Raw genomic sequence first — 57385 nt, 5'->3', positions numbered from 1 at the left:
GTGCTTTTATGTACCACTGGCATGGGTGCCATTTGCATGACTTACTTGGTTTGATGGTTCTTCTCAAGCACAACCTAATGCCAAAGGTCTTGGTCTTTGCCTCTGTGTGAAAGGAGCTCAACCACTTTGCCTCCATGAGGCTCAATGCTTGAAAGGTGCTTTTTATGTGCCACTTGCATGGGTGTCGGTTACATGACACCAGCATCGGTTACGACAGCAACTTCACTTGGCTTGACGAGTCTTTTTAAGGTCTCGGTCACTAGTCATTGCCTCCGTGAGGCCCAAAGTTCAGAGATCATGCTTCACCACCTCATCCCATGTCTTCCTGGGTCTACCTCAACCGCAGGTTCTCTCCACAGTTAGGGATCGGCACTTTACACAACTGTCCTCGTCCATACACATCACGATCATACCAGTGCATTCATCTCTCTTGCACACTACATCTGATGCTTCTTATGCCTAACTTTTCATACACAACTGAATTCAAGGTCAATCTGTGCCAAGAAGCTCCAGTGTGTACTTTAGCTTTGTTACTATGACAATAGTCCGGATACTTATTGACCAGACCACGTAGTTAAATAGTTCTCTTCATTGCTCGTACACCACTCTCAATACTTCCCACCACCCTCCAGTTTGTAAATGTATTTTCAGAAATTGTGAACAATTCTCATAGCAAATTTTCTTTGATCTCTTCTATCATCTGAAACTGGCAACCTTCCAGAGTGGTCTAACTTTAGGAACAAAAAAATATCTGCAAGCCAATTCTAGAGATGAGGCCAGCTTGGGGATGAGTAATCTTATCCTTTACCAGTTACAGACAAGAAGAGGCAAAGGTTGTGATGCTGCATCCAGGTTGTGTTTGTCTCGGACTTTTTCCTTCATCTTACCTCTAGAGATTCAAGTAGTTCTTTACAGATCATCTGACCATGAGGAACAAACTTATAATGAATGATGCCATACTAATAAGAAAAAAAAAAGGCAATCAACATCAGCTTCCTATCTGAGTGACAATGACTTCTTTTTTGCTTTGAGATTGAAGCCATATACACATATATTCATGTCACCTGTTGATTTTAGAAAGCTGTCATCGGCATTCGAATGATGAAATAGCTCCTGATTGACTATAATTCAATTCTCTTTTTGTTTATCTGTCAGCAGATGCAGCACAAATTTTGTAGCAGTATGAAACATCTTCAATTTTTTTTTTAACCCTTTAGCATCTACACCAGCTACATCTGGCCTAAATATTCTACCTCTTACACTTACCCTACAATGTCATTCCAAAAATAAACAATCAAATTATCAAAATCTTGAAGCCACAAGATAATACATGATAAATTCAAAACAATGAATAAACAAGCATTACAGTTGAGGGTGTAATCTGAATGCTAAAGGGTTAAACTCATATAAAAAAACAATTTTACAGTTTCTATGCAGTTTTAGTGAAACCCTCTAAATACAGGAAGTAAATGTAAAGTAAATATAAATTCCACTCAATACCTGAAGGTTTTTTTTTTTAAAAAAAGACTTACTTAGCAACATTTTCATGGTATTAAACAGATGGTATTTGCATCCTGTCCCTTGCAGGGTAAAATGCAAACAATCTTCTTAGATAATGTAGTACCAATTCTTTCCAGCAAAGTGGAACTAATACAATATAGGAAAAAATGTATTGCCCAGAAGCATGAAATAATAATGGATCTCAACTCATGGTCTATGAGTAGATAATCTAATATGTTATCCCACTTGAATCATCCTGCCTCTACAAGCTACAGGATACCATGATTACAAAGTTACTATAAGGATAATGTCCTACACTATTGGTTTAAGTTCACTTTCTGTTTAGTTCATGTCAGTGATATTGAAACAACAAAAACAAGAACTAGTAATGTATGGGAAGTTTTTATACTGACTATAATAGCATTCACCTATCCAAAAAATGGGGAAAAAATCATTTAATTTAACTTTCACCATTTATTGTTTAATGTTCAAATAACATCAAAATGAAATAACAAGTAAAACCTACGACACCATAATGAGAACAAATAAAATATCGTATTTACTCATAAAAAAAACAGGAAATTTAATTAAAAACATCAAGGTCAAAACTGGGTGGCAGTAGCATTAGTCAAATGGTAAAAAAAAATGCTGAGAGAATAAAATATATCACTGACTTTTTTAGTATAAAGAGGGGCCTGCATCATATTTGAGATTGCATTGTACATGAATATATATGGCACTCCTTGTGGACAGATTAACACACTGACATACATACATCAACTGGTTTTACCAACTCTGACACATGCTCTGATGTAGCGATAATTTTTCTGAAAAATGATATTGGGATGTCATTTTATATTCTCATCATCATCATCATCGTTTAACATTCTCCTTCCATGCTGGTATGGGTTGGATGGTATGACAGCTGGCCAGGCAGGAGCCTGCACCATGCTTCTGTATCAGTTTTGGCATGGTTTTTACGACTGGATGCCCTTCCTAACACCAACATGTCCATAGAGTGGGCTGAGTGCTTTTTACGTGGCACTCACACAGGCGGGGTCAGTTTTGACATGATTTTTACAGTTGGATGCCCTTCCAAATGCCAACCACTTTACAGTGTGGACTGAGTGCTTTTTAAGTGGCACCTGCACTGGCAGGGTCACCAAGTAACTTTGTGAGACAAGGAATCTTTGAGAGGGCAGGGGCATTGGAGGTGATCTTGTGTCTTATGATGAAAGGTTATAGCAAGACAGAGACAAAAACAGGTGTCTTGTAGGAGTTACCCAGCCAGAGAGAGGGAGAGAGAAAAAGAGTTAAGAAAAGGGCAGAAACAGTTGTGTTGCTGAAGCGGAGGGACATGGTTACTTAGAGAGAGAGGGGAAATTAACAAGGAGATACATGGTTATCTATTCAGGGGTAAGAGTAAGGAGAGAGTGATCAAAAATGAGGGTAGAAATAGGTTTGTTGCTGTAGAGATGCATGATTACTCAGCCAGAGGGAAGAGGAAGGGAAAGAGAGAGAGCGAGTAGGAGAGGGATAGTGGTAAGTGCCAAGATATACTCACAAGGAGTGGGGATCAGGGCATAGACAGGATGGTAGAGTAAGGAAGAGAGAGATGAATAGTAGTAGGGTATTGCCAAGAAGTTGCGAATAGGGAGTGGTGGTAGGGAATGCTGTGACTGGTAATAATCTGGGTATATAGAGGGGGAGGGGATGGGGGAAGCAACATAGTGCGGACTGGATTGAGGAGTGAGAGATAATAATATTGTATGAAGAAGAAATGTGAGAAAGCGAAGAGAAACAGTTTGGGAAAGGATGGGGGGGTGCTGTAGTTTGGTTTGCTGGGGTAGTGTATGTAAAAATTTTTAGCTACGTGTGGGTGGAACATGTTTCTAGAACTCAGGCTTGCTGATGTGGGTGGATCTTCTCTAGAACCTCATATTGCCAAACATCTGTCTATAGTCATCTCATCCACGAGCCCCAACATCCTGAGATCAGTCCTCATCCCATATCTTCCTGGACCTTCCTCTTCCACAGGTGCCATCCACTATCAGTGACCAGCATTTCTTTATATAGTTGGCTTCATTCATACGCATCATGTCCAAACCAACGTAGTCTCCTCTCTTGTATACAGCATTTAATTCCTCTTATGCTTGACTTTTCTCTGAACACATTTGCACTTTGTCGTTCATGCACATTGTTGATGTTACGCATCCAGCAGAGCATACTGCCTTAATTCCTCTCTAGTCTACACATGCCCCCTACATTCAGAGGCCAGGTCTCACTACCATGGAGTATAGCCGTTCATATACAAGCATCATACAATCTACCTTTCACTCTGAAAGACGGTCCTTTTGTGTTGCCAACAGAGGTAATAGCTCTCTGAACTTTCTCCATCCTATTTGTATTCTAGAGACAATACTTTCAGAGCATCCATCCCCATTGCTGATTTGGTCATTTACGTAACAGAAACTATCTACTACCTCAAGAGAGGCTCTTGGACATTTGAGAGTCTAAGTCCCGTGTGCTCTTAGTGCTTATTGTTCCTATCTGCCACACTCAAAGGTCTCAGTAGAAACTTATATTTATTATCTCTATTTCACTACTCATTTCTTCCTCTTTGTTGAAACTCAAGATTTGTATCAATGTAAATAAAAGTTAAAAAAACAAAAATGTTAATAAATTAACATACACCTAAAAACTTATGGATTTGTATCTCATTTAAAGTTCGACGCCATTAATGATTATTTCCAGTAACACAGAAATACATATTTTAAACACACAAAATATTTTATGAATTAATTGCAAAGCCTCTATACAGTCATTCAACATGCTTGAAACAGCAGCTAAATTTCCTTCCACTCATACCCTATAGATCTGCTTGATTAGAGATGGCCTAAATTTAATAAAAATAATAACCATATTCTTACTTACATAAGCACCTTTATGAACTGAAAGAAAAACATTGAAATGAAATACTGATGTTCCAAAAGACAAAATCTGCACCCCAATTTTTTTTCTTTTTTTTTTCCATGTATATATATATATATATATATATATATATATATATATATATATATATGTGTGTGTGGAGCCTGGTTTGGCTCCAAGTCTTACTAGCTTCTGTCAAACTATCCAACCCATGCCAACATGGAAAACAGATATTAAATGATGATCTCCCTCAAATCTCATTTAACAGGGAAATAAAAATTTACAAAGAAATGACAAAACACAGCACAAAACATTACCTTTCCCCTACCTGTTTTTGTTTATGTGCCACAAAATCTTTTAAATTTTATTATTTATGATGATGATGATGATAATATAGAGTTTTCATTAGTTTTGTTCCAACACCATTTGAGGAACAAGTACCAACACTCTCAAAGAACCACATGTAATAATCAATGGCGAAATGTTAAGTGTATGTATAGTAGATCATTTTTAACACAGATCTGGCAATGGACAAATATTATCTTGGTGACACGAAGGGTATCCAGCTGCTCCATATAAACTTTTTAACCCATCCAAGCATGGAAAAGTGGATATTAAAACAAAGTTGAAGTTAATAGGCACAAATCCACAAAAGTTGGTAGAAGGGTGTAGTGATTTAATTAAACCTATACTTAATTGGTATTTATTTTATCAGCTTCAAGAAGCATAAAATGTGAAGTCAGCCTCAAGGGGATTTGAACTCCACTCTTTTATTATAATATTAAAATATTTACACAATTTACCATACATTGCACATACATTATGTTAAGTAGTTTCAAAACAATAACAAAACACTGCACATATTCACTGTACTCAAAGCTTAAATGATTTTGCAGTGAAAACAATAACAAAACTACTGAATAGCTGTCAAATAATTTCAGTTATTGGTCTTACAAAACATGATACAACATGATAGGTATTGCACTTGAAGCTAAAACAGTTCATATCTTCAGTTTTAATAGAATGTTATATAGAATATGAAGGTGTCACATGACCTAAAATTTGCAAGTTTGATTCCTGGATTGAGAGGTGCGCTGCGTCAATGAGTAAAGCATTTCATTTCATGTTTGCTTCAGTTAATTCAGTTGAAAATCAGAACCAGCTAAGTGCTAGTACAGCACTTTCTTCCTCCAGCAGTGATATCCTTGATGTTTTCCTGTGTTAACATGTTAAGGATAAAAGTGTGCCTATGTCTGCTTCCAACTACACAAACATCTAAAACAATGAGCAAAACCATGGTACCTGGTTGTACTTACTTGTGTGTGTGACAGTTATGTTTTTTCTCAACTAGAAATCAAAACTATAAAAAGCAAGATTAAAATGATTTCACTTAAATAATAGCAATATTACAGCAGATGTAACAAAGTTTACATTTTTTTGTGTGTATGGCTGTGTGTGTGTGAGAGAGAGAGAGAGAGTGTGTGTACATGTGCGAATGTTAAATATGTACATGTAAGCATTAAACCCATATCTTAATTTCAAGCTGTCTTTTAAGAGTAGTTACCTATATATATATTAATCTTAACATTTTCTGGTAAGCACTCATGCACTGTATATGCATATGTTATATATGTATATATGTGCCTTAATGTTTATCTAAAATACTGGCATCTCTGAAAAAAGTTTATTTACATCTGAACTCCAGAAAAATATTTCTTAAATGGATTTCTGATGTTGCTTTAAAAAATGCAATGTTTATGCATTAGTTAAAGCAATAAATTGGGTATTTTTTAAAGCCAGAAGCCAAGAAATAAACAGTATTATTATGTGGATGCTTCGAGGAAATTTGTTACCTTATTCAAAACCAGAGCAAGTGTACTTAGATATGAATGAACATAAAAACAAGGAGCTGAGTTTAAATAGTTATGTAAAATCAAAACACACACACACATAATATATATACTATGTAGAGAGGGTTAAAATCAAAGCTGTTTCTTCTTGAAGCACAACTGCTATTTCAGTATTACAAATCCATATATAAATGTTATATTTGTGTGAGGTATGCATAAGAATTGAAAATACTGGAAAATATTTTCTGCAAAGTAATAAAATCAAAATGGGAGATTGCAAATAATACAAAAAATTTTCCAATTTCTTGCTTTGATATATATCATGTGATCACATGACTGACCAGATTATCAGATGTTGTTACACATTACTGATTACAACATGCTCTGCATTGTTTTAGACTTCGAATGATGTTTTAGACCCAGCTAGCTAGGTGAGCAAGCCAACATTACCCCCTGATTGAAAGGGGGATGGAAGTAACATGAAATGAAGTGGTTTGCTCAAGAACACAACACACTACCTGGTTTGGAAATCGAACTTATGATCTAGCAATCAGGAGTGAACTGCCTAATCACTAGGCTATGCACCTTCACTATCTATCTATCTATCTATCTACCTATATATATATATATATATATATATATATATATATACACACACACACAACTGGAGGAAAATAGTGTAATTAAAACTGAGACCAACATTAATGAAGAATGTAAAAATCTGAGTTTGCTTTCTTGAATTTCCGAAACAAAAGAGTGAGTGCTTCAAGACAAATAAATCATGCAACCTATACATGACATAATACAGTCATCATCAACCTCATTCAACATCTACTTTTCCTGGTGACATGGGTTGGATAATTTGACAGAAACTTGTGACCCAGAGGACTCTGCCAAGCCCTATTGTCTGCTTTGGATGGTTTATGCATCTGGATACCCTTCCTAATGCTAACCACTCTACAGAGTGTACTGGGTGCTTTTTATGTGCCACCAGCACCAACAAGGTCACCAAGTAACTTGCAAGACAAAACCCCTCAACTGAGGAAAGAGCTATTTACACCTAGTGATGAAAGGTCAAGGAATAAAAACGTGATAGAAACAGGTGTTTTGCAACAGAGGAAATACATGGCTATCTCAACTGGAAAAGGAGAGAGAGGGAGAAAAGATGGTGAAGAAGACGTGTTGGGACAGATCCTCAAGTTGTTACAGAGAGGAGTAGATGATGTTAAGACTAAATGTATTCAAAATATAGTTCAAATATGAAAAATTGCCTCTTGTATAAAATCCAACGCAGTATAAATTGTAGGAAATTATATTTTCACAAGATGATATGTTATATATATTGTCAATAAAAGGAAGCAAGAATATAATGTAAAATTTGGAATTTTATTTTTGCACTATCAGAAATTCCAGTCTTCAAAACATGGAAATCCAAAGACCATTTTTTTTAAAATATCAAAAATATACAAGGACTGAATGATTGTGAAGCGTTTACTTATTTGTTTGGCTAATTAAAAAAAAACCCATTTAGATCTTTACGTTTACCATTAATGCTGGTCCTGAAGTTAATTATGAGGAAATCCTTCACCAACTGGATTCACAACATATTTTTTATGTATTTAGCTGTTAACAAATCAGTTTTAGAGAGAAATATTCTCAGCAATTTATTTTCAATTGAAAATAGACATGGTATGTATTGTCACTCTGTCCACAATCAAATTTTATCAAAATTTAATCAGTCATTGTGAAACTTTGTCAAAATTAAATAATCATTATATCATCACATGGTAGACATTATCAAGACGTTATCACCCAAATTAAAGACCTGGTCATGATATCTCATCCACTGAAAGTTTGAGTCAATGCTATATCATTAGTAGCAAGACTTTTCCAAGATTAAATCCCCACTATATCAACTATTGATAGACTTGTTCAAGGTCGTATCAACAGTATTCACACATCTGTTCATTATGTTGACTGTTGGTATATGAACACATTGTCATATAATCTATGGATAGACCAGAAATTTTTTTTAAATATTAGATTAACCAAATTATATAATTCCTTCAATGAATGCATGATTAGCACCTAATTAGACTCACATAAAAATACATTTTAAAATAATTATAGTAATTGAAAAGAAAAAGAGTTCTTTTACAAAAAAATATGTTGAATAAGAAATATTACGTGTCAAAAATCACTTGGTTATTTGATACATTACTATTGCAGTCACCATTAATGCTTGGTTTTCTGAAAATAGTAGCTGTACAATGTTGTTTCCATTTTAAATACAGGATGTTTGGCCAGAGCAAGGCCAAGCTTAGTCTTGGATCAGGTTTGGTACATGCCAATAGTAAGAAGAAGACTTGAAAATATGGTATCATAAATAAAATAATCCAGATCAACAAAGGAATATCGCTCAAGTGGGAAAACATGCGGTGCAGCACTGAAGTTTCAGAAGAATTGGTCTCCATGATTGTATTCTTTGCAATTCCAACTTTACGGCCCAGTTTCGGATCCAAGTGGAATTTTGAAGAATGATCAAAGGCATATTTAGTATATTTCTCATTAATCTCAAACACATAATAGGTCAAAGCACAGGTAATGCTGAGGTAGACAACAATAGTGACCCATGCAATTCGTTGGCGGAATTTCATTGTCATGTGACACAAACATAATTTCAGCAATCTTTTTCACTGAAAATAAGATAAGGGAAAAAAAAAACATCAAAGCTTTAAATTTCTTCAATGAAATTAATTGTAAATATGATATCATGAATAAAATATTTCAAAACAACAAAAGAATATCAGTCAAATAGGAAAATATAAAATGCAGTGAAGTCTGAGAAGAACTGGTCTCCATAATTATATTCCTTACATTTCCAAACTTACATCCCAGTTTCAGATCAAAGTGAAATTTTGAAGAATGATCAAAAGCATATGTAGCATTTTCAATCATTAAAAAAAAAAAATCAGCATTGGTATTCATAGAAACAGTGAATCACCTGACAAAATGTTTTAAAACTATCTTTGTGCATGTTGTTTCCAAGTGTATGAGTAACAACTAAACAAACTCCCTTGCTGATATGCATACATAGCAGCTATTTCAATTAATAAATTACTCTTGCTTTACCAATGTTTTCTAATGCTATATCTATATATAGATATGACATTAAAATGTATCTATAGCTTTTGGCCAATACTGTATGGAAAGATGTAAAGAAATACCTTGTTACTTTACATACAATTGGATTTGTGAAACACAGCATACTAGTAATTTATAAATCAAACTAGCTGCTGAGAATGGATGATATATGCCAACTTGTCTATCTGATTTAAGCTCTTTGTAACAGTGAGTTTATAACCAGTATCTCCATAGAGGGTGCTTAGTTATTGATGAAATCCCAATATAGGATTAAAACTGGTCTGGCTGATTCCTTTGTTTCTATCCTCAAAGACATTATATATAATCCCAAGTTTCTATATACAGAGACTCAGGAAATTGATTCTCTCAAATGCCCTGGTGGCTTATTAAAGGTAGTAAATACTTTCTGCTGTCTAGGGGATCAAATTAGTAGTCGGACAGGATGCACAGAGTGTGATAGCTAGAATAAGAATAGGATGGAGGAAATTCAGAGAGCTGTTAATTAAGTTGGCCATGAAAGGTTTCTCTCCTTGGGTGAAAGGAAGCTTGTATGATGCATGTATACGGACAGCAATTCTACATGATACTGAGATATGGGTCATGAATGCAGATGACATACAAAGGTTAGAAAGGACTGAGGCGAGTATGCTTTGCTAGATGTGTAATGTAAGTGTATATGAGTGCTAGTGTTCTGAGAGAGAAGTTAGGTATAAGAGGAATTTCTTGCTGTGTGCAAGAGAGGAGACTGCACTGGTTTGGTCATGCGATGCTGATGGAGGCTGACAGCTCCATAAAGAAGTGCCGATCTCTCAAAGTGAAGGGAACACATGGAAGTGGGAGATCCAGGAAGACATGGGACAAAGTACTGAAGAATGACCTCAGGAAGCTGAATCTTTCAGGCAAGATGACAAAGGACCAAGACACCTGTTGCCTAGCCGTACTCAAGATGACCTGTACCTCACAGCAGAAGTGTTAAGATTGATCCTTCTGGTTGTGTAAAGCACCCATGGTGGTGCCAGTGCAGTGACACGTAAAATTGCCAGCACAGCATCACATAAAAACATCCATGTGGCAACATGTAAAAGTGCCCATGTGGGGCTGAGTAAAAGCATCCAGTACACTCTGTAAAGTAGTTGGTGTTAGGAAGGGCATCCAGCTGTGGAAACCATGCCAAATCAGACTGGAGTCTGGTGCAGACCCCAGTGTACCAGCTCTGGCCACACCATCCAACCCATGCTAGCATGGACAATGGACGTTAAATGATGATAACGACAAGCTGTCTTTACATAGTGTTAAGAATCAATAGATATATTTTGTAACACAGCCCACAACTGAAATGAAAGACAATTAACAATGCACTGGTACATAAATTGTATATAAAGACAAACTGTTTCTGTCTGTTTACACATAGAGTTTTGGTTAAAAATCAATACATTTTGTACAACAGGGAACTAGTGAAATCACTATTACAACTGAATTGATCTGAAATTGATATATTGTCAACAAATTAAAATATCAATGAGGTTTGAACATGTTGCAAGAGGGACTAGGTAAAGATGTAGATTTTACAGGAAAAACTAAAATATCAATTCAAGTATTGTCAAAATTTATTGCAAATCATTAAAAAGATTGATTATTGATAATAAGAATTTGAATATTTCTTTTTTTCTTCCTTTTTGTAGTAATTTTCCAGAGATAAGATATATCACCTCTAGAGCAACAATTAGAAAAGTGTCATAATATAAAATCATTGTTCTTTTGTTATCTATATCCATATATTCTTGATGTTACTGTTTAGCCTCAGGTCAGCTCTGATCAGGCAGGCCTATGATCATACATGTTCTAGTCATGATTATTTATTTTTAATGTGTATAAAGTATCATATTTTCTTTATTCAAAATGATAGGATGTGACTTGAGTGATTCAGTTGCTATTTCTAGCAAATCAGTCAACATGTATAGAAACTATAAAATTGTTTAAGGGGTCATAAACTTTAATAAGGTAACAATATTTCAAACTACTAACCTTACTTTTAGAGAGTATATGTACAATATTTATATTTACATGCCCAGTGGAGTGCATAAGAAAGCTATATTACCTTTAATGTAGAAATAAATGTTCAAAATTCATATTTAGCCTAGGATTATATATAGATCCAAGAATAAGACACTTGACAACAATTGGGGATCAAACTAAATTTAACATGGTGTAAACATATCTGCCTGAAGATGAGGTAAATGGTCTGCAGAATTATAAATATATTAACAATTCATGGATGATAGATGACAGAATTTGTTGAGATGGAGAAAAAAACACCTCATGTATTTAGTTATGCCCCTTTGTATTCCGAATTCAAATTCTGACCAGGCTGACTGTGTTATTGAACAGCACCATTTTGTTGTCTGTGGCCAGAAGATGAAAGGTGGACAGAGAATTCAGAAGATGATGAAACAACTAAAGCTGAAGGTGTGGAGGATTAAAGAGGAAACAGTAAAGAAGGCTCTAAGAGAGAAGCTGAATATGGTAAAGAATGCTGTGGACCAAAGTGATAAATAAAACTTGGGGTTTTAAAAACATTTTTAGTTGAAAACAGGAACAAGCCAGTAAATAAATGCAGTATCCTATATGCAAGAAATTCCTGGTGATCAGGGAGTACTAATGAAGTATCAGTATTCATTTAATAGGATGAAACAGATGGTTTGTGAAGGACAATATACTGAATTACCATATGAAACAAATTAGAGGATAAAAGAAATGTTTTCTTTTACTGGACAAAGAGATCCATGAAATAACTTTTGAGATTTCAATAGCTCCATGAATTTGTAGAAAAATATAACTTCCTTATTTAATCAAAGAAAAGTTCCTTGTGGAGAGTAAAAGAATCTCTCCTCCTCACCATTTTAACATACACTTTTTCATCATGCATGGATCAAACAAAAATTGTAGAGGTGAATATTTTTATGGCTAGATGCCCTTCCTGTTGCCAACCCTCATTGATGTTCAAGTAAGTTAATATTTCTCCATGACCAAACATGTTTTCACTGAATATTGAAAGTGAAGGACACCACTTGCATGACAATGACACTAGTTTGCAACTATCACACACTGTCAAGATAAGGAAACAGTAACATACACACATGGGCTTCTTTGAGATTCTGTCTACCAAATTTATTTAGCCAGAGGATATAGTAAAGGACTCTTGGCCAAGGTACCACACAATGGGACTGAACCCAGAACCATATGGTTGGGAAACAAACTTCTTACCACACAGCCATACTTGGGCATGCATATATGACAATTATATATATAAATAAGATTTATTTAGTCTGTTGACCAACCACATTCTCATTTTACTGACTCCTACTATTTTTTCTTACCTTCCTCAACATCAATTACAGCCATCCAATACCATGAGGGAATGCTTTGCACCATAATAGCAACCAAATCATGTTCAATCATCTTTAAAAGCAAAAGGAACATTAGACAATGTAATTCTAGACACTCCTAAAAGAAATTAATCACCGCTGGAATGCCTTGGATCATAGATAAGCTTAATCAAGGCTGACCTGAATCTAAATAATTCATTTTTTTTAAAGCCCATGCCAAAACATATTTCTCGGCACTACAGAAGTCCAGTAGGGTTAGTTTTAGGGTTAATTTTTTGGGACCTCTGTATTTAAGTAGTACCTATTTCTCTTCACAGCACACAAAATTTCAAATTAATCATGTAAACCACTTTTTTTAAAAAATTTAACACACGGACAAAATTTTTTTAAATTTTATTTACTTAGAATGAAAAATAGAAAATTCTAGAAGTTTTACAAACTATTTCATTATTTAGTTCCTATGTTAGAATTACGGGCAAATAATATCTTCGTTAATGTAAGGGTCTGGCTGTAGAACCTGAAAGGTGCCTGGCCGAAATGTTCCTAAAATGGAACAAGCATTGCGAGGGCAGTGCTAACGTTTTATGTAATTCTTTCTTTATTCAAAAGCGATTCCTCCCATGCAACACATCTAAACGATACTAGAAAATGTTTTGTGCAAATATTTGCCGATGCACAATTACTATTTGCTCACTCTAGTGCTTTCAATAAATATACACAACAAAGTTGTTATCTTATTTAGTAGTACAATTCAGTCTCCAAATTCTGCCGTAATTTTGGTTTCTGGTTCCATGTTTTTTCTTTAATTTTTATTTTTGTCTTCATCTCAAGATTTTCAATATTGTGTGCACTATCATCTACCAAACCATGGACTTTACACACCCATGTACGTGTTTATTGTGCGAAATTTTTCTTAATGCTTTTAGTATTTTTGACACAGGGTGTGTAAATTTCTGAGATATTCAGTCGGATTAGCTTTGCCTTCCGTGGCTCTAATTCAATTTAACTCGCATAAACTAGCCATTCTTTATATATTGATTATAATTACTATTTATCATCATAATTGCTATTACGTTGCTATGCACTTATCTCGCGAAGAGAACACTAAAAGCATTGTTACACAGTAAATCATCAAAATTCATTCTCCAACGAGAAAAATAGCCACAGCATCAAGTTATTCAGTATTAAATATAACTTAATAATTATGACAAAAACATTGTACAATTATCGAAAATATTACCGTTCATCTTTCATCATCATTTTATTTATATCTTTAAAGAAAACCTGCACAAAATACAATAATTGGGAAGTGCCAGTATTTTACAGCCCAAAAAGGCTTAATATTCTAATAAGAAGCTAAATAATATTTCAGAAACCAAGAAGTAAATTAATTCAAATGAACCAACCTCGAAATTACTGCATCACGATTCCGCAATCACAAGTTTTACAGCTTTCATCTCTGACAACAATTTCACTTCCGCTTAGTAACACCCCAAACAAAGGTGATAGCATTAGTTAAATAATTACTACAAATACTTCTTGCAAATGGTTATAAAAACCGAAAGAAGGAGGGAAAATAATAAACGAGGAAACAGGAGAATTAATTTCTCACACCCTGTTATTTTTTCTCCTTCTCCTTTTGTCGCTCTATAATGGACACAGTTTGTAATTCAAAACAAATTTTTTTTAGACTCCTAAATGTTTCAACCGCAGTCATTTTGTCTTTAATTTGAACATAATATTCAGAACTGCGTGATTTAATGAATGGGAAAGTGAAAAGAAATACTAGAATTACAGAAAACTAGTAATGGTCTGCGTCGACATTCACAGGAAAATATTTTAAAAATCATAATTTCGTTAGTCTAACAGGTTACGGAGCGAAACAACTAATCACCTCAGCTTACGACACATGATCCCATTATGCGCAAGTGAGATACGCTGAAAGTGGACAAGAGAAACACTGCCCTCAAAACACATGCAGGAAAGATATAAGCGGGGGTGGGGTTCTGAAAGGCCAATATTCTAGAAAGAAAGGATCAGACAATGGTTAGTAGGTGGCTGTGAAAGTAGATGGGCGGAATTCTGATTTAAGCGCCCCATAAATCTCTCATAACTTTTTTATTTCTTGGAATTTTCAGAAAATCTTTGCGAATTTATGTCGATAATGTATTGATGTTTTTCAGTATCTTTCTCCCCATAAATACATTTAATGGTCCACTGCTGGGAGTTAAGCTAAAATTCGGACTGTCCGTATTTTAAATTCCGATTTTTAAAAAAATTCGAAAAATTAAAAATTCTTTTCGTAATCATCTGAATTCATGTGTGTAGAACACAAATACGCAAACATTTTCAGAAAATTCCTAAAAATAAAAAGTTATGAAGGGGGGGGGGGGGTGCTTAAAGCAGGAATCTGCTGGTAGGTGAAACAAAGGAGATGTATGGTTTGAAGATACCCTGAGTGACGGAAGATCAAGACCAGCCAATCCGAGAAGCAGTAACCATATTATCGTCACAATAGAAAATACACAGAGAGAAGGCAGCACACTTACGGTCTAAGCTAAAATGTGTTTGTTAGTGATTGAATGTTACTCAATTTGTGTACGTAGCAATAACGCCATCCCATATGTCAATGCAGCACACCATCGTAGATCTCACTTGAACTTTGTAAAATGATAGCAGCTGTTGGGTGCTGAAATATTTTCTGACCTTAAAGCAAAGGGCTAGTATTTGCGAAATAGCTCATTCTATGCTAGGAATCTGCTTTCACCGGGAGATATGTTTGGTAATAATGATGTCCAGCATTAGGAGTAGCTGTGAGGATTCTAGCAGAGTAAATCACGTTTTGAGGAAGAGTGGTTTAGTAGGGCTTTCTTGATATGAGTAGTACTTGAGCTTGTCTACTGTTGAAAGAAACAATGTTGGCATGATGTCTTTGCTTCTGGAATCAATACAGGTTTGACATATGGTGTATGTGTGTGGATGGTTGGGGAGGTATATTAGGAAAGAATGAAGAATTATATCATCTGCATAAGAAAAGGTAGTGTTAGATGTGACAGCCTTGACATATAGAAGAGAGTAAGGGAACACCAAAATTGATTGAAAGTGGGACAGAAAGAACTCCATCAACATATATCATAATGGTATGCTCTGATACAAAGTTATCAGTTCAAATGATGGAATAATCCATTTGTCTTTACTGCAGTAACATTTCAAGAGTAAATCTATATCTTTGCAATGAAATAAGGCTTAAAAATATAAATAGAAAATTGTGACCTTAAATTCCCAATTATTAAAAAATATGTTTATTCTAAATGAAAGCTAGTGGCCGTTACTATTTGTAGCTAAGATTTAAGAAGTAAATAATATATTTCAAAATATTTTAAGTCTGAGAATTAATAACAGAAGGAAATTGAATTGATTAATGTTCTGATAGGAAGCCAATGGCAATTGGTGTCACTTCATAAAAAACCATCATAAGAAACCAATGGCAGTCAGTTTCAATTCATCAAGAGTTTCCACTGTGCCATAAATTTGATCTAGATAATCAAATTGTTCTATTTAAGAATAAACTACAATCTAATTTAATGTCTGTCTTATAGAGACATTAGAGATGAAAATCTGTGTAAACAGTCTTTTTATATTTGTTTAACATCATAACATCTCTGAATTGTTTAGTTCTTGTCAGCCCTGATTAAGCAAAACTATGATTGGGTGATTCCAGCCATGACAATCCTGTCTTTTTTATTTATTAAGAATCACTTTGTTTAATGTGACCCTTTTTTAAGATGATAGAGTGTAATTTGAGGGAGATTTGGCTGCAATTTATAACAGGTTGAGCAGCCTATCAAAGTACCCTCATTGGCTCAAGTTAAAACTCCTTTGTTGGTTGAAACAGAGGCTCCATCACTGGCTCTGTTGTTAGAAGTAGGTTAACTGTGATTGTTTTAAGAAAGATGACGCTAGTTAGTTCAATTCTCATTCCAAGTTGCTGAGGGACTTATGGTTTAACCACAAGGTCTAATTTCTCAGCAAGACCCTTTGTCGTTGATCACTGCTAAAAGTAGCTATGACTTTATCAAACATACCAATATGACTTCATATACATATTTATTCTTACCCTGTGTTGTATTGGTAGTGTAGTTCATATGTTTATTCACTACTCACCCAGTATTGGCACTGTAGTTATATATCTATTCATTACCCACCTTGCTTTGGATGGGGATGTGGAAGCATGTGGCCTCGTGGTTAGAGTGTTGGGCTCACAAGCATTAGGGGACGAGTTTGATTCTTGAATTAGGTGACATGTAATGTCCTTAAGCAAGGTACTAAATTTCACATTGCTCTAGTTCAAGCTAATGAAAGTGAGTGCCAATAGCAGGTGGAGATTAACCCTGCAATGGACTAGCATCCCATTCATAGGAGAAATCTAGTACTCTCCATCACCTAAACACCTTTAAAAACTTAAGTTCCCACACCATAAGCCTGTAAGCTTGTGGCAAACTAACCCCTGTATTCATGCTGTAGTTATATATTTATTCAAAAGCCATGTTGTAGAAATTTCAAGAATTTTGTAATAAGTAAACAAAAAAAAAATTAAATCTGTGAATTTTATGTATTTTTTTCCCTATAATTCCTTATTTTCAAATTCAGATTTCTAATACCACCTCATATTATGCGAAAATGATTATTTCCCCCTTGTAATAGCTACAACCACCAGGGGAACCACATGTTTCATTATTCGGATCTTTTTTAAAACGGGGGCCACATTTTTCATTAATGTTTTACGTAGTGTTTTTGGTATCGAAAGACTTTCAAACTTCGTATACTTATCTATTTTGTGTTATAGAACAGAAAAATATTTTTGTATTCGAATTTATTTCATGTAAAAAATTGTCTTATTTCGATAATTTCAACCAATCACTGACAAGTATTCAGTTGTTTACATTTACTCCTTTGGCTGATTAAGCGGTGTAAAGCGTATTTAATTTCCATAGCTTCGTTTTGCTTTTTTCTTTTTAAATTTGCTGTTTTACCCTAACCCTAACCCTAACCCTATCACCGATAGAATTGTTTCAGAATCGTTTGTTTATGTAGTCGGCACTTAATGTATATCGGCTGAATGGACGTCAGTGATTGGTTGAAATTACAGAAATACGACAACTTTAACATGGAATAACTTAGGGATTTCTTTTTTTTTTAAGAAGACTAAGAGAAAAAGATGTTTTATATGACACATTCTACCAGTGTTCCAAGTTTCAAAGTGTTTCGTTAATGAAAAATGTGGCCCCCGTTTTAAAAAAGATCCCATTATTCTTATTGGTGTCTGATTTTCAACCTCGAACCATTATGTAAATGAGTTGTACTACCCACAATCTTAATATCTCAAACTAAAAGAAAATAAATTTTTTCTCAAATAAAAAATTGCTTTTGATTTAAGATTTCTTTACTTACACATAGAAATTAGATACATCTTGAAAGACATACATGCAAATGGTTTGAGAAGTTTGCTTTACAACCATGTGGTTCCAGGTTCAATCCCATTGCACAACATTTTGAGAAAGTGTCTTCTACACTAGCCTTGGGTTGACCAATGACTAATGATTGAAATTTGGTATACAGATGCTGTGTAGAAGCTCATATAAGTGTGTATATGCATGTGTACACCTGTAATGATAAAGTTTTTAATTTGTGTACTGATACCTGTTATGGTGCAATGTCAAGATCACCAGTTTGTAATGATAATAATTTGTGTAGTTACCATTTGTAACGGGTAGGTTATGATAGATCCAAAGTATGCGAAGAAAGTTTGTGTTTGTGTCCTCTTCATTGGTTAGTAGTAATTACAGAGAGAGATAGAATGATGTTGTAAGAGAACAGAATTAGAGCTAGTGAAATTTGTACGGTTGTGGGATGTTGTCTCACAGTTGCTGACTGTAAATTTCATTTCTCTTACTGACCATTGTCTTAGTAGCTGCATTCCTTGTGATCATGATTATAGCAGTCTGTTCCCAAACTAATTGAGTTATCATGAGCCGCCTCGCTCCATTGTCGCCAAGTGATTACTTCGTTGAGTCATCACCAACTGGTGACTGAACTAACTTTTTGCTTGGGGTTTCTTGTTTTTATAACTATCCAGAAGGATAGACATATCATTAAGAACAATAGATTTAGTTGGTGGTCTCGTTATCTCTATTCTAGCTTTTGGTGAAATAGAAGAGGTTAGAAAGGGTCAAGTGGTGAAGACATTATTTCCGCCTAGCTAAAAGCATCTGGAAAATGTAAAACTACTGTAACAGAAAAACCATTGTTCCACCGTGGGAAAAGTTCTGTTGCAGTGTTAATTTAAATTTTGCTATGGTGGATCGAATCCACTTCATGCATGCAAGATCCACTACACACCCATCTCAGTTCATGGATACATTCTTATATGTGCACATATACACACCTGTCCCCTCCTTGATCCCCCTCATAGAACCATATTCCTACTTACCCACTCATCCCCTTGCTTGTATGTTTTTCCACCAGTGACTCTTTTACTCCCCTCCTTTTCTTCTGATGAAAGACTAGTGCTTAAAACATCAAAACTCTTCCCCTTCCTTTTAAGCATTAAGCTAATACAACATTTACAATATTATTTATACACACTCACAAGGTTTTAATCTACTGCAGCCGTGGGGCAACCTTTGAATAGTTTTTGAAAGTGGAAACTGAAAGAAGCCTTCTGTATATAACATCGTCACCTATACATGCTCCTACGAAGTCCATGCATGCAAGATCCACTACACACCCATCTCAGTTCATGGATACATTCTTATATGTGATCCTGGATTTTAAGAACCTTCCAGTCCAGAGAACAAGGTGTCATCATTCCACTTTTCTCCTCCTTTGTATGGCCACACCTCGAATACTGCTGCCCCTTGTGGTCTCCCCATACAAAACAAAACATCTCGAGGATTGAATCACCCCAGAGGGCACTCACTAAACGAATTGAAGGCATGACTGGTCTTGATTACTGGGATCGCCTTAAAGCCCTACTCTCTCCAGTGCTGCCGCGAGCGGTACATCATCTGTACTATGTGAAGAATATACCACCAGCATATATATATATATATATATATATATATATATCAGTTGAATAAAGTTTAAACATGGTCTGGTTTCTACGTTTTTTATTATAGTGTTTTAACATTAGAAAAATATTTTGTAATGCTCATAAAGTTCAATAATTAGTGCTTTCATACATAGTGCAATCATCAAATTTCAAATGTCTTTAACTGACAGTTGAGCTCTTGACAACTTAGTACCTCTTAGAATGCGCCAACAAACTGAATTTTTAGAATACCTTTTTGACCAGTCCGCATGCACCTTAAACATCGTGGTTTGCCAGGCGTGCCGATATTCTGTGAATATCAGAATATTGGTATGCCTGGCAAACAATGATGTTTAAGATGCATGCAGATTAGTCAAAAAGGTATTCAGTTAAACACATTTGAAATTTGATGATTACACTATGTGTGAACATGCTAATTATTGAACTTTATGAACATCACAAAATATTTTTTTAATGTTGAAATATCATAGTTTAACTTTGTTCAACTGATATATTATTCTATACACATTCACACAAATTTGAAACAAAATACACGCACACACACACACACACATATATATATATATATATATATATATATATATATATATATATATATATATATATATATATATACACACATATATAAGCCATGATAGATTGTTGACCAAACACCATTCAATTTTTTTTCTCCGTGTTTTTCTCCATATTCTTTCTGCTGAAGAGCGTAGCTCGAAACGTTAAAGACTTTCTGTATTCCTGAGCGTCAAACTAATACATCCTTTTGTTGTTTACACCACCTGTCCTCGTCTGTTGTTGTTTTTTTTCGTACATTCTCCCATATATATACATACACATGTACATATATACACAACGACCTCGAACCCACAAGAGTAAACAAGAGAGACAGAAACATGCAGAAATACTATGCAAATATTCTTTTAAAATATTTTTCATTTAATTTTTCCAAAATTCAATTCTTTTCCATACTTAAAGTTGAAAAAGTCTCAATGACCAAAACCGGTACTGAAATTTTTTTTATAAAATTATTTTAGCATTTTCTACCTTGACTTTTTTTTTCCCTATATATATATATATATACTCTTTCACTCATTTCAGCCATGCAGGTGTGGTCAAGCTGGACCACTGTCTTTCTGGTTTCCTCAGTCTGAGGTGTTTCACATCACCACTCCTGTATGTGCTTTTGTCCCAGCTGGTGGTCCATTTAGTATATAAGGGAGTTTGATTTCACTGCCCTTGTCTGCATCTCATGTCGAGCTGTTGGTTCATCCACTATTGTGGAGAAGAGGACATCTAGTTTCTTTTTGAAGACATCAACTTCAACCTTATGCAGATTTCTTAATTTTTGTGGCAGGGCATTGAAGAGCTGTGGGCCTTTGAACCCTAGACTGTTGCAGTACCTGGTTCTGAATTTAGATGGAGTGGCTGGTACCTTTGGTACAATACAACGGTGACCAGTACTGGCATTTGTATAACACTCAATGCCGAAGATAGATGTATGTATGTATATATGTGTGTGTGTGTGTATACATACATATATATATATATATATACACATATGTATACATATATATATGTATATACATATGTATGTATGTACGTGTATATATATATATATATATATATATATTAGGTTCTCAAGAAAGTTCTTGCGGCTTTTAACCTTTAAATTCAGATGCACATATCTCAGCTCAAACAAAACTTTATTAATCAAAATAAACACCATCAGAATCAACACACTTTTGCCAATATGAAACAAGTTTATTTATGCCAGTAGCGTAAAAATCCTGTGTTCTGGTGGTGATGAAGTCATTGAAAGTGTGTTTGGCATCGTCGTGGTTTTTGAAGCATTTCTCATGCAGCAAGTTGTCAAGATGCTTGAAAAAGTGGTAGTTGGTAGGCACGAGGTCTGGTGAGTATGACAGATGAGGTAAAGTTTCGTAGCCCAATTCGTTCAACTTCTGCAGGGTCAGTTGTGCAACGTGCAGCCGAGCGTTGTCATGGAGAAGAATTGGCCCTTTTCTATTGACCAATGCTGGCTGTTGTTGTCAGAGTTTCTTATGCATTTCACCTATTTGCTGACAGTACTTCTTCGCCTGGATCCAAAAAGCTGTGATGTATGAGACTGACCGCAGACCACAAAACAGTCACCATGACCTTCTTTTGGTGCAACTTTGGCTTTGGGAAGTGCCGTGGAGCTTCATAGGCATCCAACCACTGAGCTGAGCATCGCCAGTTGTTGTAAAGAATTCACTTTTCATCGCAAGTCACAATCTGGTCGAGAAACGGGTTGTTCGTGTTGCGTAAAAGAAGGGAAGACAGCACTTCAAAACGGCGTTGTTTTGGTTGTCGTTCAATTTGTGCAGCACCCATTTCTCAAGTATTTTTGTTTTTCCAATCTCTTTCAAGTGGTTGGAAATTGTCGTGTACATTACATCTAATTCAGAAGCAAGCTCTCGAACAGTTGTGCGTGGATTGACTTCGACTAAGGCTCTTAGTTGATCGTTGTCAACATTCGATGGGCAACCACTACACTTATCATCTTCAAGACTCTCGTCTTGAACCACCAATGGTGGTTCATGAAACTTCTTGAACCACCATTGTACAGTACGTTCATTAGTGGTTCCTGGGCTAAACACATTGTTGATATTGTGAGCTGTTTCAGCAGCTTGTCGGCCTAGCTTGAACTGGAATAAGAAAACTGTTTGAATTTGCTTTTTGTCCATTCAACATTCCGGAAAGAAAAATGGCCTAATTATTCAAAAAGAAAAAGAGTAACATGATTAGATAAGCAAAAAACAGGCTTTAAAATTATATATAAAGTCAAAGTAATTTAACAAAAATTAATTTGAAAATACATCATATAAAACCAAAATTAAAAATTCCGCAAGAACTTTCTTGACAACCTAATACATACACAGGTAATTATTTAGACTCTGGGTGTATGTTTAGTAGTATGCCAATTAGAACACTTTCACTATTTAGGCTACCTGATGTCATTCACAGTTATGATATAATTGTCACTGGATCTATGTCAGGAATTCCACAGTGTTCATTGAGTTCATAATGAATGAAGGAAACAGCAAATGGATTTAGCAAAAATCTTTATTCAACACAGCAACTGTTTCGACCCATCCTGCATCTGTCCCTTGTGGGTAGGACATATAGTACATCTAGTTGTGTTGCATCAGACGTCTGACATAAATAAGTCATGTTACTACATATACTGAGATTTGCTTGACATGTTGTTGCCTGTAGAGTGTTGGTTACACTGGCAAAGGGCATATATATATATGGGAGTGTGTGTGTGTATATATATATATATATATATATATGAATACTTCTAATTAATGTTATTTTAAGTAATAGGAAGATTTTATTTTTAAGAATGTCATGTTTGAATCTATTTTCTGTTGAGATATATTAAGTTTACTGAGACATGACTTGCAGGAAAGTCCAATCCATACCAGCATGGAAAATGGATGTTAAACGATGATGATGATTTATATATATATATATATATATATATATATATATACATACACACACATACACTGGTAAATGAACAAACAAAAGAAAGAGACACTCAATACATTTAGTAGGAGTTTCTATGCCGGCATGGGTTGGACAGTTTGACAGGACTGGCAAGCCAGAAGGCTGTACCAGGCTCTAATCTGATCTGGTAAGGTTTCTACAGCTGGATTCCCTTCTTAGCGCCAACCATTCTGAGAGTGTAGTGGGTGCTTTTTACATGCCACCAGTTTTGATTCAACTCCATATGACTTAAAACTTCGTAAGCTTCTTACACAAATCTTTCTCGTCAGGTTCATAATAATAATAATAATAGGCAATATGAAGAGCACAATGCAATTGCAATAGATATTTTATTGGTTGAACAATATTTTCACAGTTTGCCTGTCTTTGTTGAGTTCAAAATGAAAAGTGATACATAGAAATTCAAATTCAAAAATTGGAATGACATTATTAGTTTTCAATTGAAGACTGATGTCATTCTGTCAAAGTGGGGATGCTGGTTTTTTGCATTCAACAAAGACAGGCAAGCTGTCAAAATTTCGTTCAACCAATAAAATATGTATTGCAATCACATCACACTCTTCATATTGTCTATTTAACTTTGTGAAGAATTACGTCAATCCTTTAAAAATATAATAATAATACAAACATACACACATGTTGGTCTATACTGAGACAACCACTTGGGTATTTCACATGGGTGTGATGGTCACACCCTCGATAGATTTAGAAAACAACTTATTTCTACCTTCAGTCAATTATGCCTTAAAATTACAGTAGCTACTAATCTGTCTATAGTTGATTTTTTAGATGTTTCCCTAAACCTGAACTCCCCCTTGTATAAGCTTTGCCATAAGCCTAATGAGAAACTTGCCTATATACATAAACAGTCTTCTCACCCTCCCACCTGTAATATTTAGAATCCTGCTAGCTAATATTATTAACAGAGTTAATAATATGTTTTCTAAATATCTGTAGTGATTGTCTTTGGGCTATTGAGGGAAATGAGATTGTCATGACCCAAGTAGAAAATGCTTTGAGATCTCTGTTCATGGAGTTAGTCAGTGTCTAGTGTGCATGTTAATGACACTTAGGTGCAGAACGTTAAAGAAAAATGAAGCCTAGTATAATCTGCATAGGATTGGCATCATTAGCAAGTAAGTTGTTGATGTACAAAAGGAAAAGTGTAGAGAAAAGAACTGAGTCCTAGAGTATAACTGAGTTGATAGTGGAAGGATCAGAGACAGCTCAATCAACACATCATAATGTTGTAATTGACAGGAAACCATCAATCATAGAATTCAAAGATAAAGGAAGCATATAAGCAAACAGTTTCACTAGGAAAGCATAGTGTCAGAATCCTTTTGTATGCAGGTTGACATGTTGGTGTATCTGATTACTTGATGATGACCCTAGTGAAATGGAAAGGGCGGTTTTGGAGGAAGATTTTCAATCATGTGTATCTGGATGCAAAGCAGGCAGCAAATGTGGAAGTACTTCTTACAGAACCATCATGGTTATGAAGAAAAGGAGAATTTCACTATGTTGTAGGCTGTACAATGCATGGAGGCATCCTTCTTGGTTGGAATGATGGTCTTGCAGAAGTGAAACTACAAAATAAAGTTGTCCAGATAGATCGTCTCCAAGTGTCATCAGCCAAGTTCTTTTCTCTTCATAAACACAGAGATGATATTTAGCCTTTATAATCAACAATATTTTTTCAATATTTGTGTACTTGTGCCTATACTGGAAATCAGAATGTCACACCAGATAAATGTGCCCTTGCTATTGTTGTCATGTAATCTTGTATGTTCAAGGGAGCCCCTATTCTGTTATTTTTCATCAGTATTTACTATCCACTATTGACCTGTTTGTTTGTTTCATTTTCTTATTGTGTTTGCAATATTTGCATCTTTCGATAAAGCACAATAGAGGTAGGGTTAAGATGCTAGATGATCAACAACAACCACTGTGTTTGTGCTACAGGATAAAGTTCATAACTCTTTTTGCTGCAATTAGTCTGGCTACCAGACAGGTTCCTTTCCAGCTGTTTGAAAAAAAACATCCAAATAGTATGCAAAATTTTAATTTCAAATACCATTTTACCTGTACTAGTATTAAAACAAAAAACAAAAAAAAAACAGTTGTAAGGAAATAAACAGAAATTTGAAAATTTCAGGGCAGATTAAATTTAAGTAGATTTATTATTTGGATCTCTTCAATACTTGCATATGTATACAATACAGAAAATACTATGAAAGATAACATAGATGATAGAATCTCTCATACATGCTAATCAGTTATGCTTTTTATTTGTTTTTTTTTTTGTTTTTTTCCTTTACAATAACCAGTGTTATCATGGTAATATTTATTAGTGACAGTCATGTTTAATATTGATTTCTTACACCACAGACACAAGGCCTCAGCTTTACAGAGAAGAATAATAATGAGATCATGTGATATTCATTTTAACAGTCTTGGAGGCATATGTCTACACTTGGGAATTAAAACTGACTGCAGACTTAGGTTCTCTTAGAATATATTCTAATATATAATACTCACTATTGTTTAATGCTGCTTTTTAAAAATTTTTACCAGGCACAAAGGCCTTATATTTTAGGTAGACAATGCAATGTTAATTTATGACATAACATTAACAAGTTTTAGAGCATTACTGTTTTCAATACATAAAGTATATTTGTTTTTTTTTTCTCTTTTGTTTCAGCAATTATTTTTACAATTATTTTCCTCTTTTATAATTATCATAAAAAATATACTGATTGAACAATTTATACTTTTTCAAAACACCACATTATAGATAAACAATCATATGGTAGCTAAAAAATGCAAAAAAAAAAAAAAAACCTCTCTCTCTCTCTCCCTAAAGAAAAAAAGAAAAGGGATATAAGAAAAATACTCATAAAGGAAACACAACGAACATAATGACAAAAGAGAGAGAAAATATGGTTTAATATGTTGCTGTTGCAAAGTACTGTAAGTGATTTTTAAGGAGAAAATATATATCACAGAAACACACCCTCTGGCAAAAGGTGCAATATCACCTGTCATCTTGTTCCACTCATTCCTTCCATGCATTTTCAAACAAACATTTGCACTTGGAATTAAACCTGAATAAATAACTTGCAGACATTCATTCATTTATTTATCACTGAGAATATTCAAAAGCACAAATTGAAATTGACAGATGCAAAGCATGCTTAAAACTAAACTCTGTGTGTGTGTGTGAGTGAGTGAGTGAGAGTGTGTGTGTAAACATATATACACACACACACACACATATATATGATGGTAGTCTCTTGCTGAACAACCTGCACAGATGATTCGTTTATAGTGATGAGATGTTTGTGCTGTACATTAGCTCACTCCATCCAAGCTGACCTTGCCTTTACAGGTGCACAAGTGTGCCACATGTCAGGTGTCAAAAAGTTTTGCTCAAGAATACAATGCACCACCTGATCAAGGAATTGAAACCATGATCTCGTGATTGTGAGTGCAATACCCAAACCACTAGGCCACACACCCTCATATACATACATACATATATATACACACATACACATATTTACATCATAAGAATTTAGAAACTTCAAGAGATCTTAAATAATTCTTTTGGAATAGTGATACTTGAAGCATACAAAGCTATAAATAATAATGTGTAATTATTGGGTTAAAAAGCCTTTAGTATGTGTGCATGTACACACACACAGAAAATGGGAGAAAGAGATAGATATATTACTATTAATTTATTCGTGATCTAATGTAGATAAACAGAGTCAATCACTTGGGTTTTCTTCTATCAGTTATCTGAGTTATCTATCAACTGGTGGTCAGCTTCATTGATTTCTTTCAAGAAGAGGAGCTAAAACAGTTGATAACAACAGACCTAAGAATTGACTGGTACTTATTTTATCAATCCCACAATGATGTGAAATTGAACTCAGAGGAAAGAACCCTAACTAAATACCAGAAGATATTTTCTTTGATCCACTAATGGTTCCACTACTCTCTCTATATATATATATTCATTTGAAAACTGAAACTATATTCTGTTATTACTCTCACTTATCTATTCTGTACACATTCTTCACCATGAGTGTTGAGAAATTTTTAACTGGATACAATAGTTTATTTACCCTCTTTTCCTTACTATTTGTCATTAGTCAAGTGGAGCATCTTGGCAAAAATAACTGCAATAATTAAATGTTGCCTAGAGTGATCCAGCAACAATCAGATCCTGCTAGACACTGGGATTCTATATTATCTACAATTAGAAAAGATTCCTTAATTCTCTGTGCCTCACATTTGGAAGTTTATATGAAATCATCTTGGAATGTTAACTTTGAGAAACTTGTGTCTTAACCAAGGACAGGGAAAGATTTTACTTCCCTTCATCATATGCAACTGGACTGGAAGTTAATCATCAGTCTCATTTGTTGCTACTGTTTTACAGAAATATTTCTTCTTGGTGCATAAGGTGGAGGTTTTTGTGGATGGACCTGTTCAGGATTGTACCTGTTTGCAATATGCAAATACATACACTCTCACGCACACACACATTACTCACACAAAAAGATTTTGCTCATTTTGTTTAAAAGAAAAGATACTTGTATTTCTTCATGGTTTACAATGTAGGGTAGAATATATTAATCATAACTCATGATGTAAAGTATTTCATAGTTGAAATAAATTCACAAGCTATAAAAGAAGTTGAAAATCACATAAAGGAACTGAACAATTAAGCTAAATTCTCAGCAGTTGAAACCTATATATCAACTATTGGAACAAATAGACACTTCTGTTGCAAGTACACAGTGCAATAATGCAATCAGGTCTATGTCGAGCAATGATGTGTGAATATGAAAGAAGAAAAAAAAGATGAATTTTTAAAATAAATAGCGAAATTGAATGAATTTCATATATTCAGAATTTTGTTTCATAAATGTTTTTGATTAAAGATCTTATTTTTTTTTTTCAATTACCAATACTTGACAACAGTGCTCAGATAGCATATATATTCCAAAAAAAAGTCAAGAGTTTAAGTAGCATATGTATTCTGAAGATTTTTATAGCGTTCATGTTGATTTTCAGATACAGATGGAACTAGATTTCCTAAAGCTTCCAAAAAATCAGTCTCTTCAACAGTTATTTTGGATGTATCTACATCACGACCAACTTCTAACTTTTGAATGATCTTTTTTGTGGCATTCATCCAAGCATCTGATGCTAAGGCATAAAAATCAGCGCCAGTCAAATCTGTATCACATTTGTCCACAATAGACTTCAGTGAGAAATTACCAAGTTTGAATTTCCTTGTAACAGCTTGAAGTATTTTTAGTTGTGACTCTTTGCTTTTGCAAACACCCATATAAAGAACTTTGTCAAATCTGCCAGGTCGCAGCAGTGCAGGATCCAGTAAATCAACACGATTTGTTGCACCAATAACAAATACATTATTTGACTTGTGTAATCCATCAAGCTCAGCAAGTAACTGTGAAACGATACGGTCCATTACACCACCAGTATCTCCACTGCGACCCCTATTGGGGGCTAATGAGTCAAGTTCATCAAAAAAGATAACACATGGTGCAGCATCACGAGCTTGTTGGAATACTTTGCGTACATTTTCTTCACTTTGTCCAACATATTTGTTCATAAGTTCAGGTCCTCTGACACTGAAAAAATTCAAAGAACATTCTGTTGCAACAGCTTTGGCAATCAATGTTTTTCCTGTCCCTGGTGGACCATGTAAGAGTATTCCAGAACGTCTCAGACCAGCAGCTAGAAGTTCAGGACGCAGAAGAGGCAACTGAATTGTGTCTAAAATCTCTTGTTTTACATCACTTAGACCACCGATATCTTCCCATTTAACTTTGGGAATTTTAGGTGTTCCTAATTCATCTGCTTGTGAGGCCTGTAAACTATCAAGTGCATTTTCAAAATCACAATGTTGTATGACTACACCTGAAGTACAAAGATCGTTATGTGTCTCATGCCATTTTTTGTCTTTAATTCCCACAAAATCAGTCACTCGTTTGTAGGCTTCCGCTTGTGCCCTTTTCACCAGATCAACTATATCCCCTAACACATAGCCTGCAGTACGCCGACTGATGTAAGTTGATGATACATCACCAGAAAAGTATACATCTTCTGTCAAATTAGTGAATATAATTGCACGTTCAGCTTCAGAAGGAACTTGCATTTTCATATGATGTAGAAATCCCTCTGGAATATTAGGTTGCAATTCTTGTATATTTTCAGTGGTCCCAATAATCAACATAGGATAATCTAAAGCATATCGCTTAGCTTGCTGCAGAATATCGACAAAAAACGTACCTATCTTCATATCAATGCTATGCTTTTCTGAGCGACCCAAAAATTCCAAGTTTTTCAATACTAGAATGCATGGGGAATATTCTTTTGCCGTCCGAACAATATTTTTAATTTTCTCAATCATAGTAAATGGTGACATACTGCTGAGATCTTGACAGCTTACTTTGATGACCTGCAGACATAATGTTCTTGCCACGGCATCAATTACAGTTGTCTTGCCAACACCACTAGGACCAGATATTAATATAGTGGGAGATAGAATTTCTTGAACTTTTGCATCTAGTGTGTCATTAAGAAATGGTAAAATCAATCTTAACAAGTTTTCCACATAAGATTCCAGTCCAGCAGGTTTAGACTGACACCAGTAAGGGGGTGAGTCATTGAGGAGATAAGGTACAAAGCTATGGGCAGTATAATTTTCTTTGAGACTTGTAGTTGTATGTTTTGGATGTACAAGATGTCTATCACCATGTTCAAGGTTTGGTTTGATATTCTCAACCTTAAGATAGAAAATCGAACTCTTTTCAAAGGAAAGATCTGTTTGGGAGAGGCTATTATTTTTTATTTTTATGCAGAAAATATCACCTTTTTCCATTAGACGAGGATATGTAAAATATTTTTCAAGTTCCTTTGAAGGTAAATCCTCACTACCAGGTGTTTTAATTAGGCTGAAAATGACCTTTTTGGCAATCACTATATTCCAGAGTTTCAAATTATCTAAAAAGGAATCGTTTGTTTGCTTTCCATTAACATTTTGTAGTTTCTTAATGACAATTGCTACACTTGTAGTGGGGAGGTGCTGTGGAGGTACTTGTATATTGAACAGCAGAATTGGAGAAATGAAAGCAAAGCGAGATTTATCATACCTTCTTCCTAGACACTTCACCATTGCCATCTTGGAGCGAACAATTGTGGTCCTTTTTGGAGAAGATTCAAAGTCATTTTCAAATATATCATCTTTTTCTCGGAAAAGTTCGACTTTGTTCCCAATACAATACACTTCAACAATACTACTGTCAAATAGTTTGTTGGCTAACATCAATTTTCGAGACATGCATATAATATAGTTTGGATCAAATTCTTGATCTGAATCAGTTCGTATCATCACATCTCTGAGTCTCTTATCACCAACAATTTTTGCAGGTACCATTATATTGGTATCTAAACTGTTGTCTTTAGGTTTTTTGCTCCACGGACAGAAGGTTGAGAAGAATAAACTGTCTTTAGACAAACAATCCATGCGAGACTTGCGGGGATTTGAAGCACTAGTTTCCTCATGTATAGTAAATATTTCAGTTTTAGCTGTTAGTAGACCCTGTCTAAAGGGACAACATTCAGTGACCACAATATGTTGAAAGTAGTTCGGTACTGAAGAATTAAGCTTTCCAGGAACCCATAATGCAAGGAACAAATCATTGGTCCGCACCAAAACACCATGTTTACATACTTGCAAAAGAAGATGACGAAAATCCAAGTTTTTTAATGCCTTATACGTATCTAAATCCTTAACAGACAATATAACTTTCTCCAGAGGAAAGGGTATTATCCTTCTGAAAACTATATTCTGTGATGGTTCCCAACCATAGTGTTGTAAAAACTGGTTAGTGCAATATAGATAGACTTTAGAGTTGATTAGGTTTGATTTTTCATCTACTTCACTACCTTCGTCCAGCTCCCGATTTGTCGGGAATGGAGGGGGAACCAGGGTTTCATCAATAAACACGACACATACTAAATTAGTGTCTTCATCAACTTTAGGCTCAATATCTTGATCGTCAGGAAGGGTGAAATAAAGGCCCCCTACTGGTAAAGTGCTCTTCCGCACTTCAGGACGTCGGAAAGCAATGAAAAAATATTCACAATCATTTTCTAATGACAGAATTGATGATGCAGTTTTTTTATCGACATTCAAATGAAGTGGGTGTTTCGTTAAAAAGGATTCATCTACGCCCTCGACATTAGTGTTGTTTTGTTGTGGTGGTTTATCCTCCCGAGTAGCAAATTCACCGAGATACGATGATTGATACATATTTTTTATAATCATATCCTTGATTAATTAAAAATTTAAATATGCAAAACAAAAGAAACATTTAAATTTTGCATTCTCTCACCTTCAGATCCATTTCTGGTAAGGACTTGACATAAGCAAATTTATTTTCGATTCGTAAAAAGATGACGCAAAAAAAGGAGAGTTACCTCCTCTTAGTTAAGTTGTTTTGTCGCTAGAGTGCATCATAGTCTGTAATGTTTTTGTAATCTTTTAATTACTTTTCTGAATTACTATTTTACTAATGTTAGGAAATTAAATTCGTATTTTTTATTCTACTCCCAAAATTACATCTAAAATCTCCATTCTTTGAAAACAAAATTTTAACTGGTGAATTCGGTTGTATTTTCAGTCTGCAAGCTTACTGCGAAATAAACTTAAAAGTTTACCTCTAATCTATATTTTGATAATTAATCGTAATAGTTATTATTAATTTTTTTTACGTGTGTCTTATTTATTAATTTTTTTTTACGGAATCCCACGTTTTAGGCTATGGAGATTCCGATTCTGAAAAAAAAGTTTTTGAAAAATTTCACCCCCCCCCCTACCAAGCAGGCTATTTACATGCTAGAAATAACAGCCAAATCTCACAAAACTAGTGTTCGGGTTAGGTTTAGGGTTAGGGTTACGGTCAGGGTTAGGGTTAGGGTTAGGGTTTGAGTTAGGGTTAGGTTTACCCTGTGGATCTATATAAAAACCGGGGGCGGGGATCGAAATTTTTGAAAATCTTTTTTCAGAATCGGAATCTCCATAGCCTAAAACGTGGGATTCCGTAAAAAAAAAAATAAAACAAGGGGGGAAAAGTTCAGATTACATATAGTCCATCTGGACCTAAAAGAGAAACCGTGTAGCTAATGCTTTATTTTTAACGTAAATTGATATTAGGGTACTAGTGGGATACAAGGGTCCCAAAATATTGACTTAACGATACAAGGGGGCCGACGTGGGTCCCGAAATATTGACTTAACGATACAATAAAATAAACATATTTAGTCTATTGTTTTATAATTATTTCTAACATATATCACTATAAAATGAACAAATATAATAAATTTTGTAAAAAAACAAGATTAAAAACAATTAAGAATTCACATATATTGTCGGACCCATGTAGACCCTTGTATACCACTAGTACCGATATCAGTCTACATGAAATTTACGAAAAAAATATTTACTACTTTTGTTTCAGTCGTTAGACTGCGGCCATGCTGGGACACCTCCTTCAAGAATTTTTAGTCAAATGAATCGATTCAATACTTTCTTGTTTTTTTTTTTTCCTGGTACTTATTCTAGCGGTCTGTTTTGCCGAACTGCTCGTTACATGGACGTAAACACACTAACACCGGTTGTCATGCAGTGGTGGGAGACAAAGACACACACGACGGGCTTCTTTCAGATTCCATGTACCAAATCCACTGACAAGGCTTTGGTTGGTCTGAGGCTATAGTAGAAGACACTTGCCCAGAACCATGTGACTGGGAAGCCTGTGCCTAGCTATAATTTTTAAAAGTTTTTAATAATTAAAGTATTGATACAGCGGTGTGTGGATTAATTGAATAAGTTCATTTACCTATGTTAAACATACATCCAGCTTCACTATGTAAACAGACTTTATAACTAACCTATATATATATATAAGAAAAATAAGAAAATGGAGATACATCAATTAATAAATATATTTATTAACTGCAAAAATAAACATGATCTCTAAGAGTTGTTTTGATTCATACTTTAAAGATTATAATTGTAATAATTAAACCATTATATAAAGCAGAATCTAAGTATATAAATATACCTATTAATTGATGTATCTCCATTTTCTTATTTTTCTTCAATAAATATAAACCTTGGTTTATCTAATTACCTATTATTCATGAGTATTATAATTAATATTCACAACAAATACTCGGTAATGAACCAGTAATTCATTTGATATTACCATCCCTTAATGAAGCTTATCCAATCTCTAATTAAACTTTCTAACTTTCTTTATATGTATGTGTGTGTGTGTGTGTATCTATGTGTGTGTGTATGTATGTATGCATGTATGTATGTATGTCCTTAGGTAAATGACCCAGACAAATCACAAATCCCCACAGGTAGATGGCCCTGCTTGATCTGTAGGAAAGGTGTAAGTAGAAATTCTGCAAGATGTACCTGGTGTAAGCTATGGATACATAAGGGGTGCAGCAATATCAGAGGGAGGTTAACTGAGAAACCAGTTTTTGTGTGCAGAGAGTGCACAGGTACAGTTAACACTAAAGATGTACAGAAAATAGACTACATCAAATGTCAAGTAGGAAAACTAGAAGTAGTTGTTAGCTTCTGCTACCTAGGTGACCAATTCAGTAGTGGGGGTGGATGATCCAAGAGCACAGCTGCTAGAATAAGAATAGGTTGGGCAAAGTTTAGAGAGCTACCTCTGTTGGTAACAAAAGACCTCTCCCTCAGGGTGAAAGGCAGATTGTTTGAAGCCTGTGTGCAAACAACCATGCTATACAACAGTGAAACATGGGCTGTGACTGCTGAGGACATGTGTAGGCTTGAAAGAAATGAAACCAGTATGCTTCATTAGACATGCAATGTCAGTGTGCATGTATGACAAAGTGTAAATGTCTTGAGGGAAAAGTTGAACATAAGAGGCATCAGATGTGGTGTGCAAGAGAGATGACTGTGTTGTTTGGTCATATGCAAATGGATATGGACAGCTGTGTGAAAAAGTGCTGATCTCTACCAGTGGAAGGAAGCTGTAGAAGAGGAAAAAACTCAGGAAAACATGGGACAAGGTGGTGAAGCATAATCTTTGAATGTTGGGTCTCACCAAGACAATGACTAGTGACCGAAAACTTTGGTGATATGCCATGCTTGAGAAGACCCATTAAGCCAAGTGAAACCATAATTTTGGCTGTTGTCAGTGTCACATAACTGGCACCTGTGCCAGTGGCATGTAATAAGCACCTTTTGAGTGTTGGGCCTCATGGAAGAAATGTGGCCAATGCTGGTGTCGCATAACTAGCACCTTTTGAGTGTAGTCTTGGAAACTTGATTCAAAATAAGCCAACATAACATTCACTGGAGTTTTTGAGGTCAAGTTAGCCAATATGTATGCAAGTTTTCAATAGATCTAACTTCGAATGCCATATTTTTGGTGGACACTGAGAAGGAAGAGAGATTCAAGTGATTAAGGAGATGACTGGTACATCTTTTTCCATTAACTCATTTAGAAGACACGGCATATTGTAGTACATCTGAAAGATTGGGACAGGTTTCTGTGGAGACTGGAAAATTTGGCAAAGACAAGAACTACTTTTTGAACATACTTTGAGGTTGATAGCAGGAATACTGTCTGAGTTTGATGCTTGAATTAAAGGCTAGTGGGCAGCAAATCTAGAGTAATTTTGGTTCAAGTAGTGAATTAGATAATTTTGAAATGTTGGCTTCATTTATAGGGATCAGAAAGTTCTGCCACAATTTGTGAGGCAGCATAGATTGTAGAAAAGCAAAATCTGGTGTTAAAAAAATAACTGTTCAAAAGGTAATTGCAGTGTACCAAATATCATGAAGAGATTTTAACTCAGATGTGCATCAAACCATTTACCAGTGATTCTGTTTACATCTCATTTTTTCTTTGAGATAATTATCTTATCCTTCCGTATTTTATTCTGTACTCTAAATATCTTATAGCGCTTGCAGTTTTAACAGAATTTCTTTTACCTTTAGTTTCAACAGTATTGTTTTTATTGTTTAGCCTCTGTAGTTCAGATTTGATCAATGATCAATGGTGTTCCATCTATGATGATTTCATTTGTGATCATAAAACTGCTGAACAAGCAACTACAATTTTATATGTCTTCTGCTTTAGATATGTTTGCCTCTGATAATAATATCAACAGGAGTTTAAGTTCTTGTAGGATCACCCAGGTTAAGAAACTCAATAAAATTGTAAAACATAAAGAGAGAGTCACAATTGTTACATTTAGCAATTAGTATATTGAGCCAAGATCAGCTGTTTGGGGCTACAGGCTTATGAGGTCAGAGTTTATCTAGATGTTTAAAGCATAGAGGCTGATAGTTCATGACTATACCTGAATGGGATGCCAGTTCATCACAGTATTAATCCCAGGTGCCACTGCTACTCACTTTCAGTTGAATGTCAGCAGAGACATGAAATGAAGTGCCTTAACCAATGGTACAATGTACCACTTGGAGTATGAAAGAAACTCACAATCTAATGATTGTGAGCCCATCACCCTAACCACTAGATGATGGACCTTCACAGTTCTAGAGTGGGTAGAGAACAGACCTACTTCACCCCCATGTTTAATAACAAAGTCTTAGAGCAAGTTATAACTCAATCATTGAAATAAAATGAATTTTGTATTAACATTCAGTACAAGAATCAACTGTATACAAATGAAGAATGGAAATGCTGACTAATATTTGAAAACTAAGCTTGTTGTGGTGAGCAACACTATGATAACATCAATCAAGTTGTTTAGTTTTTCTTAATCATTCTACTGTAGGCTAGTACATCACTTCACTTATTTCACTGTATGTAAGTAAGACTAATAGCTTTATTTCACTTGATGTACCAAATGTTGGTATTACTGTACAATATGGATCCCAACAATTTACGTTCATTATTGAATATTTTAAATCTTTAAATATACTTTGATGTGTTAGTTGTCTATTTCTACCAATACTAATAAATGTGAATTTCTGTGTGTTCACATGGTTTCCTGGTTTATACACTTAGCCCCTGAGATGTATCTCAATGAACAGCACATATTTGGAATCAGAGTAACTCTAGGAGTTTTTTGCCTATTTTACTTTGGTGCATCCACCTGTGATACAAATTTGTACCACCTTACAACACCTTAGTTCTTACAACCATCAAAATGTGAACTATGTAGAGTAACAATGGAAGTAGAGGTAAAGAGAACAAAGAAGCTGAATATTCTTTGGAGAAATGTTTAACCTATCAAGAAAATTGATGACAAGCAGTAAGAGCAATTAACATCTTTGGAACTCCTTTAACTTTTATAAATGCTTATGCAGTAAAGCACTCTTCATGTTGGTTTAGGATGAAATGCCTCTGAGTAACAATGTTATTGATCAAATCTTTTCCATAGATGAAACACATAGAACATGAAGTAATAGTCAGTTTCTTCATATTGAATCCATTCTCCAAGAAGAAAAACTTTTATATGATGAGCCAACATAATTTTGTTTTCAAATGGTGTTTAAAAGTCAAATTAGAATTTGTGAAACGATGTTATAAAAATTGTGCTTATCAATATCAAGATAGAAAGCTGGCAAGAAAAGATTGGAAGTGAGGAGAAGTGATATCTCGAAAAAAGTCAAAAGCCAGAATTGCAAATATTTGTGGATCCCTGTGAAACAGTGAGAAAAGATCCAATAAAGTTTTGACATGATTGGGTGTAGTTTTAGACTAGACAAATCACGAAAAATTTGCAGGACCAGAAGATCAGGTCGAGTTTTGACAAGACAAATTTCCACACAATAAATTTCATATGGAAATAAAAATAAATGTTGATGAGATCTCATGTTTTCTTTTTTTGTTATAGGTTCTTCAGGTTTACAATTTTACTTTAAGCCAAAGGCCTGACAGCCTTTTGCAGAGTCAGCCAAAAAGTTCACCTGGAGGGTGGGTTTTTTGGGCTAATAGTGATAGATATAACTGAAATAATGCAACTTCTAGACAACTTTAATAATGTATGACATTTTCTTTACAATAGATAACTTTTGTATCACCATTGTCCCTGATGTGATGTGTGTCAACAAGCAGGGCCGGCTCAAGGTATCGGCAACTCAGGCAGTCACCTTGGGTGTTATGTGCTAGGGGGCACCAAGGGGGGTGTAACAAACAAAGAAATTTCCATGATCATCAGCTTGTACATGCCAAAGTTCAGCTTGCTTGGGTGCCAGCAACCCTAGGGCCAGCCCTATCAACAAAAAATGACAGAAGAAATGGCAGACTGAACAAATGATGAAGTCATACATTGTTGCATGGCTTTAAAAAATTGTTGTTATATTCAGCCCTAGTTCAACTTTGATCCTTCAGTAATGAAGACCTACATTATCTAATTCAATGGTACTCTTATTTTTGTAATGTTTGTTGCCATCATTTAGTGGTTAATCATTTTCATATATCTGATACAATGGCTGAAATATATGAAATGTTGGTGGTCAGATAGAAGCACAGCTCTTCATTTATTTATTGATTTATTTTAATTTCTGGTTTGCTCTGATTGATAAGACTGTGCCCATGATCATCACAGAGTCTTAGAGATTGGTAAGGTTAATATTTCTCTGTGAGTTAATGGCTGCAGGGAAAAGATGAGCTGAGAAGAAAGGATTGGGTGTAGTGGTTAATGTTAAATCTGGGGGTGGAGGTGGCAGGGACACAATACAGGAGATGAAAGGAGGAAAGACAAGTTAATAGTGCTGAAATGAATGCGGTACAAGACGCCAAGCACAAAAGAATAAAGGTCACTGTCGTCGTCATCATCATTTTATATCTGCTTTCCATGCCAGCATGTGTTGGTTGGTTTGACAAGATTCAATGGATTAGAGGACTATGTCTTGCCCTAGTGTTCCAGTTTTGGCATGATTTGTATGGCTAGACACCCTTCTTAACACCAATCACTTTACAGAGTTTACTTGACTTTTTTTTTTTGTGGTGCCAGCAGTTAATGAGGTTACCTTGTAACTCAAGACTGAAGTGCTCTAATGACTGAGATGAAGGAAAAGAGATAAAGTGGATCTTAAGCAAGGTATTGAGAGATTAAAGTATGATGGGGAAGCAAGAACAGGTTTAATGTCTGTGGAGAAGATTCATGGCTACCTTGTATTTTACATAGGCGGATGAGAGAGGCTTAAGTGTCAATCAGACAAGTCCAAGAGATGTAGTATAGAAGACAGTTGAAGGCAGAAAAATCAAGTTAAGTGGTGAGTAAGGTTGTAAGAGTATAAGAGGAGTTTCAGCTAATATAAACATGGGAAAAAGTAGGTCAGATATATATGAGATGAATGTAATGAATGGTGAACAGAGGTGGGTACATAAAGACAACGAATGAATAGCAGCTGGCAGAGAATAGGGAGCAGTGACTAGCAATGCAGAAATTGTGATATGAGATGGTATATAGTAACAGGTTCTGCTTTCATTTTTTACAGTAGCAGAATAACATAGTAGAGAGGAGAGTGATGGAGGGATGGATGATAAGATGATGAGGGTGGGATTAGATATTGCAAAATAGAAAGAATATGAGGTGAATACTAACAAGAGTGGGGGAACTGATGGTAAGAATGAAGTGTAGGCATGTATAAGAAGTGATGGGGTTAGAGGCTGCAAGTTAGTGGATGTCAACTAGAGGAAGTTGTTGAAACACAGTGGACAACACTTCTGTGGACTATAAGCTGAAATGTGTTGGCGAGTGATTTTAATACCAATCAGTCAGGTATGTTTTTTGTGGAGTGGTGGGATGTACTGCATTGGGGATTCACCCAAGCTTTGTAATGGATTTGTAATTGTTAGTAGATGAATACTTTAGGAGAGATCTTCAGTGATTATGAGACTCATTAATTTGTAATGACCTTGAGGGTTCTAGTTGTGAGCTGTTCGTGTTTAGGAGAGATTGATACAATATTGTGAAATGGAGTATGAGGTGTCAACATTGCATATAAAAGCTCGAGTAATTATAGAGGAATGGAAAATGGTATAATTTACATTGGAGTGGTATTTGTTGGTGATGATGGCAAACAGGTTGTTGATGTACAAATGTAAGAGTATCGAAGTGAAGTCGAATTGTAGGGCAAACCAGTGATATTTTTGCTGCTTTTTAATAAACATATATATATATATATATATATATATTCATTAATGTAACTTAAATAACTCATAGGTTTCGGCCAGTATAGGCCCAGGCCATATCTAACTTAATAGCACCACCAGGTGGTGCTATTATATATTTACAGGTATGTGTATGTCTGTTTGTCCCTCACCAACGCTTGACAATAGGTGTTGGTGTGTTTAAGTCCCATAACTTAGCGGTTCAGCAAAATAGAACGATAAAATAAGTACTAGGCTTAAAATAGAAGTTCTGGGGACGATTTATTCGACTAAAACCCTTCAAGGCGGTGTCCCAGTATGATCGCAATTTAATGATTGAAACAAAAGAGAAAAGAGAATTAGGCGGATTTCTACTTAACGCATGGGATATAATCCCCTCGTAATTTTTTTTTATTTTATGGAATTTTTAGGAAATTTTTGCGAATTTGTATTCCACACACGGAAATTCATATGATTATGCAAAAGCCAAAATAAAAAAAAAATTGCCGCGTCATTTAAGGGCTATTTAGCTGTTATTTTTAGCACATCTCATGACCACCATACTCTCGTTTGTTTGTCAGTCTGACGTATTCATGTTTTTCGATATATTTCTTCCCATAAACACATTTAATGGTCTGTTCTTGGGATTTAAGCTATAAAGTCGTATTTTGGACTGTGATTTAAAAAACAAAAATTCGAAAAATTTTCTAAGATAAAAATTTTTCTCCATAGTTTTGTGAATTCCCGTGTATAAAATACAAATTCGCAAAGAATTTTATGAAAATTCCAAATAACAAAAGTTGAAATCCAACAAAGTGCGGTTTGGGCACATTGTATAATTTCCGACACATTAGTAATTAACTTTAACAAGACATTAATGTCTCAAATAAAATGACTTTATTATCTTGAATATAGTACTTACAAACGATTTAATTAATATATTACCTATTTCCCAAGATGGGAGTTAGCTCCCCTTATTTTCAGTATTTTGTCGGTAGATGGCAGTATAACCCAAGACTATATAAAACGTGCCCCGTCCGTAATCCACCTCTTAGTTGCCATACTGTTTTAACAGGCGGCATATTGTACATTCTCAGGTGAGAGCTTTTTTAAATTTAAGTCCATTCGATCTTTTTTTCTGTTAAAGAAGTACAACTTGTATTCATCATTTGCTTTTAACTGCAAAATTGTCGATGATTTAATCATGGGTTAGCGGATGATATTAGATTATGATTACACGAGGGCAGCCTAGTTGGTATGAATGGATATAAGCATGGGATGCTTCTACTTAACGAAAGTTCTCCAAATTTTTAGTACTTTATAAATCTTTCCAAATTGTCTATATATATTATATCTAGGACAATTTTCTCTCTCTCTCTCTTTATATATATATATAGATATATATAATATATATATATATATATATATATATATACATCTTTCTCTCTCTATGTATATATATATATATATATATATATATATATACATCTTTCTCTCTCTATGTATATATATATATATATATATATATATATACATCTTTCTCTCTCTATGTATATATATATATATATATATATACATCTTTCTCTCTCTATGTATATATATATATATATATATATATACATCTTTCTCTCTCTATGTATATATATATATATATATATATATATATACATCTTTCTCTCTCTATGTATATATATATATATATATATATATCTTTTAGACTTAGTCTGTTGGCTAAAATGGCTACGACGTGATTTACAAGATCATTGCTGAAATAGTCTTGTAAAGTGGCAAACGGGAGCTGACTTTACTGTACTCTTCGGAGTATAGTTTTTTTGTGCAGTGAAATCCCATTCCACCATGTCGAACATAAATACTTGTCCCCTGGTTTGCCAGCTGAGGACTTGAACAGGGTATATTCCATAACTTCTCGTAGTCTCTTTGACTATTACCGGGGAGTGAGACCATACTCGGTACAGTTCCATCTATAAATACTACTTTCTTGGGTAGAAAGCCTACAGGATTCTCTGGGATATTTATTTTTTCATCAAGACTTGTTTGTTAATAGTTCATTTCTTCTGCTGTTATTGTAATTTGATAAATTGGATCGTTCCTCTAAGAACTAAGTAAAGAAAATATTTTTTTAAAAATCGAATATAAAGATTAATATATTCTCGATAAAGTAGATTAAAATTCAACAATGACTAGGTAAAAGTGTGATGGATTCCGGGCCACGTGCGTTATGGCGGGTGCCTGCTTACGTGGGTTATTTCGTCGGAAATTGTTTTTCAAACCGTATGCTATTTATTTTAAGGCTAATTATAGTGTATACTCTAGGTATGTAGAGAAAGTGTATTTGTACACTTAATTAATTTTTCTAGAAATTCTATTTAAGCCATGTGAATGAACTCTTTAAGAGCAGCTAAATATATTCCTCCCCCCAATCATGAACCATTCACTTGTATTAAGCATGGACAATAAAACGCATATAGTATATGTATCTATTCATTCTTGCCGGTATCATGTATATATTTACGCTTCGATATTAAAATTGCAAAGTGCAACCGAGACACCTGATTGTGCGGGTTAAATTTTGAATGGACAGGGATAACGTAGCTCTTCCCGATCGAGTAATTTGAATTCGAATACTGTACCACATTCTTTCGCAAGAAGCCTCACTTAGTCAACGATTTTCTACGCTTCTCTTAATCTCCTTGAAGCTGTACATTTCTAAATTCGAGTCGTGATGGAGTGGAACAAAAAGGTGAGTGTTTTAAGATGCAAATAGCAGCTATTCGAACAACTGCATTGTACTGTTGATGGCACTTCTTGAGAGTTTAGTTAATTTAAATGGCCTCAATCTTTTGGCGGGTTTTCAGAATATCCCTTCATACACGAGGTGAAATTTCTCGATGCAAAAGCTTGAAAAAAATTCCATTTTAAGTGGAACAGCTATCTTAATAGTTAAATTGTTTTTTTCCGGATATCAATTTTCGGTAAGTATAGTGTAATTTTTTATGCCTTCAGAAGGTGTATAGCTGATCATTTACCAAAGAAAAGAAACAGCATTGTAAGAAGTTTTAGGTTTTAGTATAGTTTTGGAGCTACGAAACTGCATTAGGCCAAAAGTATATTAAACGCAACTTCTTTTTCCGTTTAAGGTTTTTTTTTTTTCTAACTACAATAATGGTTTAAAAAATTTCTTTTCAGATTTATCTTTAAATTGCTGTGGTGCAGTCCCTGATCCACCGAGATGGTCAAGGAAGATAAATCAACCTGGAAAGCCAACTATTTCATCAAGATCATTGTAAGTATAATTGTTTAATGTAAGCGTTTAACTTTACCGACGTGATTTATAGGATCATTGCTAAAATATCTTGTAAGTGGCAAACGGGAGCTGACTTTACGTGCAGTGAAATCCCATTCCACCATGTCGGAAATAAATCTTGTCCCCTGGCTGCTTAAGTCGGGTGAGGACTTGAACAAAGTATATTCCATAACTTCTCATAGTCTCTTTGACTATTACTGGGGAGTGAGACCATACTCGGTACAGTTTTATCAAGTCTTGTCGGTTTATGACTATAGATGATCAGTATTTTAAAGTCTTCATTTTCTTTCAGCAATTGCTTAATGAATATCCAAAATGCTTCATCGTCAATGCAGACAATGTTGGCTCCAGGCAGATGCAGACCATCCGTATGTCACTCAGGGGCTATGCAGGTGAGAAAATTTTAAATAGCTTCATTTTGTTTTTTGTTCGAGTCTCAATCACGTTTTCGGTTCAATTTCATGTGTCCTATGACGTGGCGTGATAGTTCGTGTCACAAATAAAAATAGTGTTGTTCGTTTCCAATCTTTCATTGAAGCCCATCTTGTTGGTCACTGAGAAATATTTTTGGAAACGAGTGTGGCTTGGTGACGGGAAGAATGTTAATAATTCTCAACGAATTTCATTTAATCTAAAAGGAAAAATGAACATTAAATTGGATATAAATTTTGAGGTGTGATGATGAAGTAACTGCTATTAAGCGTTCGGCTCTTTGGCACTAGTTACCGAAAGGTTGAACCCACTAGTGTTTGCTGGACGCTATGACAAAATGTAGCCAAGTATGGCTGTCTGAACACCCCTGAATACTAAGTATTTCAGCATGCTGTTGATATTACTGTACTGACTAATTTTCTTTTAATCACATTCAGTTGTCCTCATGGGTAAAAACACAATGATGAGAAAGGCCATAAGAGGTCATTTGGAGCACAATGCAGCCCTTGAAAGGTAAGTTCTAAATCTTTTCCACTGAAATGAGGTATGTATATTGCCAGTTTAGATTCAAATGTTGCTTGGGTTATTCTTGATCAGAAGCAATCTTGGACTGGTATAGTAATCGGTCACTTTTTGCCTTGTAGTATCTTTCATACTGGACACTACAACTTCCCCATAAGTGATACAATTCTTTTTTTAAATTTTTTTTTCCCCTTTTGTTATATAGGGACGTGTAATTAAACAATGGTATCTCTGATCACAGAAAATAAATATTTATGCAACTATTGAAAAATATAACATTTAGTGAAGTGTTTTAAATGCAGATGCTGGCTTCACTCGTTTTTTTTTCTATTATAGCATTGGACCAGTCAAAGCTTTCAGACTGGAGAAGCTAGCCATGGTGTTTCATGCCTGTAAATGTCACTTATGCATGCAGTGTCCATTCCCAATCTCTTGTGAAAATTCATCTTAGCTATGGGGAAATAACTGAAGACTGGTGACAGGCAGGGTGGCTGTAGAAAATCCACGTGTAATTCTGTTCTACCCATTCCTCAATGGGAAAGTGGATGACTGTCAATCTTGCTCACACCTAACAACCAATAAAAAAAAAGCTGGATATAAGTACTGAGGTCAATTTTGTTTGACTAAGCCCTGTGTTGCCCTAGCATGGCTGCAGTTCTAAGATGAGTCTTTAAGAGGGTGATGTGTATAGTAATATAAAATGAGCACCTATACAAGATTTGCTTGATAATAGTGTTTAGTAATTGCCTTAATATTTAGGTTATTAAACAAAAACTTGTCTGTTGTAGGTTGCTACCACACATTAAGAACAATGTTGGTTTTGTGTTCACTAAGAATGACTTGGCTGATATCAGGGATAGATTGCTGAATAACAAGGTTAGTTGATTTTCATTCCATCTACATATGGAGCTTTAATTTTGATTTTTTTTTTCTCCCCTCGCTACTGACAAATTGATATTTATTTATAGGTAAAAGCTCCTGCTCGTGCTGGTGCTGTTGCTCCTTGTGATGTGTTGATACCTGCTCAAAATACAGCTCTTGGTCCTGAAAAGACTTCTTTCTTCCAAGCTTTGTCTATCCCAACAAAAATCTCCAGGGGTACTATTGAAATCTTGAATGATGTCCGTTTGATAAAGGAAGCTGATAAAGTTGGTGCTTCCGAGGCTACATTGCTGAACATGTTGAACATCTCACCATTTTCATATGGTTTGGTTATTGAGCAAGGTAGGTTGGGCATTATTTTATTTTGCAGCCCTCAAGAATGATGAAAAAAAAGAATGACTTTCGCTCTACTGAAAGCTATGTAGATTCTTGTCCACTGACTTAAGGGCTATATTTATTTATTAGTGTCCTGTCTGGTTTATATTTAATTGTTATATTTAATGTTTTTAAAATTTTCTATACTAGTGTATGACTCTGGAACTGTTTTTGCACCTGGTGTATTGGACATTACTGATGATGATATCCGTAAGAAGTTCATGTCTGTAAGTACTTTTCTCATTTATAAACTCCTTGCAGAATGTTCAAATCTGCCTTCATCATGATATTCAAGTAATATATTTTCTTTGCAGGGTGTGACAAATGTTGCCAGCTTGTCTCTGGCTATTGGGTATCCAACTTTGGCTTCTATACCACATCTTCTTGTCAATGGCTTCAAAAATCTGGTTGCTATATCTTTGGAAACAGATATTGAATTTGAAGAAGCAAAAGAGGTATATTACATTTGAGTTTTTATATTTTTTTTTCACTTGGTAAATCTGTCAATATTACATGTTTTTATTGGATGATAATATGAAAATGATTTGTATTTTCAGATCAAAGAGTTGTTATCAGATCCTGAAAAGATGGCAGCTGCTCTGGCAGCAAGTGCTGCTACTACTGCTGCTGCAGCTCCATCTACCCCTGCAGCAGAAGAAAAGAAGGAAGAAAAAGTGGAGTCTGAAGAAGAGTCTGACGAGGATATGGGTCTTGGCTTGTTTGATTAAAGATGAAAATAAACATCACCTTCATCTTAAATTGGGTTTTTTGTTCTTTTTCAAAATTCAAATGTGGTTTATAAGTAATGGTTGATAAACTGTTCTTGTATCTAGTTTTCTTAGTGACAGACGCATCTCGGCAGTGGAAAAGTATTTTTTGAATTGATGGTGACTGTATAGTGTATGGGTTTCACAAGACTGGTAGTTATTTGCTAATAGTGCTTTGAAGTAAGAATGAAACTATTGCTGCTAAAACTAGCTTCTAAACTGCACAAAAATATTGAAATCCCTTTGGTCGTGAATGAAAGTTCACCTCTGAAGTACAAATATACATCTTGATATCACCATTGCATCCAATTTCTACAGCTGGGTGACCTGGAACAACTTGAAATAAGTGTCTTAAGAATATGACACACCCTGGTATGGAAATTGAATACCCTCCTGGTTGAGACATGCTCTTACCACTGAGCCATGCACATGCATGACTACACACACTCCTCCCTATGTAATTGGAGGTGCTGTTTGGGATATATCAGGATTCCATAAACATTCTGCAATTTTAACGTAGAAAGAGGAAGTTGACAGTAAACTACAAAGCTGGCTGACAGATTGCCTTTACACTAAGCAATTTGGGCTTATGGTTCTATTGCTGTTTACTTATGAAACCAAAATAAACATGGATGAATACTTAAAAATTTGGTTCGCTTTCTATTGAATTGGAAATAGTGTGACTAGTGGATGTTACGTCAGTGTAAATGGAAAGTCCAAAGTAGCTAAAAGCAGGAGTTACTATTCTGAAGTTGTACTTGCTATCCATAATAATAGTTCATAGGTGCAGGAATGGCTGTCTGGTAAGTGGCTTGAAGCCAAAAACAAGGGAAAGAAAAAGCAAGGGCTCTACCCTGGTGGTTGGATGCCTATCCTTCAGGAAAGCCATTACAAATTGCATCTGTGATGAGCAATGCTTTAATCGAACATTGTAAATATGAAATTATTATTGTATATTTAAAATTGTAAGTATTTAATCAATACAGCTACTTCACCCCTTTTATGTTTGTCCTTGTTCGTCCCCTCTTTGTAATGCCTTTATGGCAAATATGAAATAAAGAAGCTTGCTTACCAACCACATAGTTCCGGGTTCAGTCCCACTGTGGCACCTTTGGCAAGTGTCTTCTATAGCCACTGGCCAACCAAAGCCTTCTGAGTGTATTTGGTAGACAGAAAATGAAAGCCCGTTGTGTATATATATAATATATATATATATATATGTATATATATATTATGTGTCAGTGCTTGATAGAAGCCTGTCGTGTGTGTCTGCTAGTCCCTCCAACATAGCTTGGCAACCGATGCTGGTGTTTGTCTACGTAACGTAGCAATTTGGCAAAAGAGACAGAATTAAGTCCTGGGGTCAATTTTTTTCTCGATTACAGGTGGTGCTCCAGCATGGCTGCAGTCAAATGACTGAAACGAGTAAGAGAATATGGCTAAGCCATAACATGGATTACAACAATGAGAGAAAATTGCTCACTTACAAACTTTGCATTTATAACAAAACCTTACAGACTGCAGCCCTTAAGATCTTGACCAATCCTTCATTGCTTTCACTTTTGAACAGTAATAGCTTCATTTGGAATATTTTCACAAGCTTAATTTAACTATACAGTGAATTGTCAAATGTTATATACCCATGCATTTTCAGTCTCATCAAAGTCCCCTAATATGCTGTCCTGATCTGTGGCATATCCCTCAAATGGACTGTCACGCAAACTATTGCTTTACATGTAAAATAGAGGAAAGTAATTGGCAACACTTGAATTTGTTGCTTGTAATTTGTACCTTATCCTAGCCATCTTTGACCCTTATGTCTGTCCTAACGGGTACTAGCTGAACCTTTCCTTGAATGTCAACCCTTTAGAATTCCTCTGCCTAAACCCCCACCTCCATAACCTTCAGCATTAAAAGAGCATGAACTATATTATTACTGGTTTTATAGGGCTGGTTAAGAGCACAATTAAATCCCCCATCTTGAGGTTAAAAGAAAACTTAGTCAGTGTATAAACTCAGCCTACTTTCTAAAGTTATACATCAAAGGTCAGTTTTATAATTTCATACAAGGAATAAAATCGACTTTAAAATAGATTTATCCAATCAAAAATTTTTATTATTGCATATAGTGAACGATAAGTACACAGTAACACATTTCTGTGGTGTAATGCATTATTTTGTAATGACAGTCTCCACTGAATATTTTCTTCATGAGAGGAAGTTAACTGGTCAACAGGAATATGGGATTGAATCCAAGTTGTGCTTGTCTCAGCAAAAACAGAAGTATGTGATCAGTAATTTGTGTATGACTTGTTTATTGTAGCTGTAATTATTTTCAAGACATGAAGTTATTTCCCTTCTGATAACCGATTGAATTTGTAGTCATAAGTGTCTAGTATTTTCTCTTTCATTGTACCTGATAGTGGAAAGTAAAAGCTGGTGTAATCAAGTTGATTGTTCAGTGCTTTCCTGTCTCTGAACCGTTAATATACCACACTGTATAGTCTCTCTTTTAAGAATAAAATGTTTTTTGTCACAATACTTAAAAAACATTTTTTCAACAAAATGAGACTATTCTTACATTCTGAATACTTTTTGTATTTTTAAAATTCAGCTTCTTAGTCATGTTATGTCAGATGTCAACATTTAGCAAACTGAAGATAATTGGTATCTGTAAATCTTTGACATTCTCAATTATGGTTTCTTTTTTATTTTTTGGTTCTTACATAGTTCCTTAATGTTTCAGTTATATCTTATTAAATATAACCTGTGTGAATCTATAAATAGCAATAGTGCTTGCCATTTCCCTGGTTTACAAGTAGCTATGGGAAAATGTCACATAGCTTTAATCTTGTCTTCAAGGATTTCCTATGACGCTTTTGGGTACCAAAGTGCAAAACTTGCCTACTAGAAGATATACATATGTAGTGAAACTACCTATCGTCACTAGATACAAAACTACTATCGCCATTACATGCAATCTTCTCATTTAAATATAAATAAATGCGAGCGTAGTAGGGAACCCATTCCTTGTCATCACGTGACTGATTATTATTCGAATCGGTAACTTCTTCGAACCTTTCCCGCCAGAACGCAAACTGACCAATCACGGCCTCTAATAAGGTCACGTGATGGAGTAAAATTCTGAAGGCATTTGGAGCCCTCTTAACGCTATATATAGATCAACTCATACCCCACAAATTCGTCTTGGTCCAGTTTCTCTTTGAGAACTGTTCTGTGTACCACACGACAGCAGCAGCAGTTCCAGCGACCACTTCAACAGCTTCGTCCAGCCAACGATGACCACCGCCGTCGCCACATCAGCAATACGAGTCTACGACTACTATCCAGCATCATCGTCACGACCAACACGATTCTACGATTACTACTACCGAGTATCTCCACCAGCGTCAACACGACTTACTATGTACACCACACCAAACTACCGCGGCACATCTCTCTCTTCGATTCTGTTAGGTGACTCAGCTTCACCACGGTAAATAAACAGACAAGAGTTCTTAAACAGACAAGAAATTCTCAGCCAGCGACGAACATCTGTATAACAAGAATCACGGCCCGGCATCGATGCCACGACATCACAACTAGTGATCAGCTCTGCCAAACTCAGCCAACTCACTTCACATACAGATTCATATTATTGTGTACCCAAGAACTGGTATAATTGTTCACGTGTTATTGACTCTCCTTTTCTCTGCTGTAATATTTCTCATACACATACATGTATCACTCACATACACACTTTTCTTTGCATGACGGCCTGTCTTTGATTATGCTATTATATGTCGCATTCACACTCTCACACAGACATACATCTTTAACGCTACAATAAATATCTCTGTTATTCATCTAATACGGTTGTGGTCTTTCATTACTGGTCATCTATGTTATCGTCGCATAACATATCATGTATATCATTATTCATCATGATGATGATTATTGATATCTATAATATTGTGTGTTCGACCGTGTGACACGTTTAAATAAAAGGAGTCCTCTGTTTTTCCATTCGTCACCATTTCTCCTTTTTGAGTTCGCACGGTCGTCCCTTACACATACATGTATGCATACATACATTTATAAATTCGAGTTTGTTTGAGACCTGCATTCTAAATATTCAGGTGATTCAAGCCGAGCTTTAGAGGAAGGTGCAAAGAACCATGTATAGCATAAAAGAATATCTTACTCAACTTTTAAAAATTTTCTTTGAAAATATCCATACACAATACTGTATTAATGTGTATAAGTATTGTAAATGAAATCTTTTTTTTTTCTCTAAGTTTTTCCAATGCCTATTGCTGTTCTCAATACACATCCCATTACTTTCTACCAAAATCTCAATTATATTTTAAATAAATTAAAACACTTGGGCAATCTTGCTCATTATGACATGGTAATGAAAGAATTATGGGCAGAAAGATTAGCATTTAGTTGGATAGTCCATATTTATAGAGTAGGCAATTTCTTTGCATTATTTTGCAAAAAAAAAAAAGGTAGAAATGGATGCAAATTTGTTATATAACAGGCAGAATTCTTATTCTGAAAAATACAATATTTCAGCCCAAGTATTTTATTGATCCTGGAAGGTTGCAGGGCAAAGTAAACCCCAGTAAGCCATTCTACTTGGAGTGGCAAAAGTGATATAATAGAAATTAATTATTATATACTTGGCACATAAAAAGCATGTGCCTTACTGGCACATGAATGAAACATTCGAGCTAGGTCGTTGCCAGTGCCACTGGACTGACTCCTGTGCAGGTGGCATGTAAAAGACACCATTAGAGTGTGACCTTTGCTAGTACTGCCTGACTGGCCCTTGTGCTGGTGGTACATAAAAGCACCCACTACACTCGGAGTGGTTGGCGTTAGGAAGGGCATCCAGCTGTAGAAACTGTCAGATGAGATTGGAGCCTGGTGCAGCCATCTGGTTTGTCAGTCTTCAGTCAAATCGTCCAGGCCATGCTAGCATGGAAAGCAAACATTAAACGATGATGAATCATATATCTCTGCTCTTCTAGAATTGCACTGTGCTGGAACAGCAACTTCTAGATATAATTCAAATATAACCTATCAGATCATTAACATGGAAGAATGTGATTCAGCCTTCGTTTAGTATGCTTGCTTGGAACAAACTACTAACCCTGTGAAGTTGAACTGAGTACAAATAAATGAAAGACTCATCAGTTATGTAGTACTGTGACTGCTTGGTATCACACTATTTCCATATTGTACCTGCTTACAATTAAATGTCATGACATTAAAAACACTCCTGTTAAGAGAGTAAACTCCTGACCCTTCAGCTCGCAGTTGCTATGCAATGAAACCATAGTTATAGTATTCAGGAAAGACCTCTTACCTCAAAGAAATGCCTTTTCAGCTGTTGCTTGTTTAAAATGTCTGAGTATTTTGTTAATACATAATAATCAGAGCCAGAGGTGATTATTCACAGGGTATTTTTTTTTACCAGTTCTCATGAACAATAATGATAGCTAAAATATTTATCAATGTGCTCAAAGAAACATCATACCACCAATAAGGTAGCTGAACGTTAAATTAATTCTAATGTTGTTTTTGATTTACCGGGCGCCGTGCTTAAAGAGCGACAGCTGCCACCGGTTGTTAAAAATTGCGTCTCCGAAATCTCTTGATTGTGATTCCGCCCAGACGCTCGCAAATCGGCAACTGGGTGGCACTGACGACAAAGACCCTTTTAATAAGTTAACATTTCAGTAACTGATATATATCGTTACTATAATAACTTTAAAGTGATATTGCAATGCAAGTTCTGCTTAAAATTTAAATAAGATCTCAATACAAGCGAATATAATTACAATTTTCGATATTTACAAACAATATCTAATAGTTTTCTGCTAGTAGTTAATTATTTTGTTTTAAAATAAGCTAGTAAAATATCAAAAAAATTCCTTGCCATGTACTTATTCCCAGTCAATCTTTTCTAAAATGTATCCTATGTAAGGGAGGTAATTCATAGCAAATAGGTTCGCTCTTTAGAGATGGCATACTTTCATTGAATGTCAGTAATAATTGAATTAATTAAATAAAAATAAATAAATCGCTTCTACTAACACATGACTCGTGACTCATACTTGATAATTTAGTTTATATAAAGGTATTCTACGTTTGTGAAAAGAAAATCCCGTTTCACTATCTTAAATTTGTGCGTGTTTTCGAGCGACCATTAGCTTTGATTTTTACCAGTTCTTTCTTTCAACCACTAATTTTCAGCTACGCCTTTTCTACTCTAGGCAGAAGGCCCGAAATTTTTGGGGAGATAAGATCGATCTCAGTACTTAACTGGTACTTAATTTATCGACCCCGAAAGGATGGAAGGCAAAATCGACCTCGCCGGAATTTGAACTCAGAACATAAAGACAGACGAAATACCGCTAAGCATTTCGCCCGGCAACAGCTCTCTCTGTCTGCCGAATATTACTTGTGTTAAAGTTTGTTGACTGTACATACGTAAGTTATGATTAAAAAAAAATTAAATTGGCATCCCTGCAGGATAGAATGTGAAATTATCGAGTACTTCCAAAATAATAATTTCTTCGGATCCATGTTTCACGCATCGTAGATTATGAATCTGCAATTTTGGGTGGGGTGTGTAGACCCCCTTTCCGTAATTTTTCAGTTTTTACTTTCTTTTGAATTATTTGTTTAAATTATACGTAACAAAATTATACATAAGCATAAGTCCGAAAAAAAAAATCAAAGCTGAAAATTTACGGAAAGTGGAGTGGATTTTGCTCCTCTTTCGAGAAAACGCGGAGTAGATAAAACAGGGGACAACTGATGAAGGGAATGTTCTTTATGTTCCCTTTCTCGTTTCTCTATTTGTTTCTTTCGTTGTTCGAAAAAAGTTAGTTTTCTATGTTTTTGTTTTTATGTTCACGTTTTTTGACGTCCTTGTACCCATATATGCATGTATATATACATATATAACTAGGTATGTACATATATGTATGTATACATGCATATATTTATATATTATTTATATTATTATATATATGTATATATGTGTGTGTGTGTGTGTATAACCTTATGGTTAGGATATTAATTCATAGTTATAAGAAAGCTTGGGAACAACATGTAAATATAATTGCAGGAAAAAAAAAAAAAACCCCGATAAATTTTCAGATTAACACCCGCACGATTTTCACTGGGGTTTTAGGGTTAGGGTTAAGGTTAGGGATGGAATTCCCACCCTAACACCCTAGTAAAAATCGTGCGGGTGTTAATCTGAAAATTTACCAAAAAAACACAAGTCCACGAGATAAATGAAAACAAATCATTTGCGGAAGTGCGTGTAAACTTTAGGACTGTTCACTCCCAAATTCTAAAACAGGAAAAAATATTAACAAAAGAAATAATAACAAATATGACACCAAATTCGAAATAATTCATCGAAATAAAATAAAACGATAGGGCCTCTATCAGAGAGGATACGTATTATAAATAAATATCAGGGTGTTTCAGGAACGTGTAACTGATGCAAACTCAACACACACACACATGTATAAACAAAGTGTGTGTCGGCATTAAAGTGAATCTACAACGTACCTGATTAATATATGTAAAGTCCGAATGGAATGATTTATTTGTGATTATTTGAAATTTGTGATTATTTGAAATCTGAAAAAAATAATTACAATTTTTCTTTCTTACAATGAAAATGATTATGACAAAGGATAGTAAGTTCTAATGCATTTTACAAATGACATAAACATATTATGTTTATGAGAACGTCGCCAGCAAAATTCTTGTAAATATGTTTCAAAAAGATTATCAGAAGTTCCATGCATGGCGCGATATTTGTCTTTGATTTTGCCCCACGTTCTTTCTATGGTGTTTGTATGAAAAGTTGCATCATTAGGATCAACAAAGTGCAGATTGTGGTTCATGTTTGTGTGGTTTGACATTTGTTGATAAGCAAGCCAGCCATCAGTAATAATACGAGTCTCTGGCAATACATGCTGAGCAATGATAGGCAATAAAGTGGAAGCATTTCGATCGGAGACAGGTACAAGGACACATCTCAGACTTTGGCGTTCTACCATTCCTAGAATCCAGCGGCACTCTTCATAACGACCATTATAGAACTTCTGGTGCGTAAATTTCGTTTCGTCAATCTCCACAACCATTCCTTCGCCTCCAATCTGCATTGCATTATCGATACACCATACGGCACATAGTTCTCTGAAATAGTTATACCATTTAACAATTGCTTCTGTACCGATACCGACCTGCTCCATAACTACATATTGTTTGCAGTCAAGTGCTGCCCACCAATATATAAGCTCTATAAGGCGAGGCAATGGGAGACGGGACCCAGAGAAGAAAGAATCTTGCCTAATACTTCGATAATGCATGCATACACAGCACCTCCAAGCTTTTCCATCCGATGAAGTGCATCGATTCATCAAACGCATTGGCGTATTACAGCACATTGCTGAATTATGAATTAATCCCAAAGAGGCAAGAAAGTTGATTGTACTTTCATTGTTCATTGTCATCATGCAAATATCCCGCACAACGTAATTCCTTTCGGTCAGCTTATCAGCATCAATAATTTCATCTGCAATTCTCACGGGTGCTTGTCGTTTAACAGAGCCAGCCATTTCTGGTTTATATTAGGTATTTCTAAATAAACTTTTAAACTCCAAAAATACACACAAATTTTAACTGAGTTTTAGTCCACTATTGCCAAACATTGTTTTACTTTCACTTTATTAAAACTAAATCCCTGTCATTCAGATCATCAATGTTTATAATGTCAGTTACAATTACGATACCTGTCGTCTGAAACAATCTTTCTGTATTCGTATATGAAGTCATGCAGATGCTTTATCGGCATTCCTTCGATATAACTCAACAACATTTGACTGTTTATTTCGGGTATCTTCGACAATTCACTTCGGATATCTCCGTGACAGCTGCTAAAATGGGAGGAGGAGAAGAAAGCTAATGGGTTGTGTGTGCGTGTTTGTTCTTGTCTCTGTGTGTTCTCTGTTCTGTTCAACAACACATAAATACAGAACAGGCACACACACAAACACTGACAAGAACAAGCACGCATACATAACCCATTAGGTTTCTTCTCCTCCTCCCATTTCAGCAGCTGTTACGGAGGTATCCGAAGTGAATTGTCGAATTATATCGAATTGATGTTTTGGTTTCGTCGAGTTATATCGAAGGAACGCCGCTTTATCGATGTGTTCGGCAATTTACGTAAAAACATTCTATTTCTTAATTTTTTTTCATGAGCTGGTGAAACCGACATTATTTTTGATTTACACGAAAGCAAACACACACTCACGCATACATACATCCTTTTTTCTTGGCATCCCTTCGATATAACTCGACAAGATTTGACATTTCACTTCGGATGTCTTCGATATAACTCGACAACTCACTTCGGATATTTCCGTGACAGTTGCTGAAATGGGAGGAGAAGAAACCTAATGGGTTGTGTGTGCATGCCAGCTATGTCTCATTTTAAACTTGGGGAAAAAAAAAAGCCTTGCATATTTGTTCTTACCTGCGTCATGTGTGTATGTAAAATCCGCAAATTTCCAAGCAAAAAACAGAATCGAAGTTTATGCCTCACAAATATCAGAAAACGAGAACGTCGTATCAATTACACTAGTTTATGTTTTTTTTTTAACCACCAAAGAGCAGAAAAGGACTGACTATACAATGTATTTTATGAATTTCATAAAAAAACATTCTTGAAGTTTAAATTAGACAAGAAAATGCACGCGCAGACAAGGACAAGCACGCACACACAACCCATTTAGCTTTCTTCTTCTCCCATTTCAGCAACTGATATCCGAAGTGAATTGTCGTGTTATATCGAAGACACCCTAAACGAAATGTCAAATCTTGTCGAGTTATATCGAAGGAATGCCCTTTTTTTAATGTTTTTATGATTCGCCTATGTTTATGTACATTTTCCCCCGATTTAATTGATTTGGCAATCTTTCGGCATTCATACATGACGTCATATCTATATGTTCGGCAATTTACGATGCACACGCACGCACATACACACTGAATACACATACATGCATTCTTTTCTGTATGTTTTTACGATTCGCATATACTCTTTTAATTGTTTCAGTCATTTGACTGTGGCCATGCTGGAGCACCGCCTTTAGTCGAGCAAATTGACCCCAGGACTTATTCTTTGTAAGCCTAGTACTTATTCTATCGGTCTCTTTTGACGAACCGCTAAGTTACGGGGACGTAAACGCACCAACATCGGTTGTCAAGCGTTGTTGGGGAGACAAACACAGATGCACAAACACACACACATACATATATACGACGGGCTTCTTTCAGTTTCCATCTACCAAATCCACTCACAAAGCTTTGGTCGGCCCGAGGCTATAGTAGAAGACACTTGCCCAAGGTGCCACGCAATGGGACTGAACCCTGAACCATGTGGTTCGTAAGCAAGGTACTTATCACACAGCCACTCCTACGCCTATAGATTAAATGATTAAATGAAAACAGTCTACATCATTATGATCTGGTTAGTTGAGATGATAAATGCAAGCTGTTGTTTCTTGATCAATCCATAAATGCAATATGCCACACACACACACACACACACACACACATATATATATATAAGAAATGATGTGAAGAAACGAATTTTTTCATTACAAAATTTTTTGTTATTTTTTCATTATGAGGTTTTTTTCACGCTGACAACTTGATAAATTCTTATAAAGAATTTATCCTATATTATATTTTATATATATATTTATATATATATATATAAAATGTTCTAGTAGAAACTGGATCTTAGTATATTAGAAATATCAATTGTTCCATGTTTTAAATTCAGATTTTAGTTATGCAGGTTACAGTATAACAGTCAGTGGATAGTGTATCTAGTTTATAGAGTCTGTTTTTATTAAAATTAAAAAAATACTGTGACAATCAGGATGTGTTCTAGCACATTTAGATTGTCTGATGTTTAGTGTGGAAGTTAGGACAGGTTTCTTGGGTTCTAGTGCAAACAATCATGGTTTGTTCAACCCAGTTTAGTGTTCTATTGTATTGGTCTTAGTATTAACACTCATGGCATGTTAGGCCCGTTTGTGTATGGTTGTGCAAGAGTAGTGTGGACAGTCACAGCATATTAAACCCAGTTTAGGGTCTGGTTTTAGGTGTAGGATATAGTGTGCACAGTTATGACATATCAGGCCCTGTTTGGTGTCAGGTTGTAAAAAGGGGTGAAGTGTGGACAAATATAAGCTTGAATAATGTCTGTTCTTTGTATATATCGCAATGTCAAAGTAACTATGTGAGATATTCTCATTATCATTT

General features: G+C 35.1%; 3 protein-coding genes and 3 non-coding genes across 8 annotated transcripts; 3 read left to right on the top strand and 3 right to left on the bottom strand.

The window, feature by feature from the left end:
• Nucleotides 1-7653: 7653 nt before the first annotated feature.
• LOC106877471 (uncharacterized) lies at nt 7654-15379 on the bottom strand. Of its 3 annotated transcripts, none has more exons than XM_089349715.1 (3): nt 15361-15379; nt 12803-12884; nt 7654-8977 (listed from the first exon to the last, which is right to left on the bottom strand). In XM_089349715.1, the coding sequence occupies exons 2-3, from the start codon at nt 12882-12884 to the stop codon at nt 8856-8858; spliced, it is 204 nt and encodes a 67-aa protein (XP_089205841.1). In that variant the 5' UTR covers nt 15361-15379; the 3' UTR covers nt 7654-8855. The 3 variants fall into 3 exon arrangements, 2 of the variants coding, with proteins under 2 accessions (XP_089205841.1, XP_052822089.2); XM_052966129.2 differs by lacking the exon at nt 15361-15379 and adding an exon at nt 14218-14777; XR_016241217.1 differs by lacking the exons at nt 12803-12884; nt 15361-15379 and adding an exon at nt 14218-14788.
• Nucleotides 15380-25641: 10262 nt separating this feature from the next.
• On the bottom strand, nt 25642-31986 carry LOC106877468 (peroxisomal ATPase PEX6). The gene has a single exon (XM_014926374.3). It carries the CDS (start codon nt 31849-31851, stop codon nt 28513-28515), a length of 3339 nt encoding a protein of 1112 aa, XP_014781860.1. The 5' UTR covers nt 31852-31986; the 3' UTR covers nt 25642-28512.
• An 8768-nt stretch (nt 31987-40754) lies between these two features.
• Nucleotides 40755-46001, top strand: LOC106877470 (large ribosomal subunit protein uL10). The gene is made up of 9 exons (XM_014926376.3): nt 40755-40803; nt 42914-43010; nt 43324-43423; nt 43901-43976; nt 44774-44861; nt 44954-45209; nt 45393-45469; nt 45557-45697; nt 45800-46001. Exons 2-9 carry the CDS (start codon nt 42957-42959, stop codon nt 45968-45970), a joined length of 963 nt encoding a protein of 320 aa, XP_014781862.1. The 5' UTR covers nt 40755-40803; nt 42914-42956; the 3' UTR covers nt 45971-46001.
• LOC128247471 (small nucleolar RNA SNORA73 family) lies at nt 41449-41684 on the top strand. The gene has a single exon (XR_008263843.1). It is a non-coding gene; the product is annotated as a small nucleolar RNA SNORA73 family (small nucleolar RNA).
• Nucleotides 43047-43258, top strand: LOC128247470 (small nucleolar RNA SNORA73 family). Its single transcript, XR_008263842.1, has one exon. It is a non-coding gene; the product is annotated as a small nucleolar RNA SNORA73 family (small nucleolar RNA).
• Nucleotides 46002-51606: 5605 nt separating the features above from the next.
• LOC128247479 (U11 spliceosomal RNA) lies at nt 51607-51740 on the bottom strand. The gene has a single exon (XR_008263851.2). It is a non-coding gene; the product is annotated as a U11 spliceosomal RNA (small nuclear RNA).
• Nucleotides 51741-57385: the final 5645 nt, after the last annotated feature.

This window comes from Octopus bimaculoides, chromosome 3, assembly GCF_046866305.1.
Source record: "Octopus bimaculoides isolate indiv1 chromosome 3, ASM4686630v1, whole genome shotgun sequence".
Lineage (NCBI taxonomy): Eukaryota > Metazoa > Mollusca > Cephalopoda > Octopoda > Octopodidae > Octopus > Octopus bimaculoides.
This window is presented reverse-complemented; position numbering and strand designations above follow the sequence as displayed.

Excerpts from the sequence above, each read along its gene's own strand:
- LOC106877471 (XM_089349715.1), bottom strand. The coding sequence starts at position 12,884 with ATGATTGAACATGATTTGGTTGCTATTATGGTGCAAAGCATTCCCTCA. Across the intron at positions 8,978-12,802 it reads TGTAATTGATGTTGAGGAAG|TGAAAAAGATTGCTGAAATT; the intron begins GTAAGAAAAAAT and ends TCTTATTTTCAG.
- LOC106877468 (XM_014926374.3), bottom strand. The coding sequence starts at position 31,851 with ATGATTATAAAAAATATGTATCAATCATCGTATCTCGGTGAATTTGCT.
- LOC106877470 (XM_014926376.3), top strand. The coding sequence starts at position 42,957 with ATGGTCAAGGAAGATAAATCAACCTGGAAAGCCAACTATTTCATCAAG. Across the intron at positions 43,011-43,323 it reads ACTATTTCATCAAGATCATT|CAATTGCTTAATGAATATCC; the intron begins GTAAGTATAATT and ends ATTTTCTTTCAG. Across the intron at positions 44,862-44,953 it reads ATAGATTGCTGAATAACAAG|GTAAAAGCTCCTGCTCGTGC; the intron begins GTTAGTTGATTT and ends ATTTATTTATAG.